The 71,632-nt window shown below is 42.4% G+C and overlaps 4 protein-coding genes across 5 annotated transcripts; 3 read left to right on the top strand and 1 right to left on the bottom strand.

Annotated features, from left to right (window-relative positions):
• The first annotated feature begins 632 nt into the window (after positions 1–632).
• On the top strand, positions 633–4,066 carry stx6 (syntaxin 6). Its single transcript, XM_084010977.1, has 8 exons — positions 633–824; positions 1,570–1,739; positions 1,834–1,928; positions 2,349–2,408; positions 2,747–2,875; positions 3,022–3,128; positions 3,541–3,635; positions 3,843–4,066. Exons 1-8 carry the CDS (start codon positions 790–792, stop codon positions 3,917–3,919), a joined length of 768 nt encoding a protein of 255 aa, XP_083867103.1. The 5' UTR covers positions 633–789; the 3' UTR covers positions 3,920–4,066.
• Positions 4,067–6,146: 2,080 nt separating this feature from the next.
• On the bottom strand, positions 6,147–9,912 carry kiaa1614 (KIAA1614 ortholog). Of its 2 annotated transcripts, none has more exons than XM_084011361.1 (5): positions 9,811–9,912; positions 8,503–9,377; positions 7,957–8,053; positions 6,734–6,920; positions 6,147–6,548 (listed from the first exon to the last, which is right to left on the bottom strand). In XM_084011361.1, the coding sequence occupies exons 1-5, from the start codon at positions 9,873–9,875 to the stop codon at positions 6,387–6,389; spliced, it is 1,386 nt and encodes a 461-aa protein (XP_083867487.1). In that variant the 5' UTR covers positions 9,876–9,912; the 3' UTR covers positions 6,147–6,386. The 2 variants fall into 2 exon arrangements, with proteins under 2 accessions (XP_083867487.1, XP_083867488.1); XM_084011362.1 differs by having other exon boundaries at positions 8,503–9,421; positions 9,811–9,887.
• Positions 9,913–10,501: 589 nt separating this feature from the next.
• wdr18 (WD repeat domain 18) lies at positions 10,502–22,714 on the top strand. Its single transcript, XM_084012355.1, has 10 exons — positions 10,502–10,761; positions 11,877–11,987; positions 12,140–12,273; positions 12,989–13,130; positions 15,108–15,251; positions 17,312–17,376; positions 18,134–18,258; positions 21,812–21,969; positions 22,104–22,172; positions 22,321–22,714. The coding sequence occupies exons 1-10, from the start codon at positions 10,552–10,554 to the stop codon at positions 22,447–22,449; spliced, it is 1,287 nt and encodes a 428-aa protein (XP_083868481.1). The 5' UTR covers positions 10,502–10,551; the 3' UTR covers positions 22,450–22,714.
• Positions 22,715–32,353: 9,639 nt separating this feature from the next.
• grin3bb (glutamate receptor, ionotropic, N-methyl-D-aspartate 3Bb) lies at positions 32,354–58,209 on the top strand (the record flags this gene model as incomplete). Its single annotated transcript, XM_084011046.1, has 9 exons — positions 32,354–32,857; positions 45,357–46,003; positions 47,712–48,804; positions 51,490–51,635; positions 52,800–52,915; positions 55,257–55,408; positions 56,083–56,247; positions 57,176–57,243; positions 57,492–58,209. The coding sequence occupies exons 1-9, from the start codon at positions 32,402–32,404 to the stop codon at positions 58,207–58,209; spliced, it is 3,561 nt and encodes a 1,186-aa protein (XP_083867172.1). The 5' UTR covers positions 32,354–32,401.
• Positions 58,210–71,632: the final 13,423 nt, after the last annotated feature.

The following is a 71,632-nucleotide window of genomic DNA, read 5'->3' as shown; positions in this document are numbered from 1 at the left end:
TACACAGTATATATAGAGATATACACAGTATAAAGATATACACAGTATATATAGAGATATACACAGTATGATTTAGAGATATACACAGTATATAGCAAAGTCCTGACTCTTCTCTGTTCTGGCGCCTCATTGGTGGAATGCTCTCCCACCAATGTCAGGACAGCAGAGTCACTTGCCATCTTCCGAAAAAGACTCACCTGTTCAGGTCACCTCGACTGCATAGCATGACTCACTTCCAAACCCCCCCCCCCCCCCCCCCCCCCAAAAAAATGCACTTCTTTGTTCTATAATCCCTATAGCACTTTGATCATAGCACTGTTGTATTTAAGGCTCTGCTGATCAGCTACTACTTGGATGAGGAACTAACACTTGTTGGAAATGGAAATATATAGAGATATACATAGTGTATATATACATACAGTATAGAGATATGTACTTATTGTAAGTAGCTTTGGATAAGAGCTGCTAAATGCCCTAAATATAAATATAAATGTAGTAATATTACTAGTAGTAGTAGTTGTTGTAATATAAGTAGTAGTAATAGTATTAACCGTAGTAGTAATAGTAATATTGATCCAGGTGATTTCATTGTCTAACGTCTGACGTCATGGGGTCACTTCCGCTGCGGAAGCCGCTGCTGCATGTAAACAAAGCAGACGAAGCAGCGGATCTGATGGAGACGAACTGAGTTCAGTTAGAACAGAAGTGACTTGAGTTCGGTTTGTTGGATCCGGATCTGAAAGTCTGTGTGTGATGGAGCTCCGCTCCGACTGAACTTGGACCAGCAACATGTCTATGGAAGACCCGTTCTTCGTCGTCAAAGGGTCAGTACTGTAGCCACCATGCTAATCAAGCTAACGGTGGCTAGTGTTAGCCTGCGGAGGCCTGATAGCTGATCGGTGATCAATCCTCCAGTGGGACCGGAGCCGGTAGCTAGCCGCTAAGCTAAGCGCTATGCTAATTTTAGCTGTCAGTGTGAGTGGGTTAGCCTGTTCCTATGCGTGTTGATTATCAGTTAATTATTAATATATAAATCAATGTGTCACATGTTGTCAGATTTCTTTTGATCTTTTTGTCTGTTAATGATATGAAGGTAATATATATATATATATATATATATATATATATATATATATATATATATATATATATATATGTATGTATATGTATATATGTATATTCTTAATTTACCTGGATCATAATCAACATCAGTGATACTACTGATTCAGGTATGTTTTTAGCAAAGTTATGACAGAATCAGAATCTAACAGCTTATCAATCAAGCAGTTTATCAATCTAACAGCTTATTGATCAGTATTGCTGTATCTGGTCAGGTGTCTGTTAAATGTTGGTTCAGACCTTATAATAAATCAATAATAATAATAATAGATAGTCTGCATATGTCTCGAATGAATTCTTATTTTCATTGCTAAGTCTTCTGTAAAATATATTCACTCAAAGTACAGAAGACAGTGAACGCAGCACAGTCTGATGGTAATGGTTGTTACAGTGAGGAATAGAAGACAGTGAACGCAGCAGTCTGTCTCTGATGAGTTATGTTTGTTACAGTGAGGTACAGAAGGCAGTGAATGCAGCACAGAGTCTTCATCAGAGATGGAGCGAGCTGTTGCAGGAGGGGGGCGGAGCCTCCAAGGAGGAAATGGACTGGACGACCAATGAGCTCAGGAACAGTTTGCGCTCCATCGAGTGGGACCTGGAGGACCTCGACGAGACCATCAATATCCTTTAAACAGTGACGCGTGTTCTTAGTGATTTCAGTGATTTGAAGTTTGAACCTTCTAAGATAAACATGATTCTTAACTGTCAGTGAACGCATCGTTGAGTCCAACCCAAAGAAGTTCAACCTTGATGCAGCAGAGCTGTCGAAGAGGAAAGCCTTCATCACCAGCACCAGACAGACAGTAAAGGTATGGTCACCTATCATCTCTAGTGAAGGAGCCATCTCACACTGACACAAAACAAATAGAAAGTGATAAATCATGGGGGATGTCTGTAAAACCGAGTTTCTTCACAAAGAATCACATGGAAGGACCTCATTAAATCTTGTGACACTAGTTTATTGAAAATAAGACATTCAGCATTAAAATAAGTAAAATAATCTCTAATAGAAAAAGCTTAAAGTAATCTTTGTCAAAAATGACCGATTAGCTGACTAATGGACTAAGAGAAGAGGTGGAGGCCCTACAGTTGATAGAAATATATTCGTAGCTCTGGTTACTCATTGTGCGGCGCTGCTATGGGCTGATTTGATTCCAAACAAACTGATTGGCTGATTTGTTACTGAAAAATTGATTGATCAGATACGTTGCCGTTTGTTTTTCTTGAAGGAAATGAAAGAACAGATGTCGAGTCCAACTGCAGCCTCAGTGGACAGACAGAACAAACGGGTAAGTGAACACACCTGAAGTAAACAGTGCTGCACACAGATACCTGGGAACCTGACCCGTGTCAGACTGTACGACAATTCTGGGTTTCCTGCTGGCTCAGTGTCTTTTCTCATTTATGTCAGAATAATAAAAGTTGTCGTTAGTTTCAGGGCTTACCCATTCACTTTAATCAGCAGGTGGCAAGCAAGACACTCAAGGTTATGATAAAGCTATTGTAGGTCCCTGGAGGTTAGGGTGAGGATATGGGAGGTCCACTAAGGGTAGGGATTTCCTGCATTTTTCTGACAGTTCCTGATGATGGATTAAATCTGACAGTGTGTTTCTGGTGTTATATTCAGGCTCTGCTTGGTGAACGTGGTGCTCAGGGTCCGATCTGGCAGCCTGGTCCTGATAAATACAGCAGACTGGACCACCAGCTGCAGAACGCCAACTCTCAGTTTATAGAGGAGCAGCAAGCCCAGCAGCAGGTACACTAACAATAAAATTAGCCAACAACAAAGCTCTGAAATCTGTTGCAATATCTGTCCAATGATATGTACATGTTTTGGATACTGTGAAATATATGTTGTTATTGGTGGATTCAAATGAAGCGCATAATATGTATTTGTATCAGCTGATGGCAGAGCAGCAAGATGAACAGCTGGAGCTTGTGTCAGGAACAATCGGAGTCCTAAAGAACATGTCAGAGCGGATCGGCATGGAGCTGGATGAACAGGCCGTGTAAGAACCTTCAAATACATTATCATTGGGAGGGTGATTGGGGTAAAACCAGGATGTTTTGAGGGAACAGACTGTTGTCTTGTTGGTTCCTGTTGGATTCTGGTTGGATCCTGTTGGACTCTGGTTGGATCCTGTTGGATTCTGGTTGGATCCTGTTGGACTCTGGTTGGATCCTGGTGGATTCTGGTTGGATTCTGGTTGGATCCTGTTGGACTCTGGTTGGATCCTGTTGGATCCTGTTGGATTCTGGTTGGATCCTGTTGGACTCTGGTTGGATCCTGGTGGATTCTGGTTGGATCCTGTTGGACTCTGGTTGGATCATGTTGGATTCTGGTTGGATCCTGTTGGACTCTGGTTGGATCCTGTGTGTTTTCGGGCTACACTTGTTAAATCTCTGCGTGTTCTCCTGCAGGATGTTGGATGACTTCACCCATGAAGTGGACAACACTCAGTCCAGATTGGACAACGTCATGAAGAAACTGGCCAAAGTGTCTCACATGACCAGCGGTAAACTATTGTGACCTTCTGTGTTTCTAACAACAACATGATAGAGTAATATAATAGTTAGTAATTAGTACGTTTTGGGGTTATTATTAAGATCGCCATCAGCGGTTATAGTTACTTATAGACATAGTTATCTCTGTCCTGGTTAGTTGATGATGATTCATTATTATTTATATTACTGATATGTATTAACAGTCTGTATTTCCACAGATCGGCGTCAGTGGTGTGCTATAGGCGTGTTGCTCGCAATCCTCTTCGTGGTCATCCTCCTCTTCTTCATCCTCTGATTTATGTCTCTTCCTTAGCACAGAACTTGTTTTAAATCTGTGTCTACTGGACTCTCCTGGACTCATGGACTAAATATAACTCTACCAGGCTTACTGAAATCTACTGACCTCTTCTGGGCTTTTCTGGACTCTACTGAACTCTCTGGACTCTACTGGACTCTGATATTACAGACAGATTTTACAAGACAACACTTTGTGTTCAAGACTCTCCTGGACTCTCTTGGACACTCCTGGACACTCCTAGACACTCCTAGACACTCCTGGACTCTCACAGACATTCTTTTCCTGCTGAGTTGGACCGAAACACACTCTTTGAGTCTTTGACTGTTAAAAATGAATTGCAGAGGTCAAAGGTCAAACCACATGGAAACATTTGACGTGTTTAAATGTTTGAAGTTTGTTTAATTTAAAGGGCTGAAAACAACCAACTCTAGTTTAACTCCAGTTTAGCTCTACTTTAATCCCAGTTAACTTCAGTAATCCAGTTTCTCTCCATTTAAACTCTAGTTTAACTCCAGTTTAAATCTACTCCAGTAATCCAGTTAACTTTAACTTTAGAAGTCCAGTTGTTTTTCTCCACTTAAACTCTAGTTTAACTGTACTTTAATCCCAGTTAAATTGTTACTTTAGTAACTCCAGTTTCTCTCCACTTAAACTCTACTTTAATCCCAGTTAAACTCTAACTTTAGTAACTCCAGTTGTATTTCTCCACTTAAACTCTAGTTTAACTCTACTTTAATCCCAGTTAAATTGTAACTTTAGTAACTCCAGTTTCTCTCCACTTAAACTCTACTTTAACCCAAGTTAAACTCTAATTTAAGTAACTCCAGTTGTTTTGATTTCTTGAAGAAAACAATATTTTTCTCCTCTTTTTCTTCTCTGGACCAGTGTAATTTGAGTCTCATTTAACCAGTTTTATGCACATTAATCAAAACCGGACTACCAGTATTTAAAACCCTTCAGACTCTCACAGACGAGTACAACGCAAGACTGTTTAATTTCATGTTAGTGCAATTCTAATTTCATGTTTTCTCCATTTAAACCCAGTTTATTAATATAGTTAAACCCTAAACTTGAATACCACTTTTAACTCCATGTTAACAGCAGTTTATGCCTGGCGTAATTCAGGTTTAATTCTGGATTAACCCCGGATTATCTTTTGGTTAATTCAGGTTTAATCCTGGATTAACAGTGGTTTAACTCTGGTTTTTGGTCTGACGAAGGAGTTGGTTTGTGGAAAATAATGTAACATAACACTAAAACTTCCTGTTTGTGTTTACAGTTTGTGATTTTGATTTACTGACTGAATATTTTTCTGATGTTCAATGTTTTATTTTGGTTTATTTTCTTTATTTTACTTTGTTTCCTTTTTTGTATGAGGAACGATTTGATTTATTGATAAGTGGACATTTCTACTATTTAACTATTAAACCACACACTTGCTGCTGCTGCTGCTGCTTCACAATAAAAGCTATTATAGGATGAACCACTGGAAGGCTTTTAATGTGAAGTTGCAGGAAGTGCAGTCCTGGAGGTTATCAAGAAACGTAACTTCCTGTTTGATATAACAGGAGACAATCACATGTTCGGTACACATGCTGGTTAAATCTGTTTCCTGTAACGGTTTTAACAAAATAAAATCAGTGTTCGAAATTCTGACTGATGAAAATATAACTCAATAGAAAAAAAGTAACTCTAAAATAATACAGAAATTAGAAACTGTTACCTGTAGCATTTAAACGATACTGTCCATAAGTAAGAACATAATTCAGTATTGTCTGTTTGTCCTTTCGGATTAATTATTATATTTTTTATTTATCAGATTTTCACACATGAAGCAGAACATTTCAGAAATATCCTGTGTTTTTAATTTTTAAATAAATCCATCCATGTTTCCTACAACAAAACAGAGCACTAAAATAATAATAATGATAATGCTGTATTTGTTGACACATCATGAATCAGAACAAACTTAGTTTGAAGTGAACCTGTTATTGATCAGTTTAGTAAATTAAACTGTTATTGTCAGTTTATGAATACATTGTCTGTCTGTCTCTTATTTTGTTTTTGTGGATATCAGCTGAGTGAGGTGAATTTGAATTTGATTTCAATAAACTGATTCAGAAAATAAACTTTAAAAGGTTTGCTGCCATTTTTAAATGAAGAAATGTTATCATGTTTACTATATTTATTTTTATCTATCTATCTATCTATCTATCTATCTATCTATCTATCTATCTATCTATCTATCTATCTATCTATCTATCTATCTATCTATCTATCTATCTATCTATCTACATATTTAAATCTATAACTAATGGATGCTTTATGGTATAATTATTATTTTTCTGTCCTGTGTGATGTAAGCTGCAGATAGAAAGACATGCTAACATGACGAGCACTAAATGACTGAAATGACTGTTCTTCATGTGTTCTGGAGACGTAAACCCGATATGACCTAGACGTTTTACTGGTCAGCCGCTGGTCTGGAGTCAGCTGCTGGTCTGGAGTCAGCCGTTGGTCTGGAGTCAGCCGCTGGTGTGGAGTCAGCAGAACGATCTTTCTTCATCTGCTCCAATACAAAACTCTGAAGAGACGAGGATTTCCTTAACTGCCAGAAGGGCGCCCCCTGATGGACAGACAGGAAACGTACACGTTTAAAAACAAAGCAGCTGTTACTGTCTGAAATTAAACAGAGACACACAGACACACACGGACACTTATTGTGTGTATGTGTATATATATATATATATATATATATATATATATATATATATATATATATGATCATCTATGAACTGATTATCTTCTCACCACGCTGACTGATGGATTCTTTATCGGTCCTGAGGACTTCCTTGAACCTGGGGGGGCGGAGTCAGACACTAAGGGGCAGGACCATGAGCTAAGGCGGTCAAGGCTGCCGGTTCGAGTCCTGCTCAGTCTGACGTTGGAGAAAAGATGTCGTAGAGAAAGACGAGATGGTTCGTCTCTGCTGACGAGGCTGAAAGAAACCGATTTATCAGATCAGACTCTGAAAGCTACTTACATTATATAGTTTGTTATGAAATTCATTCATTCTCAGCCGTTGACCTCATGTTACACACATACGTCACATATGCTAGTCTTTACATGTCTCCTCTCTAGGACTCACTGAAGTCCTCTACTAGAGTATAACTACTACAGTATTACTGCACACCTTCTACTACAGTATTACTACTACAGTATTACTGCACACCCTCAACTATAGTATTACTACTACAGTATTACTGCACACCCTCTACTACAGTATAACTACTACAGTATTACTGCACACCCTCTACTATAGTATTACTACTACAGTATTACTGCACACCCTCTACTACAGTATTACTACTACAGTATTACTGCACACCCTCTACTATAGTATTACTACTACAGTATTACTGCACACCCTCTACTACAGTATTACTACACACCCTCTACTATAGTATTACTACTACAGTATTACTGCACACCCTCTACTATAGTATTACTACTACAGTATTACTGCACACCCTCTACTATAGTATTACTGTACACCCTCTACCACAGCATTACTACTACAGTATTACTGCACACCCTCTACTACAGTATTACTGCTACAGTATTACTACTACAGTATTACTGCACACCCTCAACTACAATAGTACTACTACAGTATTACTGCACACCCTCTACTACAGTATTACTGTACACCCTCTACCACAGCATTACTACTACAGTATTACTGCACACCCTCTACTACAGCATTACTGCTACAGTATTACTACTACAGTATTACTGCACACCCTCAACTACAATATTACTACTACAGTATTACTGCACACCCTCTACTACAGTATTACTGTACACCCTCTACCACAGCATTACTACTACAGTATTACTGCACACCCTCTACTACAGTATTACTGTACACCCTCTACCACAGCATTACTACTACAGTATTACTGCACACCCTCTACTACAGTATTGCTACTACAGTATTACTCCTACACCATTCAAACTCAGTCTAAACTTACCATCCAGGAAGTGAAGTGTCGTCACTGTGAACCTCGGCTCTCATTGGCTGTCTGACCTGGTGATTGCTGCCTGAGGTTGGAGGTACTTGGCTCTCGGCTGTCAACCAATCAGAGGAGGAGATCTTAGTGTGTGTTTATAGATATGCGCCCAAATACTGCACATTCAATCTGATCAGTTTACACTGTTCAATTGTCAGTGATAAGTTTCTATAAGAAGAAAAAGTCACACCACCAGGAGGCGGAAGTCACCCACATCTAGATGAAATGCCTTTAGTCCCACATCGTCCTGACATCGTCGTACATCCGATAGCTAGCTAACCTGCTCCGGACCAGTTTAAGTTCAGTGTTTCAAATTCAAATTAGCTATGAAAAGTGCCTTTCACAAATCAACTTCTTTAGAAATAGCGTCACCATTCTTTAAAGGTCCCGTGGACGGTCTGTGACGGACCTCAGAGAGGTTCTCAATAACTCTAACTTGTAGTGACTTGATTCCAATCTGCAACAGTAATAAACACTTGAACAGTTTCTATGTGTTGACATATAAACCTGTTTCTGAGGAGGAAGAGGAGGAGTTCTTCATCCCGACATCCACATAAGTGCTCTCCGCCTTCAACTCTGCCCCACATCGGAGCTGTCTGTGGGGCTTGGCTGCAGGTGGCCCCTGCTCCCCCTGTTTTTGGGTCAGATTCTGCCCTGCCTTTGTGCTGTTGAGCCTGATGTGCGTTGATGTCACAGGAGGAGGAAACGAGGTGTATGGACGGTTGGAGGTGGATGTGGTCAGCTGATCAGGGGCATAGGGGTTGATTGGCAGGTCGGCTGTGGCCTGAGGGATGGCAATCTGGTTTCCATTAAGTTTCACCTGATTGGTCCTCCTCCTCACCTGGTTGTTAGCGACTGCCCCACCCCCTCCCCCGTTGGTCTCACCAGGTGTCCCAGAGCCGATGTAGGTCTCTCTGATGGGCTCAGTCCGTAGGTTGAGGCAGGGTCTGTGCAGTCTCCGCCCCTGGTCTTCAGGTACGGGTGGGTGTAATTGGAGGTTCAGGCTGACTCCACCTGCCAGAACTGTCCCACAGGAGTCACACTGACCCACTCCCCCCACAGACATCCACCCTCTCTGCTGTCTTTCAAAACCACTTCCTGCCCCTGCCCTGCCACTGACATACAGGTTCAGGTCTGGTTTAGAACAAAGGGCACCTGTCCCGCGCTTCCCCCCACGTCTCCGCTGACGCTCCAGATAACGAAACTCCACTTCTGTCTCCGTCTCATCCTCGAATCGCAGACGACGAGTGGGAGATGCTACGAGGCGTAGCCTCGATGAGCCGACAGCTGATTCGTTGCTGAAGGAGTCACTCAGGTGTCCAGAGAAAGAGATCACATCCTCTGACCTCACCTGGATCACAGGATGCAGCCTGACCTCTGACCTGTGAACAGACCACATCCAGGCAACAAGACTGGGATCAGTTTACTGTGATGGAGGACAAAGTTGAGTCAGAGTTGTCATGGCAGGATGGAACAGGGGAAGAGTGAGGTAGAGTGAAGAAGAGGGAAGGAGAGTGAAGGAGAGGGAAGAAGAGTTTGTATGAGATGCTGAACCATCTTGTACAACTGTTTAATACATCAACATCACTCAGTACAGAGTGTGTGTGTGTGTGTGTGTGTGTGTGTGTGTGTGTGTGTGTGTGTGTGTGTGTGTGTTTGTGACTCACAGAGTGTGTTTGTGTGTGTGAGAGAGAATCACAGAGTGTGTGTGTGTGTGACTCACAGAGTGTGTTTGTGTGTGAGAGAGAATCACAGAGTGTGTGTGTGTGTGTGTGTGTGTGTGTGTGTGTGTGTGTGTGTGTGTGTGTGACTCACAGAGTGTGTGTGTCGGAGGTCAGCAGCTTGTGGTCAGCTCTCAGAGGAATACATTGACGCTTCATACTATCTCCTTCCTCAAACTACTGCTGTCGCGGCAACCGAGGCTGCACAAAGAGACTGAACACACGCATGGCGCGTGGGTGGGGGGGGGGGGGGGTATGACATCAAGAGCTCTGATTGGTGGGTGTGACAGTGGAAGAGGATTAGAGTGAGCAGCTCGTCAGGACTAATTAACCTGATGAGACCTCAGACTGTTTACATCAGCACACTGTGTGTGTGTGTGTGTGTGTGTGTGTTTATTTGTGTTCAGTACAGACATTCATATACATACTGTATATGTATATACATATGTATATTCAGTATATAGTATATAAGTGTATGTATATACTATATACATACACTTTGCATATACATATATATGTGTATATATACTGTATATACTGCATATACATATACAGTACATATGTATGTAGCATAAACAATGTCTTACAAACGTTCTCTTCTGTTTGTTTCACAGTTTTAATATAAATATAAAATAATTAATCAAACTGTTGGAGGATTTAGTGAAGAACAACTCCGCACCAGCTGGTGGCAGTAAAGTACCATAACGTTTTTTAACAGGGCTAAAATTCACCAAAAAACGTCTCCCACAATGCACCCGGTCCAGGAAATGACGTAAGGGTGCTCCCAGCAGCACGCCGACTTCCGGCACGTGAAGATTGTTGTGGTGGAGCCAACATGGCGGCCCCCCTCGAGGTGATTCTGACTAGTGACTCCGCATCCCAGATGTGGAACAGCACCGTGTTCGACCTGCACAGCGGCTCCAGCCTGCTGTCCTACCGGGGCGGGAACAGCTCGGCCCGGACTCTGGCGGTCCTCGGCGGAGAGTTCCTGCTGTCCGCGCAGCTGGGCAAGAACTTCATCAACGTGTGGGAGATCCAGAGGAAGGTAGCACACCTGCAGACACGCGCACACACCTGCAGACACGCGCACACACCTGCAGACACGCGCACACATCTGCACACATCTGCATGTCTCCTCACTAACGCCCCGGACACGAGGCCGGGGAAGTCCCAGTTACAGACCGTCAAAACGTGACCAGACTCCGTTTAAAAATCAGTCTTTTTAAACACGAGCTCGTCTGCAAACATAAACAAACGTGTAAAGCGACATGTAAAGCCTTACTGCCGACCAGTCGGTGCTGCTGCTGCATTCGGCGTTCGAACTTTGCTAACAACGATCTGTTCTAATGAACTGAGCTCGTTTTACCATTTTGGCTCGACTGGGCGTTCATTCATCCCTGATCGTCTCTTATTCAACCTATCTGTCAGTGTGACTGGTCGCTGATCTCAGTTAAGATGGGTGTAATTACGTCACGACTGGTGTTTCCCATATCTACAGTTTCATTAGGACTAGCTCTAGTTCAGGTTAATTATGACCAATTTAAATTATGACTAGTTGTAGTCATTTAAAGTACGACTGCAGACAGACAGCTACAGATGTTTCCCCCAGCAGCACTACAGACAGACAGCTACAGATGTTTCCCCCAGCAGCTCTACAGACAGCTACAGATGTTTCCCCCAGCAGCACTACAGACAGCTACAGATGTTTCCCCCAGCAGCACTACAGACAGCTACAGATGTTTCCCCCAGCAGCACTACAGACAGCTACAGATGTTTCCCCCAGCAGCACTACAGACAGCTACAGATGTTTCCCCCAGCAGCACTACAGACAGCTACAGATGTTTCCCCCAGCAGCGCTGCAGACAGACAGCTACAGATGTTTCCCCCAGCAGCACTACAGACAGCTACAGATGTTTCCCCCAGCAGCACTACAGACAGCTACAGATGTTTCCCTTTTTCACTGAGGAGAAACTTGGGATTGTGTACCAGAAATAAGGTTTAGTTAAAACTCTGAAATTGTTAACCCCGACAAGAGGGAGACTCTGGGTTTTCTGTTTCAGAAAGAGAGTGAACCTAAACTTTAGGTCAGTTACCCGGTTCATAGCCCAGGGTTGAGTTCAGAGTCTTCCTTCACTGATTCATTTCATGGTTTTGGTCCAGGATCAGCTGCAGCAGAAGATTGTCTGCCCCGGTGCCGTCACCTGTCTGACCGCATCATCTAACGGACTCTTCCTCGCTGCTGGAGTCGCTGAGGCCATTTACTTGTGGGAGGTGAGTCAACTTCTTCTTCTTTGGTGGTTCAACTGTATAGTGTGTGTATATGTATGTATGTATGTATGTATGTGTGTCTGTGTCTGTGTGTGTCTGTGTCTGTGTGTGTGTGTGTGTGTCTATCTAAAATATCTGTTCTCTGATTGGTTCAGGTGTCCACAGGTAAGCTGCTGTCTGTCCTAAGTCGTCACTATCAGGATGTCACCTGTCTGAAGTTCACAGATGACAGCAGCCATTTTGTTTCTGGAGGAAAAGACAACCTGGCTCTGGTGTGGAGCCTGTCCAGGTAACACACACCTGATTTCACCTGAATGGAACAGAATCAGGTGGATCACATGACCTGATCACCATAAAAGAAGTAATGAACACAGTAACGTTTTAAATGTTTCAGAGAAATCTTTGCAGAAGTTATCCTCTCCAATCTCAAACATGTTAACATGATGACATCTGAAAGTAATAGAGTGTCACGTTAATGTGCCGTTGTGACAGATGTTTCAGTGAACGGATTGTCATATTAATTATCAGATTATCTTGTAAGGAGCTTCAGTTTCCACCAGGTGGAGCTCTAAGATTATTAACAGGTGCACAGCTTCACACACTGTTTTCAGTTTTGATTTTCTATATTCAGTTTTTTTTTCAATTTAAGAATACTTTTTCATCATATGGTGTCTTATCATGTGGTAGATGGATAAAAATTCAACAATTCAATAAGAAAATATGAAGAATGTATTGAAATAACATTCTAGTAGTTAACTATTAATTCCTTTTTCATTCAGAGACCATCCACATGCATAAATATGCAAATGTATGTGCCATCATTTATGGAGCAGTCACAATATATTCATTACAATATGTTCCACTTTTAATAGGGGAGTATTCACAATAGATGCATTTCAACCGTATTGTGTATATTAATAGGCGCCCCACCCACTTTTTAAAATCGTTAGTGTGTGTGTTAGTGTGTTTGTGTGTTAATGTGTTTGTGCGTGCATATTTTTCAGTGTGATCCAGCTGGATTCAAGCCACACCCCTGAGCCACGTCATATCCTGTCTCGTCACTCTCTACCAGTCACAGACCTGCACTGTGGCCTGATGGGAGCTCAGGCCAGAGTCGCAACTGCCTCCTTAGACCAAACTGTCAAGGTGAGACTGAGTTATGTCCCACAGTAGAGTTTATGTCACATGTCCAACAGCGGCGTTTATATCACATGTACCACAGTAGAGTTTATATCACATGTACCACAGTAGAGTTTATATCACATGTACCACAGTAGAGTTTATATCACATGTACCACAGTAGAGTTTATATCACATGTACCACAGTAGAGTTTATATCACATGTACCACAGTAGAGTTTATATCACATGTACCACAGTAGAGTTTATATGACATGTACCACAGTAGAGTTTATATGACATGTACCACAGTAGAGTTTATATCACATGTACCACAGTAGAGTTTATATCACATGTACTACAGTAGAGTTTATATCACATGTACCACAGTAGAGTTTATATCACATGTACTACAGTAGAGTTTATATCACATGTACCACAGTAGAGTTTATATCACATGTACCACAATAGAGTTTATATCACATGTACCACAGTAGAGTTTATATCACATGTACTACAGTAGAGTTTATATCACATGTACCACAGTAGAGTTTATATCACATGTACAACAGTACCATGGCATGCACCTGACACTGACAGTGCGACTTTACTGATCACCTCTGATGAGATTGATTAAGTAGTTCAAACAATGAGCGTCTGAGAATTTTTTGGATTCTGATGAAATCCCCTGTGACATAAATCACAGGAGGTAATGACATCATAAGGCATGGTCAGGAGCTGTTGAATACAAGCCGAGGTGTCTCTGCTGCTCACTCCTTAAATTATCAGGTTTTTAAGTGGAGTCTGGAACAGAAATACAGTCTGTGTTCTGTGGAGTCAGCAGCTTTATTAAATTGATGGGTTAGGTCAAAGGTCAGCTGGCAACAAAGAAAAATCACAGTCTCGCTTAATTACTATACGCCTCTCCACTGGTCTCTGTTTATTACATGAAGAACGAAAGACTGCTGCAACAACCAGACAGTAAATATGATGGTTGCCTCTTGTTTAATGTTTGCCTCTTTTTAATTATTGTGCGCACTGAACACCAACACAAATTCCTGGTATGTGAAAACGTACTTGGCAATAAACTCCTTTCTGATTCTCTAATGACGTGTATGAAAAGAGCTCGAAACATCATCAGACTAACGTGGTTCTAAAGGCGTCAGGTCCTGAGTAGAACCTGCTTAATGACATTTCTATTTAAACAGCAAGAACATAATTACATTACATTTAGCTGATACTTTTATGCAAAGCAACACCAACCGTAAGGGTACAAACCCAGAACAGCAAGAATCATGTGAATACATAAGCTTCAAATAAGCTACATGGAAGTGGAGGATGTAAGTTGATGAATTCAACGTGGCCCACTCTGGTCCCCTTAACACATTTGACCAAGGTTGCTGGTGCCGGTTATTTCACATTTCTCAAATTGGAGCTGCAGATGACCAGTTGCCTTCTCGGTGGGTCACTGAGTGGGGAATGTAAGAAACGTGAACAGGTTGGTGGTTAGCCTTCGGTAGCGTCAGCTAGCTAGTTATGGCTGCTGTCGACGGAGGATTGTTGGTGAGGAGCCGCGCTTCCAAATCACTTCTCCTCGCCTCCAAAGCAAAAAGTGAGCTACATTTATTATAAAAATAGTATACCCTTATCGGTAAAGGAGGCGGGGAAATAGCTGGACATTAGACACACCTGCAGAGAGAACAGAAGGAGGAGAGGGAAAGAGAGAAGCCATCGTAGCTGCTAAGCTAGCTGCTGCGCTAAAGTAGCGAATGTAAACAACTCCAATTTAGCGAGAAGGCAACTCAGAGAATGAGTGATGTGTCTGCTGAAGCATGGAGAGCGTGTGATTAAACGTAGTAGTTATTAGTAATTTTAACGATCAAAGTTCGGCCTGAGAGGAGACTGTAGCCTGCAGTGACATCACAGAGACAGGAAGTGACATGCTTAGGAGAGGCTTGGAAACTTTGTTTACAGTCCTGTCTCTGTCCTTCATCTGTCTGTCCAGGTGTGGGAGTTGTCCTCAGGTGAGCTGCTCCTGTCCATCCTGTTTGATGTCGAGATCATGTCTGTGACCTTTGACCCCTGCGAATACTTCTTGTTCTGCGGAGGCAGTGACGGAAACATTTTCCAGGTATCTCTGTGCAGCCAGGTGAGTCTCATCTAATCACATGACCATCCTTCATTCAACCAAATTGTAGTAACACGCAACTCTACATTCTCAGTAACGGCAACGGCGTTGCAGCGATGGGAGAAGTAATTACTTAGATTACTCGTTACTGAAATAAATAACAGCGTTAGTAATGCCATTGTACTCTAACACCATTATTACCTGCTCGCATTAGATGTTTTAGGGAAGGAAGAGCAAATGATGGTTTCAAAATTAAATTAAATTGTATTTATAGTGTCATATCACAACCAAAGTTATTTCAGGACACTTTGCACATTGAGCAGGACAAGAACACGCTCGGGATCTGTTGTTGGTTCAAAACGGTCAACTTTAATTGACTTTGGACTCTGCAGCTCAGGAAGATGATTGCCTTGTCTTAGAGGAAAATGGATGTGCCTTCAATCATATGGATGAAGATGGCATTTTGTATTGTACATGAGACTAACTAATACTACTAGAGAAAGGGGAAGACAATAAATAAAAGGAAACCTTTATTGGAGTTTCTTGGACGTCATAAGGCACAGTAATTTTGAACTGTACTGTTGAGTGTTGCTATAATGTTGGATGTTCTTATTTGGAGTACTTGCTTGTCTAGTTGATGTTGTTAATATAACTAATGTTTCACTTTTGCTATTTGTATTTATATCGATATATACAAAGTCAATAATGTCACTGTTAACTGTTTAAAAATTCAAGATATTATGTCAGCGACCCTCAGCGACCCGCATGAGGGCCGTTTTGCACTAGTTTCGCTTCATTCCGTTTAATCGCATATTATTTTAAATGTGTCTGCGTCATATTACACATCATTTGAAAGCTACGAGTCTCGCAAATCGAACAAAGTAAGCCGTTTTAGGCTCACGGAAAACACATCAAAAGCAAACACAGCATGTGTGCAAGGAGTGCACAGAAACAAGACCAGCGTTCCCTACCTTTCGAGCTGTCTGGAAGTCCAAAAACAACATGTAGCATGCTAATCCTTATATCCAGAGAACGGTAAGAGTCCAACGAACAAAAGTAGCCACTTCGTTTAGTCCCACGAGCATGCTAACTCCGGTAGTCATCCATAACACGCCATGTGTTGACGTTGTGAGTTTCTGAACAAAATATTGTTTATAGCTAGTTATCGCTCTTCGATGACGGGCGAACAACAAAGCTTCGATTTCCGTGTACGGCAGCTTCTTGGCGACAAAACAAGCCCCCTTCCACGATTCTGCGATCCGAATTGGCTGAACAATCTGTCCATCAAGAGAGCCAGTGCTTCACTGCCTCTCGGCTGACCAACCACGAGAATCCCCAGGCAGAGAGCCAATAGGCAGAGGAGTACATTTTTGACTGACAGGTCTTATAGCCAATGAGCTTACGATTCCAGCGGTATGTTACATGGGGGGAGGGGGCTTGAGGGTGAGAGTGCAGCAGCTCAGAAAGGGCAGACTGTGACCTGCAGATATGATAGTTATGCAGCATCTCATTACAGAAGGCTGTTATGTAAAATTTTTTTGGTTTTATTAGTAGTAGTTGTAGAACTGGTGAAATAAACAAAAAAAAAGTTGAATTATATACCTAAAAATACCCATAATCTCATCTGGAACACTTGTTCCAGATGCAGCTCCGTCTGACATTGCCCTACAACACTGCACTTGCAAAGCTCATTTTTGGGTGTCTTTTTATCTACTTTCTACCAGTTTTTGGTAGCTTCATTCAACTTTTAGGCCTATATATAACAGCCACAGCTAACTTGTTTCATTCAAAAAGAAAAATAATTTAGGCGAGGCAAAAAAATTGCAATTTCCAATATGTTTGAGCTGCAGTAACTCAGTGTCAGTAACACTTAGAGTAAATCTGACACTTGCAGAAGAAAATTCAAAGGGTTATCTTTCAGGAATGCTCAGCTTTGTGCCTGTAGTCATAGGGGTTCAAAAACAGTAACCTTTTTTCTTTGGGTATGTTGTTTTCAGCCTTTTCTTCAAAAATAGGACGGCCAAGTAACAGGTTGTGTTGATAAAGAGTAAAGGTTTTGGAACTGTTTTTTTCATCCTCAGAGTCTCAGTCGAGACAAATCATTCCAGTCCGACAACGACGGCAACCAGGTCTTCAAAGGACACAGGTAGGACCTCAACAGGTGTTCACCCAGAACTCAGAGACCTCCTGGAGTTAGTTTATTCCACTAAAACTAAGAAATCACCTGTCGTCTGTTAGATTCTGACTGTATCTAATACCACCTCCAAGACTGATTGTATCTAATACTACCTCCAAGACTGACCGTATCTAATACCATGTCCATGACTGACTGTATCTAATACCATGTCCATGACTGACTGTATCTAATACCACCTCCAAGACTGACTGTATCTAATACCATGTCCATGACTGACTGTATCTAATACCATGTCCATGACTGACTGTATCTAATACCACCTCCAAGACTGACTGTATCTAATACCATGTCCATGACTGACTGTATCTAATACCATGTCCATGACTGACTTTATCTAATACCACCTCCAAGACTGACCGTATCTAATACCACCTCCAAGACTGACAATATCTAATACCACCTCCAAGACTGACCGTATCTAATACCACCTCCAAGACTGACTGTATTTAATACCACCTCCAAGACTGACGGTATCTAATACCATGTCCATGACTGACTTTATCTAATACCACCTCCAAGACTGACCGTATCTAATACCACCTCCAAGACTGACTGTATTTAATACCACCTCCAAGACTGACGGTATCTAATACCACTTCCAAGACTGACCGTATCTAATACCACGTCCATGACTGACCGTAACCAATACCACGTCCTCGACTGTGACCACCAGACCACCAGATCTGAAGATCTCATTGTCTCTTAGGAACTTGGTAACATGTGTCTCAGTGTCCATGGACGGGACTCTCCTTCTCTCTGGGTCATATGATGAAACGGTTAGAGTCTGGGACATCCAAAGCAAACAAAGCATCCGCTGCCTCGCCCACAAAGGTAAGCCCTGCACCTTGACATGACACCATTAATGATTAAGAACATCACTTAGAAAACAACACATCACTTGGACAACATGACATAGAGAAAATGACTTAGAGAACATCACATGACTTGGAGAACATGACTTGGAGAACATGACTTGGAGAACATGACTTGGAGAACATGACTTAGAGAACATCACAACAGCGTGGGTCGCTGTGAATCAGAACAGTCGAATCAGACCTGATGTGTTCGAGTCTAAGCAGTTGAAGGTGAACTGGTTCCTCGTCTCTGCTGGTTCATTGATGATCCCAGCAGTTGAAGGTGAACTGGTTCCTCGTCTCTGCTGCTGGTTTAGTACTGGATGTCATGACCCGCTGGTCTCTCTGGAGGACCTCCTGGTCTCGTTCATAAGAAGTGTTTGTGCTGCGTGTGACAGGAACATGAAAAAGAAACGCCCGCTGGGATCATGACTGGCACTTAGTAATTATCCAAATCCTCTGTGTGCTGGAGGCCTGCTCACTTCAAACGGACTGTCAGGCCACGATAATCCTTGTCTGGCTGGACCGATGGACTCGTGGTCGTCCCCCGTCTCCTTCACGTTTTGGATTTTCTTCCAGCAGCCGCCGACGCTGCTCACAAAGAGCCTGACTGAATGTTAAAGAGAACGCTTCATCCTCCATGACGGCAGCTCTTAAAACCGATTAGTCTCAGCAGAATAGATTCAGCTGCTTCTCTTCGTTCACATGTTGGGAAAATACCAACAGTTTTATATTATTTCATCCCTTAAACTGATTATATGAGGATTAAACCTCACAACAGAAGAATTAACTTCATTATTCAGAGACCTCAAGGCATTAATGTGATGAATCAGTCCGTTTCTGTAAAAACAGCAATTGTGTGCGTGCGTGCGTGTGCGTGCGTGTGTGTGCGTGCGCGTGTGCGTGCGCGTGTGTGTGCGTGCGCGTGCACGTGCGCGCCCACACCTTTCCTCATTGAGTATCTGCAGTCTGTTGGCAGTTCTTCAGACTCTGACACTGCCTGTCTGATTTATGTCTCCATGTTGGACCACATTTAGACCATTAGTGTGATTCCAGCAGGCAGAGCCAAGCGACCAATCAATATTTGTAATTCAGTGGAAGATAATTAGCCAGCTTCTGTAACCACAACAAGAATGAATTATACTTTGACTTTTCAGTGCAAATGTCTGCCTTCAATCAAAAAAAAGTGTTTCATTTTTGATTTAGTGGGGAGACATTTAAGTGAGGGAGCCTTTTAACATGTCAAACTGTACTCGTCAAGATGGAAAAATATCATCATCATCAAGAGAAAGAGAAAGGTTTCGTGTGTGATATACACTGCTCAAAAAAAATAAAGGGAACACCTAAAAACCACATACTAGTTCACATTGTAATGAATAAAGATTTCCAACTGGAATATGTTATTCAAAGTGTAATGTGTTGACAAAAAAACAACATAAGGATAATTAATGAAATCAAAATCCTCATCTTATGGAGGTCGTGATTCAGAATCATACCGAAAATCAAAGTGGAAAATCAGATCGCAGGCTGATCCAACTTTTGTGGAGATTTTTCAAGACGTGTCAAAATGATCCTCAGTAGTGCGTGTGGCCTCCACGTGCCTGTATGCACTCCCTACAACGCCTGGGCATGCTCCTGATGAGATGATGGATGGTCTCCTGAGGGATCTCCTCCCAGACCTGGACCAGAGCAGCAGTCAACTCCTGGACAATCTGTGGTGCGACATGACGTTGGTGGATGGAATGAGACATGATGTCCCAGATGTGCTCAATAGGATTCAGGTCTGGGACACGGGCAGGCCAGTCCATTACATCAATGCCTTCATCATGCAGGAACTGCTGACACACTCCAGCCACATGAGGCCTAGCATTGTCATGCATTAGAAGGAACCTAGGGCCCACTTCATCCCGGTACCTAATGGCAGTCAGGGTACCTCCGGCAAGCACATGGAGGGCTGTGCGACCTTCCAAAGAAACCCCTAGACCATCACTGACCCACCGCCAAACCGGTCATGCTGGAGGATGTTGCAGCAGCAGAACGTTCTCTGTGGCATCGCCAGACCCCATCATGTCGGTCACATGTGCTCAGGGCGAACCTGCTCTCATCCGTGAAGAGCACAAGGCTCCAATGGCGAATCTGCCAATCTCTGTGATCCCTAGCAAATGACAATCACATTGCATGGTGTTGGGTTGTAAGCACAGGCCCTATTTGTGGACGTTGGGCCCTCAAACCACCCTCATGGAGTCGATTTCGGACCGTTTGAGTTGAAACTTCAACATCAGTGGCCTGCTGGAGGTCATTTTGTAGGGCTCTGGCAGTGCTCCTCCTGTTCCTCCCTGCACAAAGGAGCAGATATCGGTCCTGCTGTTGGGTTGGTGTCCTTCTTCGGCCCCCTCCACGTCTCCTGGTGTACTGGCCTGTCTCCTGGAATCTCCTCCATGCTCTTGACACTGTGCTGGAGGACACAGCAAACCTTCTTGCCACAGTGCGCATTGATGTGCCATCCTGGATGAGTTGCACTAACTGGGCAACTTCTGTGGGTTGGAGTAACCGCCTCATGCTACCTCTAGTGGTGCAAATTCACTGCCAAAATTCAAAAAAGGAAAAAATTATTTTAAAAAGGCAGAGAACAGAGAAATGGTCTGTGGTCACCACCTGCAGAACCATTCCTTTATAGGGATGTCTTGCTAATTGACACTCGTTTCCACCTGTGGTCTGTTCCATTTGCACAACAGCAGGTGAAATTGATTCCCAATCAGTGCTGCTTCCTAATTGGACAGGCTGATATCTCAGAAATATGATTAACTTGCAGTTACATTATGTTGTTTTAGTGTTCCCCTTATTTTTTTGAGCAGTTTATATTGTCTACAATAATATCTTAATTGTTGTTTTATCCAGGATGTCACTCATTTCGCAAAAAGGAATCAAAACAGGCCTTGAGAGTCCACAAGCATTCGCTGCATTTCAAGCCTATAAGATGGACTACTGCACATAAGGAGCACGCACAGTGCAGCATCACAACAAGCTAAGCTAGTGTAGCTGCTAGCGTTGCTGCCTGCATGGCTGAAACTGAAAACGAATCAATAAACAGTGGCAGGAGATAAAACACAATCAACGTCGTTAGATTAAACAGCTGGATGTGGATCAATGTCACTCGCATGGAGCTAGTTCGGTTTCGAACAGACGGATGTTATTCAAAAGGTGCCGGTCTGCAGACGGTCGGAAAGTGGTACCCGTCAATTACCCACTTTTTTCACCATCTGTGAATTTACCACCGCACAAAATATGAAGCATATGAAAAGCTTCGGGAGTCAGCGGTCGACCGACCAGCTACGGTACCGGCAGAACAAAAACAGTGTTTTTGTATTGTATCATATTTGAATAACTAATTTTTAAGTTAATAAGTATGTGGGGTGTAAGAAGAAAATTCTTCTTAAGAAAGGTTGGTGAATGAGGCCCAATCACATCTGAGTCTCTTCTGATGGAACACTAACCACAACCTTCTTGCATCACTTCCTGTCTGTGTTCAGGTCAGGTGACCAACGCCGTCATCATGGCGGCTCCAGCTAACATGTTCCTGCCAGACAGCCGTCCCTCTGTCCCTCTGCCTCGTTTTAGCAGACACCTGAACGCCTCGGATGGCGGAGACTCTGGAGAGGTGTGTGTGCGTCTGGGACTCTACACTCAGGTGAGTCAGATGATCACAGGTGTCATCTTCATGATCTATATACTAATAATCAAAAAGTTCTTTGCCAACCAGTTAGTCTACTGGTTTCAAACCTGGAGGTCTTTTATTTTGAAATTTGTTTCCTGTGTTTTCAGGAGGAGGAGCAGACGTATCTGCAGAAAGCTGATAGGTTGAAGTCTTTGATGAATGCTGTTACTGACAAGGTCAGAGGGGGTGGGGCTTGAGTCGTGCACTATGTACAATAAGGGGACAATAAAGTCTATAATAATAACAATATCATATTACATTGTCAGGTAGTCCTCATGTTCTTTACAATCCTGAAGGTTCATAATAATGTGTTGTTTGTTTCAGTCGGTGTTTGGTGATGGTGAGAACACAAAGGTTCGAGTTGCAGAGCTCGAAGAAGAAGTTCAGACTCTGAAGAAAGTCAACAAAGATCTGTACGATTTCTCCAGCCAGCTGCTCACTAAACCTACATAAACACACAGTGCACACAATAAGTACACACACTGTACACTCATAGTTCACACAGTAGATGCATGATACACACAGACCATGCATAATACCCACTCTACACACAGAGTACAGACGTATTACACACAGTACATATTATGCACATATTACACACATAGTAGACTCTGTACTCGCATACACATACAGTTAGACTCATCAACACTCAAATCTATTGATTTAAACAGTCTTATGATTTTTTGTTAGAAAATTAAAGTCTTTTGTTTTTGTAGAAGTACCTGTTTGCTGTCTTTTGTTGATGCTGCCTGGCTCAGGCACTGCAGTTGCTGCAGGATTTGAATCTGTGACTCTGCTGCCACACTATGTTACCCACAGATACCCATCACTACCATTAACTCAATACGAACAGTACTTCTACCTGCAAGCACCACAACCAACTAAACCGAGCCATCCTTATCCGGATAGCTTGTAGCTGATCCACTGTTCCATGGCCAGGATGAATTCCACATTCTTCTCTTGGATTTGAGGTTCAACACTAGGTCAGAGCCTTCTTTACAGAACCCTGGAATAAACTTTCCAGGATGGGAAGTGTCATAATTGGAGCACACTCTCCGGTCCCCGTAATAAAAAAAAATGTAAGCACCTCCCCAGTCGACCACTCTGCAGGCATTGTCCCCAACCTGTCAAGGAAGAGGTGTGTCAACCAATACAGCCCAACAATGTCCAGAGCCTTCAGCAAATCAGGGTGGATCTCATCCCTCATCTCTCAACCCTTGGTACTTTGCTACTTAGGAGCTCTTTGACTACCTGTGTGAGTGACCTCTGCCCATATCCCTATGGGAAAATCCCCCCCCCCCCCCCCCCCCCCGAGTCTTCAAACTCAGGAGTTCCTGAAAGTGTTATTTCCACTGCTCCACAATATCCCCAGTCCAGGTTAACAGTTCCCCTCCCCTGCAGAACACCGCCATTCTTTCCCTTTTTTAAATTGCTTAACAATTTTCCAGAACTTCCTTGACGCCTACAGAAAACAGGCCAACTGCTGCAGCTGCAGCTCTTCTGCCCAAACGATACCCGTCTGCTGTTTCCAGAGACCCCTTAGCCAGCCAAGCCTGAAAGGCCTCCTTCATCAACCACTCATGAACCTCCCTATGCTCCATTTGTTATGGCCAATCCATGACTAGAAGTTCAACAACAAATCACCACTTTCAGAATCAGTGCTATGCATGGAGGTGAGCCCAACTATATAACATTGATACCACTCCATTTCCAGCAGCAGGTCTGGTTCCTTACCTGCCAGTAAGGTGACATTTCAAGTCCGTAGAGACGGTCTCTGCTGTGACTGCCTTCGGTTTCTGTCAGTTACTCAAATCACAAAGAATATGGATCATCTGGATGCCTTCTCTGATTATTTAACTGGTTTTACAGCAGAAGATGGGCTTAATAAGCGAACGATTGTCCAAATGGTGAGTTTCCTGAGCTGTACTCACCATACGGATCCAACAACATCGACTCGGTAAAAATGGACGGAAATCTGCTATATCTGCTGGGAAAAAACCCTGTATCTCCACTAAAGAATAACCCTGTATCTCCACTAAAGACCTACCCAGTATCTCCACTAAAGAACAACCCAGTATCTCCTCTAAAGAACAACCCAGTATCTCCTCTAAAGAACAATCCGGTATCTCTACTAAAGAACAACCACTAACCTCTTCTGTCTCCACTAAAGAAGAACCTGGTATCTCTACTAAAGAACAACCAGGTATCTCTACTAAAGACCAACCACTAACCTCTTCTATCTCCACTAAAGAAGAACCTGGTATCTCTACTAAAGAACAACCAGGTATCTCTACTAAAGACCAACAACTAACCTCTTCTATCTCCACTAAAGAAGAACCTGGTATCTCTACTAAAGAACAACCAGCTATCTCTACAAAATCGCAACCCAGTATGTCTACAAAAGAACAGCCCAGTATCTCCACTAAAGACCAACCCAGTATCTCTACTAAAGAACAACCCAGTATCTCTACTAAAGAAAAACCTGGTATCTCTACTAAAGAACAACCCGGTATCTCTACTAAAGACCAACCCGGTATCTCTACTAAAGACCAACCCGGTATCTCTACCAAAGAAGAACCCAGTTGATCAGTGTTGGTATAATGTTAGCTAGTTTAACTGTTTACATTCTACTTCTGCTAACGCTGCAAAGGTTGATTAGTGTGGTTATAACGTGAGCTATTTAGCTGTCTTAGTACAATTAATAGTGAGGGGAATGATCGATTATTACTTATTACTTACCTGACTCGTCTATATCGAGTACAACCAGAGGGAGTGGGACTACAAACAGAGGGGGTGGAATTACCACTGACGTAAATGGGACTACAAACAGAGGGGGTGGGATTACAAACGACGTAAATGGGACTACAAACAGAGGGGGTGGGACTACAAACAGAGGGGGTGGGATTACAAACAAAGGGAGTGGGACTACTAACAGAGGGAGTTGGATTACAAACAGAAGGAGTGGGATTACAAACAGAGGGAGTCTGTCTCTGAGGAAAGACTGTGTGCAATGTAAATGATCCCATAATCCATACAGTAAATTCTATATTTATACTTCAACTGAAGAGTTTAAAGGTAACTGCAGTGTTAATAATCCCATAATCCATATAGTACATCCTGTAATTATACAAATTAATGAATCCATTGTTAATATTAATCGACTCAACATGCCATACAATCAGATTTTGAATCGTTTATCAGTGGATGTTTTGTTTGTCGACGTCAACTCTGATTTAAACATCAGACTTTGGCTGCGTGTAAATTTATGCTGTACAATGTGACGTGAACGCGGCATCAGACCTGAACAACAAATTAATTGTATCCATGGCTACCATTCAGTCAGTCTCCATGGTAACCATTCAGTCAGCCTGAGAATCTGGGTTTGACATCATGTATGACATAAGATGACAAATAAAACATGGAGATTTTAAAATTGGATGAGCCAATACAAAGAGAGAACAGTGATGATCAGTGACTCATCCGGTTTTTAATTATTCAACATGATGATTATTGAAGAGTTATGATTCTACACCTGCAGCTGTTCAATGTCTTCATGTCAGAGATAGGACGTCCTCGGAGAGGGGGCTGCTGGGTAATAAGGCTGAGGAGGAGGAGGAGGAAGGTTCAGCTGACAGCTGCTGCCATGAAGACTAGAAATAATATCGGGTATAAAAATAATCATCATCCAACACCTGAGAACCTGAGCTACTCAGAAACAGACTCGAGAACTCCTGTGTATTATGATTGTTCTATATTATAGTGATAGCTAGCTAGTACAATGGTGTAATAAAAAATATTAACAGTATCCAGCTTCACTGATCAGGTCTGTTGTTTTACTGCTCTAGAAAAAAATTAAGAGACCCCCGCAAAATTATCACTTTCTCTGGTTTTACTATTTATTCAAGTAAAATTAACATTTTTGCTTCATTCTATAAACAATTCTTCCAAAATCCAAATAAAAATATTGACATTTATTTTCAGAAAATGACAAGTTCATAATACAATACTACAATACTACTAAATATGTGAAGAGTTCAGAAATCAATATTTGGTGGAATAACCCTGATTTTTTTAATCCCAGCTTTCATGCATCTTGGCATCTCTCCACCAGTCTCTCATTGCTCCTGGGTGACTTTATGTCACTATCAGCCTGGCTTTGTTTGATGGCTTATGACCACCAATCTTCCTCTTGGTCTCGTTCCGGAGGTTTTCAGTGGGGTTCAGGTCTGGAAATTGGGCTGGCCATGACAGGGTCTAAATCCTTCCACACCTTGATGGACCTGGCAGTGTGGCATGGAGCATTTTCCTGCTGGAAGAACCAATCCTGAGGGTTGGGGATCATTTTCAGAGCAGAGGGAAGCAGCTTGTCTTCCAGGATCACCTTGAATGTGGCTTGATTTAAGCGTCCTTCAGAAAGACGAACCTGCCTGATTCTACTCTTCCCGAGGCCCCCAGATCATCATTCAATTCAATTTTATTTATAGTGTCATATCACAACAGAAGTTATCTCAGGGCATTTTACACATTGAGCACGACTAGAATACGCTCATGATTTTCAGAGTTCATGCAGCATACAGCATATAGCAGCATAACTAACTAAGAGCTGGTTCAAGGCAAACCTGAGCCAGCTCTAAGTATTTATAGGCATTGTCCAAGAGGTACGTTTTAAGCCTATACTCTTAAATGTGGGAACATTGCCTCCCAAACCAGAACTGGAAGATGGTTCCACAGAAGAGGAGCTTTATTGCTGAAAGCTCTGGCACCCGCTCTACTTTTGGAGACTTTTGGAACTACAAGTAACCCTGTATTCTGAGAGCGTAGTGCTCTAGTAGGACTGTAGGGTTTAATGAGCTATTTAAGATATGATGCTGCCTGACCATTAAGAGCCTTGTAAGTGAGGACTTACCTCAAACTCCAAGGTATTTGAGGCAATGGCAATCCCGTCAATAGTAGCTATATCTTTAGACAGCGAGCATCAGAGGAGTTTAGGCCCAAGTACAATAACTTCCGTCTTATCCGAGTTTAATATCAGGAAATTGCAGGTGAGACTGAACAAAGACACGAAAAGGGCGACTTAAACATACAGCGCAAACTAGAGACAGGTGAAGCACATTAACTAAATGACAAAAGTCGTCATCTGGTTACTGTTCAGTAATGTCATGTAATTATTTTGATAGAACATTTAATTTACAGGAGATTTCTGGTCCGAAAACTGTTTTTCTTGCAGTGTAACGGATTGAAAACATAATATTATTTAATCCTATGACTCCTTATATTTGTCTCTATTTGGCCCACAATCAAAAAAGGTTCGGCCATCGCTGCCTTTGTCGATGGAGGGTCCAGGATAGATAATGTTGTACTCTGTAAAGATGGTAAAGCCCTCTGAGGCAAATTTGTGATATAGGGCTATATAAATAAAATTTAATTGAAATTGAATAAGTTGAACCACCAATGTCAGCCTTTTATTAATCAATTAAGAAAGTGGGTTGATGTCATGATTTTGTCTTATGTTTGCAATCGCCAGCAGATCTCTCGTGTTTGTGGTCCCCAGCAGATGTCTCCTATAGTTTTGGTCCCCAGCAGACGTCTCCTGTGATAGTGTCCCCCATCAGATGTCTCTTGTGGTTGTGGGCCCCATCAGATGTCTCCTGTCGTTGTGGTCTCCAGCCGATGTCTCCTGTGATAGTGTTCCACAGCAGATGTCTCCTGTGATTGTGGTCCCCAGTAGACGTCTCCTGTGGTTGTGGTCCCCAGCAGAGGTCTCCTGTGGTTGTGGTCCCCAGTACACGTCTCCTGTGGGGGTGTCCCAGCCACTTCCAAGCCAGTTCCGGTGTGGGGGTCCCGGTTGATGCCAAGCCAGTTCCGGTGTGGGGGTCCCGGTTGATGCCAAGCCAGTTCTGGTGTTAAGGTCCCAGTTGATGCCAAGCCAGTTCTGGTGTTAGGGTACCAGTCGGTGCCCTACCAGTTCTGGTGTGGTCCTGGTTGTGGAACTCAGCTGTCTTCTCAGCATCAAATAGTTTGAATGTTTTTGTTTTTCTCATTAATCTTGATTTAATTTCTTTCACTTTTTGTCAAGAATATTTGGTTCATAGGATAGTGTGTCTGTGTGTGTGTGTGTGTATGTGTATGTAGAGAGAGAGAGTGTGCGTGTAGAGAGAGTGTGTGTGTGTGTAGAGAGAGATAGTGTGTGTGTGTGTGTAGAGAGAGAGTGTGTGTGAGTGTGTGTGTGTATGTAGAGAGAGAGAGTGTGTGAGTGTTATGTAACGGTTCTCTGCTCTCACTTGTGATGTTTGACGATGACGAATCAAAACTTTGTGTAGGAAATGAGCTGGATTCTCCCCAAGAAAAATACTGCCGGCAAATCGTAGTGGTACTGGAATGAAGTTCCTCTAGTATTACTGGTTTACTCCTGTAGTATTTCTGTCATACTCCTGTAGTATTTCTGTGATACTCCTTTAGTTATTCTGTGATACTCCTGTAGTGTTTCTGTGATAGTGTTGGAGTATTTCTGCGTAACTGCTGAAGTTTTTTGTGGTGCTTCTGTAGTATTGTTGTTATAGTCCTGTCGTGTTCTTGTGATCTTATAGTACTTCTGTGGTCAGCGGACACTGCCGGACAAGAAAGCACAGCCAGACCCTAACCCGGGAGGATTCCACTTAAAATTCCATAATAAAAGCACCAGCTCTTATTTTATGTTCACAGGAGACTTGGGATTGACCTAGATTTTCCAAATAACAGCCCAGACAGCAACTTTGTCTTAACAGAAAACTCAGGTTATTTTAATTAAAGCCCAATAGAATAACGATCCTAACTGGAAGCTCAGGATGGGGCATATTTTTCAAAATAAACATTATGTAAACAGGAGAATGGGTTGGATCATGTTTGTAAAAATAAAAGCCTGAGACAGTAACTGTATCTTAACAGGAAATGAGGACAGGGCTGTGTTAATAAAAGCCCCATAGAATAACCTTATCCGAATAAGAACCTCAGATGAAGATTGATTTTCAAAATAAAGCACTATATATTCATTGAACCTCAGGATGGATTTAAACTTTCAAAATAAAAATTGTACTTGTCTGTGTGTAGAAGGACAGGACTGGAGCCAGGAGCCTGATGTTTCGTTAGAACCAAGCAGTTTAATTGTTTCAACCCCATAGTCAACATGTTTTATATTAAACTTAACAAGTTTAGTCCTCTCAAATTAACTATGTAGTTTAGTCATCACAACGTATGTAGTTTAGTCGTCTCCACCTAACTATGTAATTTAGTCATCACAACGTATGTAGTTTAATCGTCTCAACCTAACTATGTAGTTTAGTCATCACAACGTATGTAGTTTAGTCGTCTCAACCTAACTATGTAGTTTAGTCATCACAACGTATGTAGTTTAGTCATCACAACATATGTAGTTTAATCGTCTCAACCTAACTATGTAGTTTAGTCATCACAACATTTGTAGTTTAGTCGTCTAAACCTAACTATGTAGTTTAGTGGTTTCAACCTAACTATGTCGTTTAGTCGTCTCAAGCTATATAGTTTCATCGTCTCAACCCAACTATGTAGTTAAGGTGTCTCAACCTAACTTTGTCGGTTAGTCATTTCAAACTACAAACTTCAGTCCCACCTTGACTCAAACAACCTCCCCGAACCCTTCCAATCTGGTTTCCAGCCCAAACAGAGCACTGAAACAGCCCTGGTTAAAATCACCAATCCGTCTTCCGTGCAGCTGACTCTGGATTACTCACCATCCTAATTGACCTCACAGCCACCATCTGGTGTTGCACTCTCATGGTTCACGTCCTGTCTCACTGACAGGCAACAGTATCTTCAACTGATGAACCACAGGTCAAGATATGCGGCTGTTTCTCCCAGGGTCCATACTGGGTCAGCTTTTATTCATCATCTACCTCCTTCCACTGGGCACAATCCTCCATCACTGTGGTGTTCATGTTCACTGCTATGCTGATGACACTCAGGTGTACATCTCTTCCAAACCCACCACTCCCCTTCCTCCCTCGCCACCTGGCTCCAGGACATCAGCAGCTGGATGAACAGAAGCTTCCTAAAGCTCAATGGCAGTAAAACCGAGGTCTTGTTCGTCGGCTCCTAAACCACCACCTCCAAAGCCCATAACATCACTGCTCCAAGCATCGTCATTGACGTTTTCCCAGAGCCCCTCTCCAGCCAAGTCAAAAAGCCTCAGTAAATTCTCGAAAGCACCCTCTCCTTCACACATCACATAAAAAAATGCTACTCGGACTGCTTTCTTCCACCTCCACAAAATTTCCAGACTCAACCGATCCCTGTGTCAATTCAGCACTGAAATCCTGGTCCACGCATTCGTCTCATCCCGTCTGGACTACTGTAATGCTGTTCTGTCTGCCCCCACCCCCCTCCATCCACAGCCTTCTCACCATCCCCACATCAAAGCTCAGCACCATGGCTGCTAGGCCTCCAGCTGCACTGCTCCCAGGCTTAACTATGTAGTTTAGTAGTCACATGCAGTCCACACACTCCCTCTGAGCCACAGGTATGTGATTAGGTTGTCAAACATGAAGAGTTTACTTACAAATCTAAACTACTTGATACAGGGTCACTGTCTATCATACAGTTGTGCTTATACGTTTAAATACCCTGGTAGAATGTATAAGCTGTGTACCATTCTCTAAAGAAAACATGAGTGATAAGCAAAACATTTCTTTTATTTTAAATGGGATTCAAATTCAACTATCTGGCATGGAACAATAGCACAATCATTAAACAATAAAGAAAATGAGATGTACCCTGTTCAAAAGTTTGCTACCCATGTTCAAGTCCCTCGTCATTGTGCATCTTCAAGCAGCCACAGCACAGTTCTGTAGAGAAGCCTGTATTTCAGCTGAAGTCGCTTGTGGCTTTTTCTTTGCATCCCGACCAGTGTTCCTAGTAATTGTGGCTGAAATCAAACTGACCGTGGCTTGGTATCATCAGAACCACTCATTTCCACTTCTTTATCAGAGTTTGAACACTCCTGGCTGGCATTTTGAAATCTTGATTTCCAAAGTTCAACTAGCTTTTTTCACTGTCCTTTGATGGTTCTTGTCTCCCCATAGCTCAGTATCCAGCAGTCAGTGCAGCCCTGATGAAATGTGTCAGGGTCTCTCAAGAGGTAAAACACTCATTGAATATTAATACACATACTCTAAGACTCTAATTACAATCAAACACGTCAGGTGTGGAAACTTCCCCTTAATAGACATGTAAACCTGTGTGTGTATATGATCAGGTCAAACATTCAGAGGGATGTTACTGTAACATAGTTGTAATAAGTTAGAATGCAACTTTTGATCAGGGACATTTGGGTGATTTCTGTTATCGTAACGATTTAAAAAGGGCACACACAAATATGTGATGATAATAATAATAATAATAATAATAATAATAATAATAATAATACAATAACATGACCACTATCCATCAATAAAATGGAAACGGAATTGCCAACAAATGGCAACTATTTCCCAACCTCTGCCAGGGTATGTAAACTGAACTGTATATCACATATATTATATATTGTATTTATTATCTTGATATTAGTATCACATCTGGTGTCTGGATTTAAAATTGATTTAATTATTTAATTTATGTAATAAACGTTTATTGATGTTTTCATGAAGACTTTCACTTTTTAACCTTGAATAACCTTTATTAAAAATATTCAACTGTTTCCTACGCCCACCTCCTCATTTCACATCCTCCTTCTCCTCCTCATCACCTTCTCCTCCTCCTCACCTCCTTCTCCTCCTCCTCCTCCTCCTCCTCCTCACCTCCTTCTCCTCCTCCTCACCTTCTTCTCCTCCTCACCTCCTTCTCCTCCTCATCGCCTTCTCTTCCTCCTCACCTCCTTTTCCTCCTCCACATCGCCTTCTACTCCTCCTCACTTCCTCCTCCTCCTCCTCCTCATCGCCGTCTACTACTCCTCACCTCCTCCTCATTGCCTTCTACTACTCCTCACCTCCTTCTCCTCCTCCTCATCGCCTTCTACTCCTCCTCCTCCTCCTCCTCCTCCTCCTCATCGCCTTCTACTCCTCCTCCTCCTCCTCATCGCCTTCTACTCCTCCTCACCTTCTCCTCATCGCCTTCTACTCCTCCTCACCTTCTTCTCCTCCTCTTCATTGCCTTCTACTCCTCCTCTCCTCCTTCAACTCCTCCTCATCGCCTTCTACTCCTCCTCACCTCCTCCTCATTTTACGTCCAGTAGTCCCCCTTCCTTCATCCTCTCAGCATCAGGAGGAGCAGCAGCCCCTCCTCCTCTCAGCATCAGGAGGAGCAGCCCCCCCTCCTCCTCTGGCATCCTGTCTGTTTTGGCGGAGGAGCAGCAGGAGTCGCCGTAGGAGCAGCAGAGCGATGCTGAGAGCGCGGCAGGATGTCTGTACCGTCCTCGTCCTGGTCCTGGACTCTCCGATCCTGGCTCCTTCTGCAGCTGCTCCTGGTGCCGCCGTGCCTCCTCCACCCTCAGCCGTGCCACCTCCTGGCTCAGATCGGACACACGGTCCGGGTCGGTGCGCTGCTGCCGGCGCAGCGGGCGGCTCGCGTCCAGGTCCAAGCGGCGCTGAGCCGCGCGTCGACCACGATGAACCAGGACCGGGAGAACTTTCTGCCGTACAACTTGAGTCTGGAGCTGGTTTCCCGGCAGCCGGCCGCCGCGGACCCGGAGTCCCTGTACCGGTGCGTGTGTCAGGGCGTGGTGGTGCAGGGAGTGTCCGCCGTCCTCGCCTTCCCGCAGAGCAGCGACGAGCTGCTACAGGTGGACTTCCTAGCCTCGGTCCTGGAGATCCCGTTCATCAGCGTCATTGAGCACGGAGAGCCGCTCCGCACGCAGGTAAGACTCGGAACCCTCACCTGGACTCGGGGAAGCGCGTGCGCTCCCGGCGTGCCGCGCGGCTCCGGTTGAACCGTGTCTGTCCTGTGTGTATCTCTGGTCTCTAGTTGTGTGTGATCCGGTCTGACCTTGACCTGTTTGATGTCTGGAGGTTTCTGAGCTGTGCTTTGTGATTTTGACAGCGGAGCCAGATGACGTTTGTTTGTTTGTTGTTTGTCTGTTTGTGTTTTATTCGAGCTGTAACCAACAATATAATAATAATAATAATAATAATAATAATAATAATAATAATAATAATAATAATAATAATAATAATGATAACAAATAATAATGATAATAATAATAATAATAATAATAATATAACTCAATATAGGTCACAGTCAGATGGAAACCTTGTATCGTCATTGAAATTATATAATACATAATACTGTATATTCATATAAGAAATACAAATTAACATAATGCTAAAAAACGTGTTGTAGGACTGTGGCAGTCCTCCTCCTGGTCCTCCTCCACAAATGAGCACATGGGCCTGGTGCTGGGTTGATGCCCTACAGTCCTATCCATCTCTCCTGGTCTAATGGCCGGTCACCTGGTCCTCCTCCTGATCCTCATACAGACTCTTCAGCCTGTGCTGGGAGACACAGCAAACCTTCATGGTGACCTCACGGTGTGTTGTGGATCCTGGAGGAGCTGGACTACCTGTGAACCTGATTGGGCTGCAGGTAGTGACTGGACACTAGCAGAACCAGAACTAGAGAAGAACCAGACAGGAAGTTGGTTCTTGTCCTGCTTTCGCCTCCATTGATCCTGTTAACTGACCTGGAGTCAGACTGATTATGACTTTTAACTGACCTGGAGTCAGACTGATGATGAAGTTTAACTGACCTGGAGTCAGACTGATGATGAAGTTTAACTGACCTGGAGTCAGACTGAGATGATGAAGTTTAACTGACCTGGAGTCAGACTGATGATGAAGTTTAACTGACCTGGAGTCAGACTGAGATGATGAAGTTTAACTGACCTGGAGTCAGACTGATGATGAAGTTTAACTTACCTGGAGTCAGACTGAGATGATGAAGTTTAACTGACCTGGAGTCAGACTGATGATGAATTTTAACTTACCTGGAGTCAGACTGAGATGATGAAGTTTAACTGACCTGGAGTCAGACTGATTATGACTTTTAACTGACCTGGAGTCAGACTGAGATGATGAAGTTTAACTGACCTGGAGTCAGACTGAGATGATGAAGTTGAACTGATCAGAGGGCTGCTACCCCAAACCTAATAAGGGATTAAGTCGGGATTTCCCTTCATCCTGCTGAAGTTATCCGTGATCCGGTATGAAAACATGTTGTTATGGAATAAGTTACCATGGAGATTTATCTTGTGGAGCTAGCCTGCTCCAGACCAGGCTCAGATCCAGGATCTATTAATCTGATCCTGGATCTCAGTCTCTTGCTGGGAAATCAACGTGTTCATTCCAGTAATTCCATTGCTTGTTACATGTAGCATTCAGGAAGTAGCCTGCTAGAGCTGGCTACTCTATAATACTATTCAAATTTCATTAATTTTTTTTTTCAATATTTAAATTATATTCAAATATTTAATGCTCAAATTCAGCCTATTATTAATATTAATTACACTACACAGGGTATACATGGCCAATGCCATTATTGTCAATGTGGTTGTTTTACCTCCTGTCCACTAGAGGGCGTTCCAAAAAACATTACCAATACATATGTTGACAGTAACCAACAGCTGACAGCTTTCTAGATAAGTAATAATTAAGAAAGTAAAACAACCGTCGTTCTCCTGGGGACGCTGTGTCCCCGTTGCCATGGCTACGCCCCCCTCGTCTCACCGTCAGCTCTACTTTCACTTTCTCACGTACATCCTGCTGTTGGTCTCGTTCCAGATGAATAAACCGATGGAGACGCGGGAAAGCTAGCTAGATGACGTCATCGCTTGTAGAGGTCCGTCGATATCTTTGTTTCATTTCACCGAGTGCTGCCCGGTTATCTCCACGTGTTATCTCCATGATGGGCCGCTGTAGGCAGTTTCTGATAGTGAGATTGTGATTCAGAAAACTTCATTGTTCATCAGAATTCATGTGTCAAGAGCATCCGTTTATGCAGGTAGGCCAAGGCGAGGAGGGCGAGATTTGCTAACGTTAAAAAAAAAAGACGTTTAAAATTTTTTTTTTTTAAAATTGAATACTAATTTCAGCAGTCGAATAATAGTGATTTGTTTACTATTAGAATTATTTTCGATTCCTGAAGTTCATTCCAACAGCCCTATAGCCTGCTGCCATTATTTAAAAACGGTGACCATTATTTTACATTCATTCAGCCTATATTCATACATTAATTGTTAAATTATTAAACTTTACATGTGTTCGTCATGGTAACAGTTCTAATTGTGTTCAGCTGTTCATGTTGTTTAGTAAAGGTTTATCAGTTTAAAACCGGCGGCCTGATAACCAGACTGTGAGCCCCCCTCACTCCCTCTTATTCTGGTGTAATGTATTGATAAACCACTGGGGGCGCTGCTGTACAGTGTGAGTTCACCTTGAATGTTCCTCCTCATCCACCGTACCTGTCAAAGTGGTCTAGTTGTGGAAGGATTATCCTTAGCTGTTCATCCTGGTCTGGTTTTTGTGGAGCTAGTTAAACCAGACTGCTCGAGCTGGATATGTTCAACCCAGTCTAGTCATTTATCCTGGATATCTAGATTCTGCTTTTGTGCAATAGCACCCTGGTTTGACTTTGGGGGGGGGGGGGGGAAATGTGCTCATTAAGGGCACGAGGGGGCACAGGTGGGTGGGCACGACCCCCCAATGACCCCCATGCCTGCTGGGACTATCAGGCTAGCTCCACAGGATAAATCTCCATGGTAACTTATTCCATAAAATATTAAACATGCTTTCATGCTACTGGATCACAGATAACTTCAGCCGGGATGAAGGGAAATCCCGGCTTAATCCCTTATTAGGTTTGGTGCAACAACCCCCTGCTGCCCCCTGGTGTCTAACAACAGCAGAGCTTCTCACATGGTTTCTCAGGGATGATCATGTTTATAATGATTATTTTTGAATCATATGGATGCCGAGCTGCTGTTAAATTCAGCCTGATGGTGAAATAACTGAATCTTTTAATCCTCCTGAAGACGAGCAGCACGGATTAGTTTCCCATCATGCATCACCTGTGTCTTTTTGTTTGACCTCAGCAGGTCTGGCTGGTTTTATTTCACAGCTGAGATTTAAACACAAACACCTGTCTGAGACATCCAAACTAAAAATACTTCAGCTCTGATCTATGCACGGGCCAATGAGCTGCCAGGAAACACTGATCAAAGGGTTCAGATCCCGTTCAGATCCCGAAGCTAGAGGTGCGTGTGTGTGTGTGTATATATATAACAGTAGTTGTAGTATTAACAGTAGTAGTAGTAGTAGTAGTAGTATTAACAGTAGTAGTAGTATTGATCCCTGTCAATGTCTCTGCTGTTGGATCAATTAACAAGTATTGATCATCTGATCTTCATGTTAGCATAAGAGTATGAGTCACAGCTGTCTGGTTACATCATCCACCAAACTGAACTGAAGTAAAAAGTAAAACATCTTCAACTTTGACCTTCTATCAGTAAAGCAGAAACCTGACGTTTAAGTGAATGTCTGGTGAGTCCAGAATCTCATTAAGCCTCCCTCGTTAAGAGACTTAACAAGCTGATAATTAGCTGCTGATGGTCGAGTCTCTGCAGGCTGATTAACAGACGGCTGATAACGTATCAGAGTGATCTCTCACACACACACACACACACACAGACACACACACACACACACACTGGACCGCCACGTAGCCACGATGTGTTCATGTCCTGATGGACAAATGAGCGCTACCAGCTTTAATGCATTCAGTTCACGTTCATTAACACAAGTTCTGCTTCAATCAAATTGACACACACACACACACACACACACACACACACACACACACACACACACACACACACACACACACACACACACACACAGCCCTGAGGTGCCTTCAGACTCTCAAAAGTCAGTGGGAAACATTTCCAACAGATAAAACAAATACGAATATTTATGGTATAAAACCTGAAGGAGTTTCCGGGTGAGACTCACTTATTTATTACGAACTGAAAAACAACAAAAAAAACAACAACAAACGTCACTTGATCCCAAAGTCGTTTCCTCCACCTGCTCTAAAAAATAAAACAAATCAACATAAAACAAACATTTGTTAGATGTCAGATGAATTGTTTAACTTCATTCACATAATGCCGATATTGTTAAGTAACCTGATCAGAGTCTGATCAACAGTTAGACAGATAAAAGCAAAGTAATACACAGTTTTCATGCGCTTTCATGTGTTTTTACATCATGTGTGTTGGTTCCTGAAGGAAACCACATGATATGAATAACTTGATGTGTTTGATGACCTTGACCTTGAAACTAACTGAGAGGGTTATGTTAAAGCCTAAACAGTGGAAACGGTTTTATATCTTTACTGGGGCTATTATATGATTTTATTATATATAATATGATGCTATTACATATGATGTTAATATATATGATGCTATTACATATGATGTTATTATTTATGATGCTATTATATATGATGCTATTATATATGATGCTATTATGTATGATGCTATTATATATGATGCTATTATGTTATATATGATGATATTATATTTGATGTTATTATATATGATGATGATGTTATTATATATGATGTTATTTCTCAGAGTGCTGTGCTGCTGTGAGTTGTTCACTGTTTTTTTTGGTGTCATGTTGACAGTTTCTCCTGTTGTTGTTTCACTGTGAAATAAATCCAGTGACTCTGAGCTGCTGGATGAAAACCTTCACAAACATTTATTTCTTCTTTGATCAGAGGAGGATTATCCTGCCGTCTCTCTTCCTGTCTGTGTTGTCGCTTCTAATGTCTCTGATGGACTCGTGAGGACATACAGGTTTAAACTCAACCAAATGAAGACAGATCCTGGTGGAGGGCTTTGGGCCTCAGGGACTCTGAGACCTGTATGGGTTCCTTCATTGGTCCTGTACGAGATTTAGAAAGAAACATTGCAGCTTAATGTTGTTTGTGTTGATAGTTATGTGAGTTGTTAGTGTTGATAGTTAGATGAGTTAGTATTGATAGTTACGTGAGATGTTAAATATTGATAGTTACGTGATATGTTAAATGTTGATAGTTATGTGAGTAGTTAATGTCCAGTAAAAAGTTGCAATAATCTAAGCAGCTTGTAATAAAAACATGAATCAGCATTTCAGCGTCATTCGTTCTAATTTTAGTTCCTCAGATGAAAACTGACGTTTTTGCCAGGAAGCAGTAAATGACATTTGTGGTCCAGTGGTTTTCCTGATGTGTATCTATAGGGCATTGTGCGTGTGTGTCTGTGTGTCTGTGTGTGTCTGTGTGACAGCTGTTGGCGATCGATGTAAATGTTAACTGAATGTGAATCTTTCTCAAGGCAGAAGATTGTCCATGAATAAAGTGCAGCTCCTTAATGACCAACATATAACTGAGACATGTGTCTATGCTAAGGGGGAACGGGAATGTGGTCTCTAGTCCAGGCTGGTACCCTAAATATTACCTTCCCTCACAACTAAACTATATTGTAAATTCCATTTCCCAGGAAATTTTGTGGTGGATTTGTTTGTTGGTCGATGTATCTGATGTCCACGTAGAGACGGAGGTCTGGATGGGTAAAAAAAACAGGACTTCTAACAGGAGACTGATTGTTGTTAGTGTCTTGTCAGGTTTCGTTGAGTTTATGTTCAATTTTATAGTGATTTTAATCAAAAATATGAAGTTTTAGATTAAATCTAAATATGTAGTTTACTCCTCTCAACCTAACTGCAGTTTAGTTGTCTCAGCATACCATGTAGTTTAGTTGTCTCAACCTAACTATGTAGTTTAGTCATCTCAACCTAATTATGTAGTTAAGTTGTCTCAACCTACCTATATAGTTTAGTCGTCTCATCCTAAATATGTAGTTTAGTTGTTGAACAGTGGCTGCAGAGGAATGCTACAGCTTTTGAACTTCTCACTCAAGGACTGTAAATAAATCACTTCATTGATTTTTAAAAACAGAAGAAAAGTGCATGTAGATTACCAAGTTTGTCAAAATTACTTCTGTTTCAAAATCTAACACAACTTTCTCACATAAGTTGTCAAGCAACATCACACAAAGTCATTAATGGAAGCTAGATTTATCGATCGACGCGTAAGAAGCTCCACCTTAAGAGTCTTTGTAAAATGCTACGTGATGACGTTAACGGCAAACCGACCCATGTCCTTCCTCTATTAATCACTTTGGATAACTGATTCTCCCCAAGGAGATCGCATCGATGAAGGATTGTAGTTCATCTGTGGTTTCATGGCCTGTTTCATTTTGCAAATTTTCATGCTTCAAACCCACTATAAACCCCAAACAGGTTTCCTTCCTGTTTATTGTCAACGTCAACGAGATCAACGGTGTGATGACATAAAGAACATGAACAACACAAACAGTCATGCTGTCATACGAGACACAGATAGTTGTGGACATTAATCAGAATTCATCAACACGCATCCCCACTAGGATGGATCCGGGTCCTGCTGACTATGCTGGCCTAGTTCTTATTATTAATAATAATAATTATAGTGTGTTTGTCTATCTGTGTGTGTGTGTGTGTGTGTGTGTGTGTGTGTGTGTGTGTGTGTGTGTGTGTGTGTGTGTGTGTGTGACAAATACTGCTGTTGGTCACCCCTCAATATTTTGTGAAACTGGCAGGTTGCTGTATTTACCCAGCATGCATCAGTGCTGTAATGACTCTGACCTTCAATTCATATAATCAAAACAACAGTAAACAACATCAGCTGACTTTTGACCTGTCCTCTGTCATAGATCACCATGGTGACATCAGCAGATGGGCGGGGCTTAAAATGTCTTGACCTGAAGAACCTGAATCACATTAAGTTTAATTTTACACCATAAACAACTGTGACACCATCATGTTATTGAAGCGGTGAGTCCAGATCCTTAAGTGGTCTGAGTCTGTGTTAGACAGTTCTGGACCTGGTGGGCAGGGATCAGCTGAGGACCAGTGGTGGGTCCAACTGGCTCTGAGCCATGTGATTGCCTGTAGTAGTGATTACCTAAATGTTGGATGTAAACAGCTGCTGATGTAATTTTTTCTTTATGTGGTTGGCTCAGAGCCATCAGGACTCATTGATCTGTCTGTCCTCTTTAATCAGAGACTGCTGAGCTTTTAGTGAGATGAACCTTGGACTTAGCCATGCCTCTACAGACAGATGTGAAGACAAAGTAAAGACCTAGCCATGACAATGTGGAGACAAACTAAAGACCTAACCAAGACAATATGGATACAACCTAAAGACCTAACCAAGACAATCTGAAGACAAACTGAAACCTAACAAAGATAATCTGGAGACAAATTAAAGACCTAGTCAAGACAATCTGGAGACAAACTAAAGACCTAGCCAAGACAACCAGAAGACAAACTGTACCTTGCCAAGACAATCTGGAGACACACTAAATACCTAACCAAGACAATCTGGAGACAAACTAAAGACCTAACCAAAACAATCTGGAGAAAAACTAAATACCTAACCAAGACAGTCTGGAGACAAACTAAATACCAAACCAAGACAATCTGGAGACAAACAAAAGACCTAACCAAGACAATATGGATACAACCTAAAGACCTAACCAAGACAATCTGAAGACAAACTGAAACCTAACAAAGATAATCTGGAGACAAACTAAATACCTAACCAAGACAGTCTGGAGACAAACTAAATACCTAACCAAGACAATCTGGAGACAAACTAAAGACCTTACCAAGACAACCTGGAGACAAACTAAATACCTAACCAAGACAATCACATCACCCTGTTTTTGTTCCAAATGCAGCAGTTTCTTCCCACTTCTAAACCTCAAACTCAAAGCAGGGAAACTGAAAAATGAGGACATAATTCCACCATCAGAAAGCTGTATCAGATGTTGTCAGATGATCTGACATGAGTTTTTTTTATCTGGGTACTTACTGCAGTGTACTGTAACCAAAGTCCTCAAAATTAATTGAACACTGAGTCCTTTAACATTTCTGGCTCAGCAGCATAAACCTCAGAGCCAAGTTACCTCTTCTAAATCCATCATGAAGCTTTTACTCTGAACTGAAACTTGGATCTTCCTTTCTTGAAGCTGAATGAAGGTATAAAAATACATTAACACAATCATAGTTTATAAGTCACCAACTTTTGCAGTTTGTGAAGGTGATTAATCTGTCAACACAACTTTCACAGTCATCACACTACACTACCTTACAGTGGTGACAATTGCTTTTGAGCTTGCATTTGCTGCATTGCATGCATATCAGCAAACTAGCAGCACACTTGGGGACTTTTCAATTCAATTCAATGATATTTATCGTGTCACAACAAACACAATAGAAGTTATCTCAGGCCACTTTCCACATACAGCACGACTAGAACAGCTCATGGTTTTCAGAGTCAATGAATCTTAAAATTCCCAACATCACCAGGAGCAAGCGTTACAGTGTCACCTAGTGGCAAGAAAATATTGCCTTAACAGACTTTTAGGCAGAAATCTTGAGCAGACCAGGGCCCTCATTTATTAACAGTGCGTAGAAAAGTTCCTAAATTTTGTTTTACAAATAAACTTTAGAATGTGCGTAAGTACAAAAAAATCTGGATTTATCAAACGTGCACGCTGGTCATATGCACACCAGACATGTTCTAAACCACCGCTTATCCTCTCGCAGGAGGGGGGGGGGGGGGGGGGGGGGGGAGCAGATGTCATTGGACGAAGGCAGGGTACACCTAGACAGGTGTGTTATTATTATTATGATTAGTAGTAGTAGTTGTAGTAGTACATTGATGGAATGAAACCCCTTTCCGTTGACATTATTAAATGTGTGGTGTGACTGTTTTTATCACTGTGTGGAGTCTACCGCTCCTATTATATTTGGAAATCCAGCGATGACGTGAGACCCCCGTTTGATCCCCTGGATGTAGTCACTGCACTAATAGCTCTTCTGTGCCAAAAAGGGAGGGTTTGAAACAAGCCAGCTGCCCCATGTAGAAACTGTCTCTTCATGCATGTTCAACGGGCTACTATCAGGCAGCAATCTGGAAGTGCTGTTTGCAGACAAATCCAGTGGTGCTAAACTCTACTGAGTATGGATCGACAGACGATGGTGACAAGCTGGCCAGCACTCATTTTACTTCCAGAATGCCCCACACTCATTTTACTTCCTCAACACCCCACACTCATTTTACTTCCTGAACACCCCACACTCATTTTACTTCCTGAACACCCCGCACTCATTTTACTTCCTGAACACCCCACACTCATTTTACTTCCTGAACACCCCGCACTCATTTTACTTCCTCAACACCCCACACTCATTTTACTTCCTCAACACCCCGCACTCATTTTACTTCCTCAACACCCCACACTCATTTTACTTCCTGAACACCCCACACTCATTTTACTTCCTGAACACCACACACTCATTTTACTTCCTGAACACCCCACACTCATTTTACTTCCTGAACACCCCGCACTCATTTTACTTCCTCAACACCCCACACTCATTTTACTTCCTCAACACCCCGCACTCATTTTACTTCCTCAACACCCCACACTCATTTTACTTCCTGAACACCCCACACTCATTTTACTTCCTGAACACCACACACTCATTTTACTTCCTGAACACCCCACACTCATTTTACTTCCTGAACACCCCACATTCATTTTACTTCCTCAACACCCCACACTCATTTTACTTCCTGAACACCCCACACTCATTTTACTTCCTGAACACCACACACTCATTTTACTTCCTGAACACCCCACACTCATTTTACTTCCTGAACACCCCACATTCATTTTACTTCCTGAACACCCCACACTCATTTTACTTCCTGAACACCCCACACTCATTTTACTTCCTGAACGTCCCACACTCATTTTAGTTTTCCAGTCAGTTAATCTCATCTTAGCTCAATTTGTCTGGAACGTGTTTCCGCTGCTGCTTGTTCTTTAGTATAAACTCTAAAGTCTCTGAAGGTCTCGAAATCATGTTTAGTTTGAACGACTCGGACAGTAAATGTTTAAAGTATTGAAGCTGGTTAACTTTTCACTGATATGACAAAATGCTTTATTTTTATTATTGAATGCTTTCATGGTCTCACTGCTGGTCTCAGGTTAACTGGTCCTAGGTCTACTGGGGCTCTGCTGGTCTCAGCTGGCTGATCTCAGGTCTGCTGGTCCTCTATAGTGTTAGATAGTTGTTTATTAGTGTTTGTGAGGTCTGACAACCTAAATGTTGAGGAACTGTGGTTGTTATTATAAGTGAGTTTATATTTTATTTTTTGTCATGTTGTACATCTTAAACATAAGTTGTGCCTCAGTCAGTGATTCCTTATGTTTCCCATGATGCTGTGGGACAGACTGGACCTGGAGGCAGGTTGTATTAATAACTGTGTTGAGCAGAAACAGTAACGCAGAGTCAGCTGGTTTTCATTTTTTTTAAACAATTTCTGCTTCAATCTGCAGAAAAATACAAAAGCAACATTTTATTTAATGCATCACAGATATCACAGATCATCATCATCATCATCATCATCAGTTCTTGTTGGTTAAAATGTAAATTAAGCATCTGATGCTGTCTTTGGGAGGACAGACTGTTGTCATCAGTTTCGTCCATGTTGAAGAGCTGCAGATGCTCTTGTGATGAAACGGTTGAGACCTAAACTCTTTCAAGGTATCTGACCTCCTGGTCTGGCAGAATCAGACTGAAACAGATCTATTTCTTATTCTGCAGCCAGAGAGGAGGAGAGGCTGTAGACTGTAATCAGACTTTTATTTCCTGCACCTGCAGCCTGTTATAGGTGTGTCAGGTGTAGTTTGGTTGATGGTTGGTCGATGGGGAGGAACGCTGCTGTGAAGCCAAAGTTCAGAGAATCGACTCATTTCTGGTTAGAATGACCAGGACGAAACCAAGGTCATATATGACCTGGTTCAACATCATGAAACCAGAAAATATTTCTTTCTCCTTCAGCAGAGTGAGTCAAACGTTTAAAGTGAAACAATGAGTCAGTTAATCAGTGAGAAAGAAAAGATCTATAATAAAGCTCAACATGTTTTTTTCCCTCAGACTTGAAAGTTTTATCTTAACAAGAACATTTCACTGTCTGTTCTGTTTTCACTTGTTTGTTGTCTTAGTGGACTTGATAAATATTAAAACTTGATGTTCAGCCTGAAGCTGATGATGACTTCACCAGGACTTCCTTTCATATCAGGACACTCCATTGTGTTTCTGTACTACTTTGATGTATTTATTCATTCCTTGTACTTCTAATATTTAGTCTGTTGTGTAATTTTATTTCTTCAGAGATTTGAAGGTTGTAGTTAAAATCTGAATGACCTTGAATGTTTTTAATTGTGTGATCGACATAAAGCCGTCAGACTGAGACTCTAACCCTCTCTCTTTTAGTCCAAGTTCTAGTTTGGCTTAATAAATACAGTTTTCTCTGGATTTCCTGGATCCAAACAAAGACTTAGGTATCAGACGGACCAGTTTGGTTGTTTTCCATATCATTTATCTCAGTATGTACCACATTATTTGTTCGTTCTATTTGTTTTGGGATGTCATTGACTTGTCCTATTGTTGTTTATTAAAGCCATGGCATTAATAAACACTGAGCACACGTTTTGGAGACGCAGATGAACCTAAAACACGTTCATTCAATTTAATGACATTCAACCATAAACAGCGTTATAATAACAAGAAAATAAGTTAATTCTGCTTATTAACAATAATTCTGCTGCACATATTAAAACTAGTGACCACTGTGTGTCGGTGCTTCGATCCACTGCTCCTACAAACTGCATGCGCATGTGTCCTTGGGTAAGATACTGAACCCTGTGTTATCAGTGTATGAATGAGTTAGATTAGATCCTGATGTGCAGGCGGCTCCCCTGCCATCAGTGTATGTGAATGGATGACTATATGGAGTGTAATGAGCTTTGTGCAGTCGAAAAGGGAAGAAAAGCGCTCTACAAATCCTGATGGTTCCTTGATGTTACTCAAATTGTTATTTGATGGATCTCCGTTTGCTGCTAGTTCTCCATTAGTCCTCTGTTAGTTCTCTGAAGTTTTTACGAGGTTCTTCATTGGTTCCCTGTTGGCTCTATGATGGTTCTTTGATTCATTGACTCTCTGATGGTTCTGTTTGCTTCTCTGTTGGTTTATGGGATGCTACTCTCCAAAACCAGATTTGTTCTCGAGACATCAGACAGGATAATTATCTAGGATTTATCTGTTTTGTTTTGTTTGACCTCTGAACCACTCTGACATGTTCACCCTTCTGGTTCCTTTCCTGGTTCAATTCTGGTTCTACCTCCTGGTCCTCTGTAGAACCGGTTCCACCTGCAGATGGCGATGGGGGTTCCAGAGTCCGGTCTGTCCAACCTGTTGCTGACTGTTCTGCAGCGATCCGGTTGGAGGGAGGGTACCGTGGTTCTCTGTCGAGGCTGGGAGGAGACTCGGGGTCTCTTGCGGCTCCTGGACAGTGGGAGTTGGAGCGGTGCATTATGGGATGGTGGGAGCGGTGTTGTCTGGCACGTGCGTGCCCTCCTGAACCTGACACAGTCAGCACATGACGACACTCAGATCCATGACTTCCTGTCCCGACACTTCCGACAGAACCAGCCCTTGCCGGCGTCAGTGCTGCTGTTCGGAGCCGACCCGCAGTGTGCGGCAGCGGTGCTGCGCAGCGCTCAGGACCTGGGCCTCACTTTACCCATGGTGCACTGGTTGCTGGGCCAGCCCCTCAGCCCCGACGCACTGCATGCCATCGGGCTGCCTCTCGGCTTGTTGGCCTATGGAGAGGTCGAGAGGAAACCACTCGACTTCTATGTCAGAGATGCCCTGCAGCTGGTCACCAGGGCCGTTGCCGCAGCAACCGTAGTGAGACCAGACCTGGCTCTGATCCAGAACATGGTGAACTGCTACAACAAACCCAGTAATCACCAGATGCCCTCGTCCGGACGGTACCTTTCCAGGTAAGAAACTTTTAGTAATGATCACTGTTAGACTGCAGGGATTCAATAACCTCCATGTGTCTCAACACAAGTCGCAGATTAATAACCAACACAAAAATAATCATCAGATTGATATCACCAGGTTAATAAACACCAGATTAATAATCAGCAGATTCATATCAGCAGATTAATAACAAACAGATTAATATCAGCAGATTAATAATAAGCCTTTAAAAGCAGATTTTATCAGTCAAATTTTCACATGAATAACTTGTCACAGAAACAAAACGAATCAAATTCAAACACCAAATGTTTTATTTACATGTGAAATAGTACTAGCCCAGGGTGTACCCTGCCTTCGCCCAGTGATAGCTGGGATCGGCTCCAGCCCCCCCGCGACAATGAATACAGGATAAGCGGTAGACAATGGATGGATGGACATGTGAAATAGTGTCTGCCCCCCAATATAGAAGAATTAACTTAAAAGGTTTAGTCGAAGTCTGCGCTGGAACCATTTTTTCTAGAAATGTTGATTTTAACCTTCTGTTTCTAGTGTTAGTGTGTCTTGGCTTAAAGAAGAGCTTTGTTACCACTATTGTTGTTATTATTATTATTAATAATAATAATAATAATAATAATAATAATAATAATAATGTTATTCGGATCATAACAGTTTGATTATTATTTGACGATACAGCTGCAGTAATCATTTCATTGTGCTGCAAGCAACAATGCAATGAGCTGCAAGAAACACTGCAATGAAGTTTAGGGACTGTGAAAGATCAAACACATTCACAGTCAATGAAATTACACTGAGACTGAGAGATAAAAAACCTCAGAGGATGGTTATCAACTCTAGTAGAACAAAAGAACAAAAGAAGTGAGTGTGAGGAAAAACAGAATCCAGAGTGTTAATATGAAATCAGTTCACAGACATCTGAACGTGAAGAGTTCATCAGAAGATCAAATCTCAGGTTCACCTCAGTGTCTGGTTTTTGTTATGTGATCTTTGGTCCTTTCACTTGCACTTAAAGGAATACTTCACCTGTGGAAACATGAATCTGTATTGAAAGTTGGTCATATATGTAGTCAAAATGTAAAATACATTTAAAATTTGGTGCCTTCTTGACTGAGAAAAGGCAGACAGTGACTTTTTGGCGCATGTGTATGGAAGACAACAACTCCCACAATGGACAGCTCTGCAGGCCATTCCTGCTGATCTGATCAAGATGGTGGATGTTGCTTTTAGTTTCTGGAAGTGGGGTCCCACCACTGATCTGTAATAGGTCTGTAGCCTCAGTAGGTCCTGCCCCCTATAAGCGGGTTGAAGACATGAGGAACTAGTGTTGTAGTCTTACCCCCTCTAACCAAAGCAGCCTCTAATGACACATAATGGTGATACTTACTTCAGCGGAGGCTCCTTTTCACAATAGAAATACGGAGATCTCCGGTCTCTGGGGAAAATGAGAGAATGATGCCCGACCATTCAAAAATACTATGGTTTCTAACGATACAAAGCTCAATGCAAATGGGTGACGTATCCCTTTAAATAAAACCACTAAGGATCATCAGATTTCAAAACAATCAGTTTCTGAATTTAGAAGAGTTGTTAAGTGTAATGTATTCCTATTCTGGATTCACTTTTCAAATATGATCTTGTTATCTATAACAGATGGTCGAGTCAGTGACATCTGATTCTGATTCTGCTTTTTTTTCCTTCTCTCTGCAGCTTCCTGTCTAAAACAACGTTTTCCGGTCTCACAGGTCCAGTCCAAGTCCACCAGAACTGGTCTCAGATCCTCACCTCTCAGCGTTTCCACATCTGGAGCCTGCGAAGGGATGCGCTTGGTCAGCCCACCTGGGTGACGGTGGGCAGCTGGGAGAGAGGTCAGCTGAAGGTGGAGGACCAGGCAGTCTGGCTGGAACCCAAACCTCGCCACAGGACAGAGGGGATGGGTGGGAGGACCAGAGGCCGCTGGAGGCCAGGGATGCCAGTGGCGGGGAGTCGGGTCCGAGTAGTGACTCTGGTGGAACATCCCTTCGTATTCACGCGCGATGTGGATAATGAAGGCAGCTGCCCCGCTGGTCAGTACTGCCTGGATGCCGGCACCAACAATTCAGAAATTCTAGAGAGATCCTTCAAGGAGGTGGCAGGGGGAAACAGCAGCTTCCTGCCTCCGGAGCACAGCAAGTGTTGTTACGGATACTGCATCGATTTGCTGGAGAAGTTAGCAGAGGACCTGGGCTTCGAGTTTGACCTTTACATCGTTGGGGATGGGAAGTACGGAGCCTGGAAGGGGGGGCGCTGGACTGGGCTGGTGGGAGATCTTCTGAACGGACTGGCAGACATGGCCGTCACCTCCTTCAGTATAAACTCTGCTCGGATGCGAGTGATTGACTTCACCTCGCCCTTCTTCTCCACCAGCCTGGGCATCCTAGTGCGCAGTAAGGACACCGCGGCCCCCATCGGAGCCTTTATGTGGCCCCTGCACTGGTCCATGTGGGTGGGCATCTTCCTGGCGCTGCATATTACGGCGCTCTTCCTCACGCTGTATGAGTGGAAGAGTCCATACGGCATGACGCCTCACGGGCGTAACAGAGTGAGGGTGTTCTCGTACTCGTCTGCTCTTAACCTGTGCTACGCCATCCTGTTTGGACGCACCGTCTCCTCCAAGACGCCAAAGTGTTGGACGGGTCGCTTTCTGATGAACCTGTGGGCCATCTTCTGCCTGCTGGTGTTGTCCAGCTACACAGCCAACCTTGCCGCTGTCATGGTGGGGGAGAAGACCTTCGAGGAGGTGTCAGGAATCCACGACACCAAGGTGAGACAAGTCCTTTTTAAAGCTTCTTTTGACTCCACATGTGTCTGTTCTCCATGTGGTCTGAGTAGGACCAAATTGTCATTTCATAGAAACCAAATCTGTGAGAAGCCCAAGTTGTACAGGTCAATGCAGTTACTGAACTGTAAGAACCCGATCCCACTAAGATGCTTTCCTAGAAATGCGTCGTCATCAAAACCAGACGCAGACGCTTTTGTCCAAAGCGACTTACAATAAGTACATTTGTCAAAAGAAGGAAACCACAACATATCCTTGCCGATAAAGTGAGAGCTAAAAAATAGAAACAAGTGTTAGGTCCTCGTCTAAGTAAAGTAGTAGCTGTTCAGCAAGTATACCTTAAGTACAACAGTGCTTTGATCAAAGTGCTATAGGTAAGAACATAGAAGTGCTATTTTTTTGGGAGGTGTTGTTAGTGGGTCACGCTATGCAGAGTCTAGGTGAAGTCTGAACAGGTGAGTCTTGAGCTTTTTTTCGGAAGATGGCAAGTGACTCTGCTGTCCTGACATTGGTCGGGAGTTCGTTCCACCACTGAGGCGCCAGAACAGAGAAGAGTCTGGACTTTGCTGAGCGACATTTCTTTGATTTCAGCGATGGTGATATGTTACGGCCCCATGCAGGGTTATTTTTCTCTTACAGGTCTGGCGTTGGGAGAGACCGGCTGATTGGGGATTGACGGCAGCTGCCATCAATCCACTCCTTCATAAGCTGTGCCAGTCTGTGTCCCTGGGTGGCCCGGATAACATGTTGCCCTCCTAGGTCACACAGGTTAAGCGGTCCTGTGTGACATTAATTTTGTTATGTAGAGTTTTTGTTAAAAGCACATTTTTTGGTATAGTTTAACCTTGTTTTGTTAAATAAATATACTTTTACTGCTCCAAACTGCGTGAGGCTTCTATATTTGTTGTGGTCCAAGAGCCGACCATAACAAATTGGGGGCTCGTCTAAACTAGGAGTAAAGTCAGCAAAGCGCTTTGTTAAGTTTGCGGCTTTCCACCAGCACGGAGTGGATAGTGACGTCATGGTCGGGGATTCTGGTTTTTGCGCTTTTTTGTAGATCCTCGCGTAGTTAAGTGGGAGATTTAAGTATTTTCTGGGGGGTCTGTGGGAATGATGCTCAGAAGGGAGATAGTCATCATTTGCCTGTAGAGTTTGGTAGACAGCAACGGGTCCACGGAAGGTAAGTTTTGACCATGAAACGCGCACATGCTGGCCTCTGTTGAGTTCCTCTGTAGGAATAGCGCGTTTCCCCTTTGGGATTCGTGGGCTTTTGACTGTAGTGTGGGGTGAAAGGGGTTGGAGCAGTTGTCTCTGGAGCACTCCGGAGTCTTGGAAGAGTTGCCAGCTTGCTGTTCGCTTTGCCATTCTACTGGTTTACAGTGCGTAAATACCCGCCGTCAGTAGCCCCTGAAGACTAGTGTGCAGTTTAGTTAGGTTCGGTTGGGCAGTTAGAGGATACCAGCCGGCCAGCTGAAGAAGAGGAGCGAAGTGCTCGCGTCAGGGCGTGTGGTTTGACCAGTGTTTGAAGGTAGATGGGTGCCGTTCCATTGATGGCCTTGAAGGCCAGTACCATGGTCTTGAATTGGATGCGTGCTGCAACAGGGAGCCAGTGGAGGTCATGGAGGAGGGGGGTCACATGGGAGAATTTGGGTAGATTGCAGACAAGGCGTGCTGCAGCGTTCTCGATACGCTGCAATGGTTTAGTCGCAGAGGCCAGGAGTCCAGCCAGGAGAGAGTTGCAGTAGTCAAGGTGGTTAGATGATCAGTGCTTGGACCAAGAGTTGTGTTGCATCCTTTGTGAGTAAAGTCCGAATCCTCCTCTCTCGTTAACATTGCAGCAAAGGAGTGAGGACATTGAGAAGCTATGTCTTCACCTGCAATCTGAATTATTTTGGGATATAATCTCAGAAAATATCAACTGTTGTGTCTAATAGAGGTCTGTATTAGTCTGAAACCTGATTGTTCTTTAAAATAATGCTGTGCTCACATGGAGCTAATCAATAACATGTGACATAGGCTTTGCTAAGTCAAATATGTCCTCTGGCGATTATAAAACTACCTTCATTCTGCCTGACCGTGACTGGTAGTGACTCTTGCATATGATTACCTTTACAATCTAAAGAGTTTTCTTTGTTTCATGTTTGATTCACTGTGAAACTTCAAACACTGATGCTGCAGCTTCACCTCTATCTAGTTAAATCAGGTTGTTTTCTCTCTGATGATAAGCTGGTTAAATATTTATTCAGAACTGACATGAAACAAGGAGAAAGAGGTCAGCATCTAATTATTCAGCTTGGAAACGGAAATCATAACGATACTGACATCAGCTTCGACTCATTATTCTTTCACGTTCTGCTTCCTGTCGTGAAATAATTACAGACTGAATTTGTTCTTTGGATAACCTGCTATGTTCTAATTACACTTTTAATTCAGTGGCCGATTGAAGCATGAAACACGTCTATGAGTGTTTATATAACCGGGGCTGCTGGGAGCTGAGGCAGCAGAGGGTGATTATCTTTTTATTTTTAATGTCAAGAGACTGAAGGTTCCCAGCAAACACTGAGACGTTGTCTGGTTGTTGTTTCATTGTTGTCTGAATGTTCTCCATGTACATAATGTCTTATATACATGTAAGTAACTATTTCTTTTTCTTCTTCATTGCTATTTCAGCTTCATCACCCGTCGCAGGGTTTTCGGTTCGGTACAGTGAGAGAAAGCAGCGCTGAGGATTACATGAAGAAGAGTTTCCCAGAGATGCATGAGTACATGAGACGCTTCAACGAACCAACAACGCCTGAAGGAGTCGCCACTCTCAAGTAAGAGATTAAGAAAGAACCAGAGAAAACAAAACAACAATATGGAAAAAGAGATAACATGAGATAATAAGATAGAACCACAAAGAAAAAGAGAGAATAAAAGAGAAAAAGAGAGAACAGACAAGAATGACAGAGAACAAGAGACAACAGATGGAAATAGGTGAGAACAAAGAACAAGAGAGAACAGGACAGAAAAAAATAAAAATTGAGATATCCAGATAGAACAATAAAGAAGCAGAGATGACCATTGAGAGCAGATGAGAACAAAATAGAACTGGAGATAACAAGAGACAATAAAAGAGAATCAGGGGGAAAAGAGATAACCAGAGAGGAAAATAGAGAACCAGGGAGAATGAGAGAAACAGAGAGAACCAGATAGAACAGAAGAGAATAAGAGAGAACAAGAGAGAACAGACAAGAATAAATGAGAACAGACGAGAACAAGAGAGAACTGGAGATAACAAGAGAGAGCCCAAGAATTGCTGTCTCTAGGTGCCATAGTAACTGTGTATCTCTGTAGTTGCTGGTCTCTGGTTGCCATAGTAACTGTAGCTCTCTGTAGTTGCTGGTCTCTGGTTGCCATAGTAACTGTGTCTCTCTCTGTAGTTGCTGGTCTCTGGTTGCCACAGTAATCATGTCTCTCTGTGTTGAAAGACAGTAGTTGCTGTCTCTTGTTACTGTAGTAACTGAGTCTCTCTGGAGTTGCTGTCAGTGGTTGCCATAGTAACTGTCTCTCTGAAGTTTCTGTCTCTAGTTGCCATAGTAACTGTGTCTCTGTAGTTGCTGTCTCTAGTTGCTGTAGTACCTCTGTCTCTTTGTGTTGAATGACAGTAGTTGATGTCTCTGGTTGTCATGGTAACCATGCCACTCTGTGTTAATGAACAACAGTTACAGTCTGTGGTTATTGTTAGTAGACGTGTCTCTCTATAGTTTCTGTATCCAGTTGCCATGGTGACCATGTCTCTCTGTAGTTGCTGTCTCTGATTGTTGTATTAACAGTGTTGTTTTGTGTTGAAGGACAGTGGTTGCTATCTGTAGTTGCCATAGTAACTGTGTCTCTGTGTTACAGGACAGTAGTTAATGTCTCTGTTTGTTGTAGTAACCATGTCTCTCTGTAGTTGTTGTCTGTGGTTGCCATAGTAACTATGTTTCTCTGTGTTGAAGGATAGATCCTCCTCACCTCGATGCCTTCATCATGGACAAAGCTCTGCTGGATTATGAAGTTTCCATCGACGCAGACTGTAAACTTGCGACTGTTGGGAAGCCGTTTGCCATTGAAGGTGAGACGGAGTGTGTGTTTGTGTCCATGTACTCCTGTCTTTGTGAGCACATTTCGTTGCGATGTTAATGTGTTTTGTCCTCACAAGTTCAGAATCCCAACATACCTTTTAGTGTTTCATGTTCACTTCCTCTCAGTTTTTTTAAACATGTTTCATCTTCAATTGTTTCTTGTCCAATTATATGAGAGGATGCTCAGTTTAAAGATTAACTATACTCCCTGCTGCACAGAGAGTCTGCTTTATTTTTTGTCTGATAGCTACGATCCGTCTAAATCAGCTTTCCATGAATGTTTGTGACCTGGGTCAAAATCCTCAAGCAGAGCAAACCATGTCCAGAGTCCTCCTTCTGTCCAGAGGCTCCTTCTGTTCGGAGCCTCTTTTGGTCCAGAGACTCTTTCTGTTCAGAAACTCCTTCTGTCCTGACACCCTTTCTTTCCTAAGACTCCTTCTGTCCTGAGATTCCTTTTGTTCAGAGACTCCTGTTCAGTAACTTCTTCTTCCAGAGACTCCTTCTGTTCAGAGGCTCCTTTAATCCAGGGCCTCCTTATGTCCAGACAACATTTCTGTCTGGAGAATCCTTCTCTCTAGTAACTCCTTCTGTCCACAGGCTCCTTCCATTCTAAGACTCTTAGCTGGTGCACTCTACTGATCCACCAAACCTCTTCATGAATGCCACTCCATCCATGGGTTTTGGGGGGGTTCTATGGCGGCCTGTGGTTTGCAAACCACTGGCCTCCCTCTTCTTCACATTTATATATACATTTAGGGCATTTAGCAGCAATGTACAGTAAGGATTTCACAAGAAATCCCACCTTGATTCAATTCAATTTTATTTATAGTGCCATTTCACAAAAGTTATCTCAGGACACTTTACACATCGTGCAGGAGAGTCCCAACATCACCTAGGAGCAAGCAGTACAGTGTGACAGTGGCAAGCAATTACTTTGTTTAAGTTATTGTACTTGGGCCCAAACTCCTCCGAAACTGGTTGTCTAAAGATATAGTATTGATCAGATTGCCATTGCCCAAATACTACCATAAGAAACTTTGGAGTTTTCTTTGACCAGGATCTGTCCTTTAACTCGCATCTTAAACAAACTACAAGGACGGCCATTTTTCACCTGCTTAACATTAATAAAATCAGGTCAATGTTGTCTCAAAATGCAGAAAAACAAGTCCATGCATTTGTTACCTCAAGGCTGGATTATTGCAATTAGTTATTCCCTTAAATCCTTTAAATCTCTCCAGCTGGTCCAGAATGCTGCAGCACATGTTCCAACTAAAACTAGAAGAAGGGATCACATTTCTCCTGTATTAGTTTCTCTGAACTGGCACCCAGTGAAATCCAGAATAGAATTTAAAATCCTTCTCACTTACAAGGCTGTTAATAATCAGGCACCATCATATCTTAAAAAGCTCATTAAACCCTACTGTCCTGCTGGAGCACTACACTCTCAGAACGAAGGGTTACTTGTAGTTCCTAAAGTTTTCAAAATACCTTGATTAAAGTTATTGATTAAAATCGTCATCGCTACTGTTCGACTCCTCCCAGCATTACTCCCGGGAGTCTGGTTGTGCTTTCTAGTCCAGGAGTGTCCACGAGGCCCTGACCGATGTCGACTGCTGACTGGCCTGATGATGGAAGCAACTACTGCTACTACTACTGTTAATAGTAGTAGTATTAACTACTAATAGTAGTTAATACTACTACTATTACACTTCTACCAACACCAAATGCAGATGGAACCCAAGTGCCTGGCCTGCTCAAGATTTCTGCTTTAAAGTCTGTTAAGACATTTTGTTTTATCTCCACTAGGTGGTGTTGTAATGCTTGCTCCTGGGTGATGTTGGGACTTTGAAAATGTATCGACTCTGAAAATCATGATCCTGTTCTAGTCCTGCTCAATGTGTAAGTGTCCTACGATAACTTTTGTTATGGTATGACACTATAAATAAAATTGTATTTAATTGTTTCGTATTGGTCTGTCTTTTGTTGGTCAGGTTACGGTATCATTCTGCTTTTTGTTGTTGATTGTTTGTAGTTTGTTCTCCAGGTTACAGTATCAGTCTATTTTTTGTTGTTTATTGTTTGTAGTTTGTTTTCCAGGTTATGCTCTCAGTCTGTTATTTGTTCTCCAGGCTACGGTATCGGTCTGTTTTTTTGTTGTTCGTTGTTTGTTCTCCAGGCTACGGTATCTGTCTGTTATTTGTTGTTTGTTCTCCAGGCTATGGTACCAGTTGGTTGTTTGTTCTCCAGGCTATGGCATCTGTCTGTTTTTTGTCGTGTTTTCTCCAGGCTACGGTATCGGTCTGTTTTTGTTGTTTATTGTTTGTTCTCCAGGTTACGGTATTGGTCTCCCTCAGAACTCTCCTCTTACCTCCAACGTCTCCGAGTTCATCAGCAGATATAAATCTGAAGGCTACATGGATCTCCTTCATGACAAATGGTACAAAGTTGTTCCTTGTGGGAACCGAGTGTTCGCCGTCACAGAGGTCAGTGTCATACAACACATTTTAACAATGATAAACAATGAGCATCAACACTGCGTTTATCATTACTGTCACAGGGTTTCTGTCTTATTGAAGAATTAAATGAGCATATTTTGTAAAGGACGGAGCGTCTGCTCCGGTACCGCTAACACCACAAGTCTGAAGCATGCCCAAGCCCGACCCAGAATGCATGTGTCTAGCACAGTCATCAACGGGATTTTTCATCAAGGAACAGCTTGATAGCGTTGGCCGAGATCTGAGTGGAGAACTGAGCAATAATGAATTGGACTAGCATGTCCATGTTGTGTACCCGTGCTTGTGCCATGAGCAACTGTACTGTGCCAAAGCTAACCTCTTCCAACCGTGCCATGGGCGAGTAAGTGGATTGTGCTTGAGCTTGGTATGGTGCACTCACACTAGTCACTCAAAGTGGACTTTGGGGCTCAAATGTACTCGGGCACAGTATGGATTGCCTAGTGTTTAATCAATAGATCAATAGTCTGCCGTCCTAATAATACTAGCAGTAAACGTCCAACAGGACCATGGCAGCAAGGAGGTCAGCTGATTTCTTTGTATCTTTGTAAATATAATTGATCTGGTTAGTGATGTTGGACTGCTGTTATTTTGAACACAACTGTACTTATTTTACTCTGTTTCTGTCTCTCCTTCTTTTTCAGACTCTTCAGATGGGAATCAGTCACTTTTCAGGACTCTTCATGTTGTTGTGCGTTGGAGTGGGTGGAGCGTTGCTGACGTTGGCAGGTGAACACGGTTTCTACCAACTCATCCTGCCCCACATCCGCCGCCGACAGAACCTCAAATACTGGCTGCACACCTCACAGGTGGGACTCAGAGTGTTTGAGTGTGTTCACTACAGACTCATGTTTGTAGTAACTGAGCAATTGACTGAGGACATAACTGTTTTGAGGTTTTAGGGTTCTAATAAGATAATAAATAAATGGTGAGGTATTGAAGAGGTTCTAAAGGGTTCTAATAAGGTAATAACTAAATGGTGAGGTATTGAAGAGATTCTAAAGATGTGGAACTGAAGTGTTGACATATTTGAAGAAGTTCTAAAGGATGCTAGGGTGATACAGAAGAAGTATTAAGGTATTGAAGAGGTGCTAAAGGGTTCTAATGAGGTGCACAGAAAGTGTTGAAGATGTTCTAAAGGGTTCTCAGGAGTTGCAGGTAAAGGACTGAGATGCTGAAGATATTATCAAGTTTGATGATGCGCAGAGTAAGTGTTTACATCTTCTGGACCTCACCAAGAATCGCTCAGGTGTTGAACAGTTTGAAATAGTTCTAAAGACATGCAGAGAAAGTGTGAATGTGTTTGAAGAGATTGTAAATTGTTCTAATGATGTGCAGAGGCAATGTTGACATGTTGAATATGTTCTAACTGGTTCAAATGAGGTGCAGGTAGGTGCTGATGTTCTAAAGGGTTCTGCTTAAGGACGTTTTGAGGTTGTGTAGAGGTTCTAAAGGTCTCTAGTGACATGTAGAGGAAGTTTAAATGTTTCTAGAAGTTCTAATGAGGGCCACATTCATTGTTGAGATGTTGAAGAGTTCTTAAAAGGTTCTAAAGATGTGCAACTGAAGTGTTTAGATATTCAAATAGGTTTTAAAGGGTTCTATGGAGGTGCAGAGGTATTGAAGTGTTGAAGAGGTTCTAAATAGTTATAGGGAGTAATTTTTGTTTCTGTTCGTTTTACGGTCATTCCTGTTCAGAGGATTAAATCTGATCAGACGTGTCTGTGTGTTTGACAGAAAATCCATCGAGCTCTGAACATGACGTATGAAGATGTGAAGAGGCAGCGAGCTGAGAAAGAGAAAAGGTTTGTCTGATGCTGTCAACATTTATTCAAAATAGATAAGTGTGTTCATTTAGTTTATTTGTGCAGTTAGGTGACCATGTCACCATCCAGCATGAAACTTTGAAGGCAGTCAACAAAATAATCTCAAATTGAGATATATTTGTACTGGAGGTTTTGACTGCATCACAAAGTTCTTTATCTTTTGAACTAGTGTTTCCAAGGTGAAGAATGAACTGTTAGCAGACCTTTGTGTTTCTGTTTCTGTTCAGCTGTAACCTGCAGAAACCTCAGCCTCCCTCCGGCCCCCCGGAGCCGCCGCCCCCCGGAGCCTCGGCCAAGTGGAATAATGAGGCCAGTAAGGACACTGCTGCTAAGGATGCCAGAGACTTCAAACGAGTCCACTTCAACCTTGAGACCCTCAACACTCGGCGCCTGCTCGCTCGTCTCGCCACTTCTGACGCCAAGGGAGATGGGGCCAAATCTGAAGGGCAGGGAGCAGCCAAGTCGAAGGCAGTGCCCGTCAGCAGACTGTGTGAGAATGGAGGACCTGTTTCCCTTGCCAGTCTGGTTCTCTCCCTACCCTCTTCATCTTCCTCTTCTGCTTGCTCCCCTGCCCAACCCAAAAACTCTGTGCTTCCCCCTGACGCTGTAGTCCCTCCCCCTGCAGCAGTGGCTCCAGCCCCAGCAGCGGAGCAGCCTGGCGAGTTGCAGGAGCTGCAGGAGCAGATCGATCAGATGAGGGAGAAGCTGAGGACAGCTCTGGCCAGGAGGGCCGAGATCCAGTCCACTCTGGTCAAACCTGTTGCCCCAGAGACCAACAATCAGTCTCCAAATACCACAACAACAACAGGAGCTCCACCCACCATCACCCCGGTTACGCTCTTCCCTGCCAACACAAAGTGTGTGACGACCATGACTGGACCGCCTCACAAAGTCCTGTCAAAAGTCCGGCCCCTCCACAGCAGACTGACCAATCAGAGGAGGTGATGCTCTCTGTACAGGTTACATGACTATCTGCTCAGGGTGGTCATTTTAAACTGGTGGAAGTGGAAATATCTTATTTGTACTCTCTCAGATGAGACAATGTGTCCACATGGAGGTCCTTAATTCAGACGTAGAAATAAATGTGTCGTCACGTCACAGTGATTCAAATATTAGAAGACTTCTAAGGCAATAAGATCTTTCGTTTCTTGTTTATGTTCCACATTATCTGACAGACTCCATACATTGACAGGCTCTCCTTAATCTGTAATCACTCATAGTTCCAACTAAAAAAGATAATTTATGTATCTTGAACCCTTAGTGAGCTGATGATCAAAAAACAATATGAATCTATAATAATAATAATCCATAAAGTAATTATTGTTTGAACCAAAGTTCGGCTTCATGCTTGAATTTACATCTCAGTTCGACTGACAAACATTTGGGGGCAATTCATGTAAATTATGAGGAACAGAGGACTCTAAATTAAACCTTGCTGCACACCAAATTAATTATTTAACATACACTCTTTCATGAATTCTTCTGACATTAGAAATATTTGATAACAATGGAATCATGGTTTCAAATGTTTTTTAAATATTCGAAGGGCATATTTTTTATATATTTAATAAGTAAATAATATGTTTTAATTCAGTTTCTGCTTGATTAAAGCAATTGGTTGAAACACTCACATTTTAGTAACAGTAGTTTTTCAATTTATTGGTATATGACAGACAGTTTCCTGTTTAAAATGGCCACTTTGACAGTTAAGCTTGGGGGTGGTTTCTGGACCTGTTCCCCCAACAAATATCAAAGAACTGACAGGAGCTTAAACGAAAGTGACACCAGCTTAATTTTAAATTGGGAAGACTAGAGTTTTTCAAAACATTACAGGTTGACATTAACTAAAGAACCTATCAATCAACCAATCAATCAATCAATCAATCAATCAATCAATCAATCAATCAATCAATCAATCAATCAATCAATCAATCAATCAACCAACCAATCAACCAATCAACCAATCAACCAATCAATCAACCAACCAATCAATCAATCAATCAATCAAACGATAAAGGTGCAACGTCATTTGTATGACACAAATCTGTAGTTAATTAATGGATGAATGTTTTAATGGATTATCAGCACATTCTTAAATAAAACTTTTATTCAATTTATATATTTTTTTCATGCTATATTGATACATTTAAATGGGGTTCCTTTTTTTTATTTATCCGTTCCATTTATTGTGGTATCCCCTGTTAGGGTTTATATTTATCTGCTCTGTTTAAATTGTGTTCAGTGGTTCATGTTTGGGGTTGTTTTATGGATTCTAATATATAATGATGTCTGTGATGAATTATCTTCAGGGTTTAAGTGTTTGATTTAAATGTGGTTAATGTTAGCAGATATCAGACTGTGGTGAAGGACTGTGTTTTTTAAGTTCTTATTTCTGACTTGATGCTTCAATAGTATAAAACTTTCACATGGACGCTGCTTTGGATGCTAACTGCAGCTAGCCGCTACAGCTAACAGACCTGCAGGGAGCTTCCTGTACTTAACATCGCCATCTGCTGTTTGATTGATGACAATTTGTATTGTAATTATAACATGTAAAAGGGGACAGTCTGACATTTTATTAAATCTTCTCCTGTTTTTATCAGTTTAGATGCTTCAGATTCACCTCTGTTTGTCCATCACTGCTAGAGTAGGTTAGCACAAAGACTGGATACTGCTGGAGAACCAAAACCCCATAGAGAGGGTAAGTCCCGTTCCTTTCTGTGTCCCCGACGGGACCTTAATTCAGGATAAATATCTACGGTAGTCGACGGAGAGAGACACATAATGTATTCATCCTGTTGAACCACAAATTTCACATGATGTTTGTCAAGTTAAAGGATAATTGTTCAGATAAGTAATAATTAATTTTCATGTGGATGTTGATAATGATAGCCGTAGTATGGTATTTATCTCATTATTACATTCAATTGGCTTTTGTCAGAGTGTACAGAAACACACTCACTGTTTTAACCACAACCTTGACCTTGTTCTGGCGTTAGGGATTGAAGTTGAACATCTCATAGTCTTTTCACAGAACTGTATTTTATCAGACCATTATTTAAAAAGAAAAAACCCAGCATTCAATGCAATGCCATGTGTCAACATACAGTACCAGAAGTATGTTATGCTAATCTTCCCTCCCAAACTGACCACTTTGTTGATAGTGCTACAGTCGCTCTGTGAATGACACTCCACTCTATAGCCCCTCCAAAAAAGAAGACAGTAAAACAAAGGAAGTCAGCTCCATGGTAGAATCCTCAAATCTGCAAATTAAAGCAAACTTCATGAAAACTTAAAGGGTATCGCATTTCCCTCATGTAGAAGAATCTCAGCTAGTCTGGCAAAATCAACTCAAAATGTATAAGATGGCTAATGCCAGATCATCCTGCTGCTCATCATTAATAGAGAAAACTCAGAACAACGTCAGGTTTCTCTCTTAAGCACTGTAGCCAGGCTAACAAAGTCACCATGTATTCCTATAGTCCATTGACTTCATCAGCATATTTAATGAGAAAATCATTACTAGATTTAGAATGAATTAAACAGGCGGTAATGACCTATCCTAAAACTTAAAGACCTTAGATAAAGCTGTAGAACCTGATATATATTAAGATTACTTTTATCCCATCGCCCTGCTCAATTGACCTCAATGGTTTCTTCATTGAAACCATGAACCATGAACCATGAAAATATATATTTCTTTGTGTGTGTGGTGAATGAGCACAATAACATAATGAAAAATACAGTACACAACACCAAGATACCACAAAAGAGTCCATTCTCAGCTTTAAAACAGGCAATAAGTCACATAATTGTTCATCTGTGGACTTTCAGGGCACATTAAGTCCCGAGGGTACCAGAGTTTATAATTTCTCCATCCATGACCTTTCATGTCTTTTGCGTTGACCCTCGTCCATGTTGGACAAGTCAGCCAGCCAGTGAAGGAGAAGTGCTGGATTGGGTGAATTTGGAAATGTTGTACTAATGGGGTGGTCAGTCTGCCTTTTGTAATATTGTATATGTGTTTTTTAAGTTGTGTACATATAATGTAGTTTGAGCTGTCTCTCCCACATACAGGAGGCTGCAGGATTCACAAATATACAATATACCACATTTGTTGATTGCAGAGGGAATCTCTCCATAATTGGAGCACTGACACCACCGTGTGGATTGTGGATGAACTTCATGGATTTAAAGGCCCTGTGTTTAGACTGATCTCAGTCCTTCATCTGTCTATTAAATGAAGCCCTCACAAGTACATATTTTAAGTTTTTATTTCTCCTGACTGCTGAGATGACTCGGTGTCCTTCGAATTGGTGGTGGTCAGCCAGGATGGTTTGGAAATTATTTTTAATTTTAGTTTGTAACAGCATGTTTTGTTTGAGGTGAGTGGTAAATAGAGGGACTATTTTTCCAGGCTTGCGCTGTCGTACGTTTCCAGGCGTCTCGTTCGCACCCCAAGCACCCCCACTTCCCACGGCTATGCGTTTGATCAGACTTGACACTTTACAAATATCGTTAAAGTCCCAGTCGGCAAGTCTGGCAGATCGAGGGCACTCTGTCAGATTTTGAATGTTTACAACTCTCACGCTCCTCCCCCACGCCCACCGAGCTCCCTCCCCTCGACTTCGTGCCCTTTGAAATCCCTAAGATCACGGCACCTTTGAAACGCGGGTCCGATGTTGACTCTGGTTTTATCACGGGCGCCGTCGCAATCTCTTTTTTTCCTTTCTTTTCCTTGGTTGTTTTCGACGACCTCGTTTCGGTTTTTAACCGAGGAATTAGAAGCTTGTTCCTACTTCCCCCCGCCTCCCCCCTGTGATAGTGGTACGACCCGAGGGAAGAAGGGCTCGAGCCCTGCGTGCTGAGTGGACGGGGGCCTGTACTACGAAGTGAGTTCAACATACCCAGGGTATCTTTCAGAGATCCAGCTTAAGTAACCCTAACAAAGGCAATAGGAGATACGCGGTCACACGAAGATGGTTATCAACTCGTTAACTCAACCCAGGGTTTACCTGTCCAGCTATGAGCGCGTGCACATGAAAGAGGCGGCGTTTGCAGCATTTGACCAATCACATACATGGATCAGTCTACGGCAGCGGAGCGGCGTATTTCACGCATGAGGAGTTTCATCTGCCAAAAGCAGGAAGGACAGCTGGTAATAACTTAATAGTATAAAAATTAATAGTATTAGTAGTTGTATAATATGACTGCCCCATCAGAAGGACACTAGAAGATCTGACTGATTGAATAACAGCAGTTACTTCGCTGATAGCTTAGTGGTAGTTAGAGTTACCGCCCCATGTACCGAGGCTCCTTGCAGCGGTCACGGGTTCGAATCCGTCCTGCGGCCGTCTTTGAAATCATGTCGTCGCTCTCTCTCGTCCCATTAACTCGTATGATGTCCTTCCGCAATAAAAGGCCACAATGAAAATTGCATTGATTTTATTTTCAGGGTTCATACGGGTGCTGGAAATCCTTGAAAACAGTTGAATTTTAATGTGGTGTTTTCAAGGTTTGAAAGTGCCTAGATTTAGAATAAAGTGCTTGAAATGTGTGTTCTATGTGATGACATATATGAAAGAACAGAGAAAAGAAGATCTCCATATTTGAGGGACTGAAAACAGCATTTTCTGACATTTCTGAATGAAAAATGACTTTTGAAGATGAACAGATGATGAAACTAGTTGGTGATTATATTTCTGTGGATCTGTTAGTGGAATTAGTTTCCCTTTCATTTGTGGTCCTTCTGTAAAAAGCTGTCTCCAAACATCATGTTGGTTGTTTATAGGACAATAACATCTCATTTAATGTGATGAACAAGTGCAATAATAAGTAGACTGAATACTGAGGATTGGATTGATACAAACAGCCGGAAGGTGCTGGAAAAGCATGGAAATGCACATTGAAATGCTTGGAAAGTGCTTGAATTTGACTCTGGAAAAGGTGTAGAACCCTGCATTTTGTTAAATACGTTCATATATAATGGAGCTACTGTAAAACATATTGAATAGAAGCCAAACCTTCTTAAACAGCTTCTGGACAATAACAGTCCTCAGCTGATCACCTCCACTGTTTTCTTGTTTTAAAACGATTCGAAGATCACATGTGGGTGATCTCTGCAGACTGCTTTCACCCTGCAGAGGTGAGGCCGTTCTCTGCTCCTGTAGGTGCCGGTGTCTGTCTGCAGTGCCGGCTGTCTTCCAGGCTCCAGGAAGACTGTCCGTCGTGGGGAGCCTGTCTGCTGCAAAAGTGAGCTGCAAAACAGACATTTAAACACACTTAAAGTGTAAGAAATACTCGACTAATATCTTATTTCTTCCCCTTAGATTCAATGGAGTGCATATTTTGACCCGAGGACTTCTGGTCCAACAGCGACCGAATGGCCTGCATCCCCAAGAAGGTGGAGTTCCTGTCCTACGATGCCCTGGGTCTGGCCCTGACGGGGTCTCGTGGCGGGGGCCTGCGTCAACAACTCGGAGCTCAGCTTCTTCACGCTGTTGGCCCCCCTGACGCTGTGCTTCCTGTGTTGCCTGGTGTTCGTCGGCGAGCCCACGTCCTGGTCCTGCATGCTGCGCCACACCGCCTTCAGCATCACCTTCTCGCTGTGCATCTCCTGCATCCTGGGGAAGACGCTGGTGGTGCTGGCCACCTTCCCCGCCACCCGGCCCGGCGCCGACCTCATGAAGTGGCTGAGGCCCAAGCAGCAGCGGGTCATCATCTTGGCCAGCACCCTGATCCAGCTGGTCATCTGCGCCGCCTGGCTCATCGACGCGCTGCCATTCCCGTCCCGAAACACCCGCTACGAAAGCTCCAAGATCATCCTGGAGTGCAGCCTGGGCTCCAGCCTCGCCTTCTGGTGCATCCTGGGATACATCGGCCTGCAGGCGTGCCTGTGCTTCGTGCTGGCGTTTCTAGCCCAGAAGTTGCCGGGCAACTTCAACGAGGCCAAGTTCATCACCTTCAGCATGCTGATCTTCTGCGCCGTGTGGCTCGCCTTCGTCCCGGCGTACGTCAGCTTGCCGAGGAAGTACGCCGACGCCGTGGAGTCCTTCGCCATCCTGGCCTCCAGCTTCGGCCTGCTGTTCTGCCTATTTGCTCCCAAATGTTACATTATTCTTCTGAAGCCAGAGAAGAATACAAAACAGCATCTGATGGGGAAAGAAAAGAAGTAACGTGCTGGAAGTTAGAGATTTCTTCAATCAGTCATTAAGATGTCATTTATTTCACGTTTTTATTTTATTGCAACTGTTGTACAAGAACATATGGTACGAATAATTGCAAAGAACATGACGGTAATGTATATTTTGAAGAAATAAAGATATTTAGTGGTGACTTTGGACTTTGGCTGAGCTTTAGTTACAATTGTGCACACAAACCAATACTAATCAATTAAATTGATTCAACTGTTTTTGAGAATGTTGAAAGATTAAATAAAAATTCTGTTTGATGATTTAATGCTGCTGCACGGTGGTGTAGTGGTTAGCACTCTCGCCTCACAGCAAGAGGGTCCCGGTTTCGATCCCCGGGTCGGCCCCGGGTTCCTTCTGTGTGGAGTTTGCATGTTCTCCCTGTGTAAGCGTGGGTTCTCTCCGGGTTCTCCGGCTACCTCCCACAGACCAAAGACATGCAGGATGGGGATAGGTAAATTGGTGACTCCAAATTGCCCGTAGGTGTGAATGTGAGCGTGTATGGTTGTTTGTCTATATGTTAGCCCTGTGATAGACTGGCGTCCTGTCCAGGGTGTACCCTGCCTTCGCCCAATGACAGCTGGGATCGGCTCCAGCCCCCCCGCGACCCTGAATACAGGATAAGCGGTAGAAAATGGATGGATGGATGGATGGATTTAATGCTGCTGTTTAAATGTTTGGAGATAAACACGGATTTCCATAATTAAATAAACGGGTGTTTAGATGATGATCTGTGGATGGAAGTCTGGAGTATGTTGGAGATATAAAGCAGCTGATGAAGGATTTAGAGAAATCAAAATAAATAAAACATCAAGAGTTTCCTGCTGCTGAGCTCCTGTCACCTTTTGAAGCACATCATTAGTCGTGAGTAGTTCATTGAATATAATATTAAATATATAGAGAGCGTTTGTCACTAAAATGGAAAACAAAACTAAACAAGATTTCTTTAGATGTGAGAGACTATTAGAAACATGAATAGAGATCAATATAATGAAGACAAGGGGGCTTTTATATAGATAGACACACTTTGTTGGATGGATTTTGAAGTCCCGCCCACTGAGAAGCAGCTCATCCATTCACAGCCTTGCAGGAAGTGACTTATACCAGGAAGTAAAAATTCAAATTTCATAGAGGCCCACATGCTCGACAGGTGAAGTTCACGCTATTTAACTTACAACAGTGTGTAATAAAAAGTTAAAGTGAAGTGACAGAGATAGAAGGTTTGATCTGGTCTTCAGGTCTCTGGTGGACCTGGAGGGGGGACAGAGTTAAGTACCTGGACCTTTTAGTTTGTGGCTACAAACTAGAGATGGGCAAATGAAGCCTCGTGAAGCTTTTGAGGCTTCTTCCTGATTGTACCGAAAAAAGATTCGAAGCTTCAAAGCTTCACAGAAAGACCCTACCAGTGACATCTAGTGGTCAGCTGCAGTTATAGCAGCAATGAACCTCCAAATGATTCACACATCATTGCTTCCAGTTCCAACACAAAAGCAATAAAGTCATTATTAAGCAGTTGTGTCTTCATTCTAAGAATCATTGTTCACACATACACAACAAAGTGTTACTATATAATGTCAATTGACTAATAAAATGTTAAATGTGTTGTCCTGTTACTACCTGTAATTACTTGAAACATGTGTTTTGGAGGTGTGACTGAGTTTTGATGCAATTCAGTGGAAACCACTTGTGGTGGGACATCCCAGGATTTGGATCATAAACTGATTATCATTAAGAACATGATTGTGATGTAACACATAATATGAAAAGATTCAAATGCAACATTGTAGAGGTACTTTTGTGAATATGTGGGATTGTGCTTGTGCTACAGTGTCAAAATGAAGTGATTACGTGCATAAGGGGGATGTGTTGTTGTGTTGATGTTTATGCTTGTGCAACACTTTATTACAAGTTTTTATTTAAAAACAAAATCTCGTTATAACGAATGAAGGCACGCCAAAACTTCGAATCAGTCACCTCATTTCCGGTGGTTCGTTGTGACGTATGAAGCGTCAAACGTCATCGGTCACGTGATCGCGGAGATTTGATACAAGCCTCGACACAGCGTTTCGAACCAGCCTGCTTCAATAGAGTGAAGCAGGCTTCGGAGTCTCGGGGTGCAGTCGAATAGTCTTTTTTGCTTAGGAAGGTTCCTAACTGAAGAAGTGACCCGGAAGTAAACAAATGGCCGCCATGATAAGAGCTGTTCGAATTCTCTAAATGCATAGGAAAGGAGCTCCAATGCTTCCTTTCAGAGCTCCTTTAGCATAGGATGCAACGGACCTTCCTATGCGATAGGAAAGGAGATTACGCCAACCCACAATTCTTTGCGAGAGCAACATTTAAAGTGCCGCATACCTCGGCCGTTCATGAAAACAAACGATATGTGCATTTACATATTTAACAGTTACTTTCATGCAGACATATAGTAATTGGAATAGTGATAATAAATGTGTGGACAGTGATAATAATTTAATGTTTTTTTTTTATTTATTTCAATCATGTTACAAACTTGACAAAAACGAAACTAAAACCACAAATGAAAAGTAAATAAAACAACGGTCAAACAGAAAGGAGGAGCTGCTGGACCTGAAGCCGGTCAGTGAACCAGCTGTTTATAAAACCAACATGTGGAGAAGTGGACGATGCGCTTTTTGTAGTCCATTATTGTAGTTTCTCCAGCGCAGACGCACGTCAATCGCCGGTGCCGATCATCAGCTGTCAATCATCAGCAGCCGCGTTATAATGACGTAGCTTAGTGAAAGTCCGGTCGGATTCTCTGAGCACCGCGGTCGACTATTCCTAAGTCCTTTTGAGTTCTCCTATCGCCTTTCCTTAACCCCGTGACGTTTTCCCCAGAGGTCAAGGAATAGGAGTTAGGAATAGGAGTTAGGACCTTATTTTTTGACTATTCGACTGCACCCTCGGTGTCAAACGTCCCATCTCTACTACAAACATTTAGAGCTAGTCGTAAATTGCAGTTAATTTATTTTCTATGGATTTAAATGCTCTGTCTTTGATTGGAATGACGCTGTGGCTTACTAAACTGCCAGAATGTAGCTTAAAGATCAAATTAATAGTATTAGGTATTAAGAGTTTTAGTGAATGGTGTTGGTGGTTTTTGCTGGACCAGGATGTGGGCCTTGTAGCTTCAGTGTCATTTAGGGGTCCATGTTTCTTTTACACTTATTTTATCAGACTTGCTTTGTTATTATGATATTATGATAAAGATGATTAACCTTTCTATTTAGACAATGCATATAAAGTGCTGTTTTAGACCTGAGGAGGATTTCTACTCTAAGCTACTTTTTTTAATTTATTTTTTATTATAGCTTCATGGCCAACACGTCGATGCCATGCTACATTCCCACAGCTAGGGTTAACAGTCTACTGAGAAATACACATTAAGTTTTATTTTGTTAAATCATAATTCTGGTTTTATAGGTAACATTAAAATGGAAGGTGACTGATTGGCCACCATGCCGAGATCTCCACAAGGTAATGTCCTGTTTTTATTTTAATAGTGTGTTCTTGGTTGGCTGCCGGGCCTTCCTACGTATTGCATTATTTATCGATCGATCTATCGATCGCCATCATGGCCGCCGTGCCATATTGTTTATTTTAACTGTTTTTTTTTAATGTTTGTCCCGTAGAGGGCCGGGCTTCTACGTGTCTCTCTGGCTGAGTTAGTAAGTAAGTCAGTGATCGTAGTTGCACCTTCGGTCCGTCTAGTGAACTACGTCACCAAGCTGCGTTGCTAAAGAAGCTGCGTTCACGGTCGTCTGATCGGAGCAGCAGAAACGGTCGCGTTGGAGACTCGAGCCGGACAGAAGGGAGAGTTTGTGATGTGAAACGTGAAGCTGGAGACGTCGACGCGTCCAGAACACACAGAATACGGAGGAATGACAAGCTGAAGAGTTTATCACCGTTTATCAGTCTGAAAGCTCAGTCCACCACAGCAGCTGTAGCTAGCGTTAGCACAGCAGCTGTAGTGCTAGCGTTAGCACGCCTGCAACCAGCGTCTAAACGACCTAACTTCACCCCTAAGTAAGTAATACAAATAATGAATTTAGTTATATAGAACCTTTTAAAAACAGCAGTTTACAAAGTGCTTTTCACTGCAGAATATAAATATGGTGAGATAAGCAAATACAACAAATGCATTAGAAGAGATAAAGTAAAAAAGACTGTAGAACATTATAAAACTGAATTTCAAATCAATAAAATAACTAAATCCAATCTAAAATCTTGATTCTGACCAGTCAGGCAGTTTTCATATAACTATTGAATATATAATATATTGAACTATTGCAATAACCAAAAGATTTTGATGAGTAGTTTTGAATTTAGAGAAACATTTAATGACAATAAATGCATACTAATCAGATTATGTTGTATCAATATGAGTGATATGAAAAGAGTTAATTAAAAATTAATTGTATTCTTCACGCCAATATAGGTAAGAGTTTTAATATATGAAAAACATCACTGACATGGTTGCCGCCGTCTACATAAGGTGTCATAAGTGTCTTCATTTATTTTAAGTCTGTTACGTTTGTTGGCCGCCGAGCCCACCGATCAATCACTCTGTATATTGATCCACCTCTCTCTCTCTTTCATGGCCGCCGTGCCAGGCTTTTCTATAATAATAACTTTTTGTTTCCAGGAAAAAGGTTAGTGGTATTTTATTTTTATATACAACATGGCCGCCGTGCCATTTCAACATGGCCGCCGTGCCAGTTTCTTTCCAACATGGCCGCCGTGCCAGTTTCTTTCCAACATGGCCGCCGTGCCAGACTGTTCTATCCTAGTTTTGGTGTAATAACTTTTTATTTTCAGGGAAAAGGTGAGTGGTCTTTCATTTTAATATCCAACATGGCCGCCGTGCCAGTTTCTTTCCAACATGGCTGCCGTGCCATTTCAACATGCAGCCGTGTCTGCCTATGTATCACATTGATTTGTGCCGTATGTGTATATTTATCATAAATCCAGTTATATCATCATAAACAATACATTTGTAGAATATTTTAGTTATTAGTTATTTTAGTTATTAGTTATTTTAGTAAAATAATTAATAACTTTTTTTAGAGTAGTTATTTTTAGAGAAACATTCTTTTAAATTTCTTTCAAGCTAAAATTTTCCTTTTTGCTCGTGCAGATATGCCTGTTAGTTTTAGTTTAAATATGTAGTTTCTCTCCGACGTTGAATATCACACACTGTAGAACATTTATCAAGCTGAATTTCAAGTAAATAAAATGGCCATACATAATTTAACTAAAATCTTAATTCTGACCAGTCAGAAGTTTCGAGGACGAATAAATTCTAGGTACAAAATAAAAACTACCTCACTGTATATTTTCCTTTTTGTGTAGATTCAAACTGATTTAAATATTTGTGAAACAAACCCCTAAATAGACAATAAAACATTCTGGATATATATATCGTCGGTTCACACTAGAAGATAAAGGTCTGTTGTTGTCCGGGGATCACACTGGTGGTCCTAGAGGGACCCGCAGGACCTGCCTGGGGTCTGGGACTGTGAAGTCCTGCATGGTGCTGGTCTAGAGTTGGTCTCGCTTCAGACTGTAGAGACTGGTGCTGCTGCCCGACTGTGTGAACATGATTTCCACACAGTTCAACAGTGAAATGCTGCTCTGCTTCTCGTAGGACTCTGAACATCCACATCATCTCCACGCTGGCGAGCTCCTAGGACCGCCTTCTCCACGCCGTCCTCGTCTTCTGAGCCCCTGTCTGCGTCTGTTGGGGGACGTCGTCTTCAGTAACGATGACTCGGCGTTCTCAGAGTGGATTTCTTTCCTTTTGGTTGTCTGATGTTGCAGCACTGCAGGAACACAAACATCAGCAGGTGAGCTGCTGCTGGCTGCTTCTCCTCCCGCTCTGCTGCGAGAGGCCAGCCCAACTCCACGCGGCTGGACCTCTATTCCAGCCACACCATTGGTTCATCACGGTAATGCTCTCGTTGTCATTGGTTGATCGGGTTGTCTGTCAGAACACGCAAGGAATGAGTTCAATCGCCGTTCTATCAACCGCATCTGACATTTCTAATCGAGGAAAAAGTTAGATCGCGATGATTTATCACAATTGGTTTATTGCCCTACATTAAAATATGAGCCTGCACAAATGTATAGATTATGTAGGTATTTATCTTCTAATATCCGCTTTTGTCAGTATTGGTGTAATAACTTTTCATTTCATGGTAAATCTACGTAAGGTAAGTGCACTTTTATCTTAATTGTTTGTTATTTTGGCAGCCGTGTCTGCTTATGTATTGCATTGTTGATTGAACAATGTATCCGTATATTTATATCCAATTAGATCACAAACACAATAATAAATACATTTGTGCATTTTTTAAAACCGTAAATAGCTCAAGAATTAAAGCAACAATAGTGTAGATACATTTAGTTTACAAAAAACTATTGAAACATGTTTAAATGAATAGTTAGGTGAAGATTAAAGACAATAAATTCATAATAGAATATAGATCTGGGCTGCACGGTGGTGTAGTGGGTAGCACTCTCGCCTCACAGCAAGAGGGTCCTGGGTTCGATTCCCGGGTCGGCCCGGGTTCCTTCTGTGTGGAGTTTGCATGTTCTCCCCGTGTAAGCGTGGGTTCTCTCCGGGTTCTCCGGCTTCCTCCCACAGTCCAAAGACATGCAGGATGGGGATAGGTTCATTGGTGACTCTAAATTGCCCGTAGGTGTGAATGTGAGCGTGAATGGTTGTTTGTCTCTACATGTCTCCCTGTGATAGACTGGCGTCCTGTCCAGGGTGTACCCTGCCTTCGCCCAATGACAGCTGGGATCGGCTCCAGCCCCCCCGTGACCCTAAAATACAGGATAAGCGGTAGAAAATGGATGGATGGATGGAATATAGATCTCAAACATGGCTTACATGTAATGACTGTCTAATGTGGCCGCCGTGCCTCTTTAAATCTACAAACTGTTCTGTTCTATCAATGTTGCAAAAACTTTTTATTTTCAGATGAATCTACAAAAGGTAAGTGAACTTTTATGTTAATAGTTTGTTTTTTTGGCAGCCGTGTCTGCCTTGTTGTTTGATCAAATACCGCTTTCATGGCCTCTATGCCATATGTGTATATTTATCTAAAAATCAACTTATATCATCACATACACCATCATAAACTAAATTTCTTAGG

The sequence above is a fragment of the Eutrigla gurnardus genome (assembly GCF_963514095.1).
Source record: "Eutrigla gurnardus genome assembly, chromosome: 6".
In the NCBI taxonomy this organism is placed as follows: Eukaryota; Metazoa; Chordata; class Actinopteri; order Perciformes; family Triglidae; genus Eutrigla; species Eutrigla gurnardus.
Note: the sequence above shows the minus strand (reverse complement) of the source record. Positions and strands in the feature narration are given on the sequence as shown.

Coding starts and splice junctions, on each gene's coding strand:
- stx6 (XM_084010977.1), top strand. CDS start 790: ATGTCTATGGAAGACCCGTTCTTCGTCGTCAAAGG. Junction 2,409..2,746: donor TGGACAGACAGAACAAACGG/GTAAGTGAACAC, acceptor TGTTATATTCAG/GCTCTGCTTGGTGAACGTGG. Junction 3,636..3,842: donor AGTGTCTCACATGACCAGCG/GTAAACTATTGT, acceptor GTATTTCCACAG/ATCGGCGTCAGTGGTGTGCT.
- kiaa1614 (XM_084011361.1), bottom strand. CDS start 9,875: ATGAAGCGTCAATGTATTCCTCTGAGAGCTGACCACAAGCTGCTGACC. Junction 9,378..9,810: donor ACCTCCGACACACACACTCT/GTGAGTCACACA, acceptor GTCTGTTCACAG/GTCAGAGGTCAGGCTGCATC. Junction 6,921..7,956: donor GACACTTCACTTCCTGGATG/GTAAGTTTAGAC, acceptor GGTTTCTTTCAG/CCTCGTCAGCAGAGACGAAC.
- wdr18 (XM_084012355.1), top strand. CDS start 10,552: ATGGCGGCCCCCCTCGAGGTGATTCTGACTAGTGACTCCGCATCCCAG. Junction 17,377..18,133: donor CAGGTCTTCAAAGGACACAG/GTAGGACCTCAA, acceptor ATTGTCTCTTAG/GAACTTGGTAACATGTGTCT. Junction 21,970..22,103: donor GTCTGGGACTCTACACTCAG/GTGAGTCAGATG, acceptor CTGTGTTTTCAG/GAGGAGGAGCAGACGTATCT.